This window comes from Rutidosis leptorrhynchoides, chromosome 4, assembly GCF_046630445.1.
Source record: "Rutidosis leptorrhynchoides isolate AG116_Rl617_1_P2 chromosome 4, CSIRO_AGI_Rlap_v1, whole genome shotgun sequence".
In the NCBI taxonomy this organism is placed as follows: domain Eukaryota; kingdom Viridiplantae; phylum Streptophyta; class Magnoliopsida; order Asterales; family Asteraceae; genus Rutidosis; species Rutidosis leptorrhynchoides.
In genome coordinates, this window is record NC_092336.1 from 504589730 (window position 1) to 504661818 (window position 72089).

The following is a 72089-nucleotide window of genomic DNA, read 5'->3' on the forward strand; positions in this document are numbered from 1 at the left end:
TATTGTTGATTATGTAATTTATTAAGACCTTATTAAATTTTTCATACTATTACAAATATAAATCACTATTTTTTTTGAACGTCACTTTTATTAAAACAACATCACGGTTACAATTTTTTGAAACTACGGATTAAACACAATAACAACGAAAGCTAAACAATGATAATAAACAACGATAATACAACAAAACATTTAGAAATCATTGAGATCAGGAGAATCAGACGAATAGAATTTTCCATCCGTTTCGTACTGTGGCCCGGAGGGCACGTAGTCCTCTTCATCAGACACAATGTTTTCTCTCTCATCCCGGAACTCGATATACAACTTGATGATTTCGTTGCTGGTCACTGCTCGACCCACAAGCATGGTCCAGTCTTCTTCATCTTTAAGAAGACTGGCTGGAACATTGGGTTCCTTGAAGAACCACACTTGTGAGAATGCAAGAGGTATGTCCTCCTTGAGAAAATCAAGTAGTTCAGACAACGGGTAATTTCGGACATTCATGCAATACTCCCTCTGTTCAGAATTGACGGTGGAGTAATTCTTGACCTCTCGGTCGAATTCCCCACCATAGTTAACTTAAAGCATAACATTCATCTGAGACATTTTGAACTTATAAATTTTAGATTTAGTAGAGAGATAAGTGTTTGAGGTGTGGTTTGTTAACAATTGAGGGGTAGTATTTATAGGGGATTGAAGCACTTGTTTAAACGCATCCAGTGGTCATGAATTAAAATCACATGTTGAATACAGCTTTATGCAGAGCATCTCTGTTCAACACAACTTTATGCAGAGCATATCTGCTCAACACAACTTTATGCCGAGCATCTCTGCTCAACACAACTTTATGCAGAGCATCTCTGCTCAACATAATTTTATGCAGAGCATCTCTGCTTAACAATTTATTGAAATTAAAAATACAACAATGACACAATTTAAGCATTCAAAGTTGGTCATGAATGTGGTGGTGGTGGATTAGATGATGGAAGGCTGGCGTCAATATCAACCATGAAGATGCATTGAAATAGTAGAAACTGAAATACTAGAAACTGAAATTAATTATGAAACTACAAACTAATACTGAAACTGAAATACTAGAAACTGAAATACTAGTTGAAAATGAAATACGACACAAATGCTACAAAAGTACAAATTAACATCAGTTTCAACATTTTTGCTTGACGTTTTGCGGTTTTGAGTGAACATTCTAGATCTTTTTTGGACCTTAACAATTCTGGTATCACCTCAAGCGCCCTCTCAGACCAGAGCGGATCAATCCAAATTTGTCGCTTTCTACAAAGTGTAGACATCAAGGTGCCGAACCTATCACCACAACCATAATATCGTCGACCTTACTGGTACTCATCAGTCAAGCAAGTTTTGAGAACCATCTTTGAACCACAAGATCGACAAAATTTCACAGGCAAAGTTTCCACTGGACCATAATGGAAATTATCAGCCATATTGTTGCTGTCATCTAGTGTTGTGATTGGTGGGGTAGTTATATAGAAGTATTTTCCCGCACAAAAAGCCATCTTCTGTTTTCCCGCCAAAAATTTCCCACCAAATGTTTCCCGCCAAAGATTTGACGTCACATGTGACGAGGATGATGACGATGACGATGATGACGATGACGATGATGATGATGATGATGATGACGATGATGATGACGACGATGACGATGATGATGACGATGATAATAACGGATTAATTTAACGATGACGAGGATTATGATGACGATGACAATAATGACGATGACGATGATGAGGATGATGACGATGACGATGATGATAATTAGGGTTTAATTAGGATTTAATTTATATAATTTATAAGTAATTAAAAAAATATTTAAGTTTTTAAAAGTAATTTATATTTAATTATATAAGTAATTAAAAGTAATTTTAAAAGTAAGTAAAAGTAATTTTTATAGTTATTAAAAATAAATTTTAAGTAATTTTATAATTTAAATGTAATTAAAAATAATCTTTAAGAATTTAAAATTTATTTTTAAGTAATTTTAATTAATTACGTAAGTAATTATATAGATTTGTTTAATAAATGAAAATAAATTAAAAATGTTAAAATATTTAAAATATTCATGAAAAAGTGGCGGTGCAATTTTTGGGTTTCCCTCCACCAGCTTCCCAGATGACATGTCGTCTGGGAAAAGTCATCCGAAAATTTTTTTTGGCCAAAAAGCTGCTGGGCAGCCTGTCGAGCTCATCACAAAAAAAAAAAAAAAACTCCCACACACTCCGGCGATTTTGAGGTAAATCCAACCAAATCCTTCCTAATCCAACCTAATCTTACTCCTATAACACTAACTAAGGTATGTTCTTTATTTATTTTTGTTAAATCCGATTTTTTTTTTGCTTATTTTTGTTAAATCCGAATTTTTATGCTTTAATTTGAGTTATTGCTATTAAATCCGAATTTTGTGTGTATGTTTTGAAGATTTTTGTGTGTGATTATGTTTATGCTCATGAAGAACATGCTTTGAGTTATTGCTATTAATTAAATTCGAATTTTGCTTATGTACGTTGATTATGTTTGTTATGTAGGTTGAAAATTAATATTTTTTTAATTAATATAAACTGAAAATTAAGTTATGTTTAGTTATGTATTTTTTTAATTAGAAAATTAAGTATTTATTTAGTTAGTAAATTGATGGGTTTGATGATGAAAGTTGTATGTTTAGTTTGTATAAGTATAATTATAAGTGTAAATGTTATTGTTTATGTTTATGTTTATGTTTATGTTTATGTTTATGTTTATGCTTATTGTTTTATGAACATTGTTAGGTTTAGTGGTTAATTTCGGAATAGTTGTACCTTAGGTTCGAAATTAATCAATCCTATAGAATACCCATCCAAGGTTAATTTATTAGAAATTAACTTTGGAAGGTCCCCTTTTTGGGACTGCTTTCTGTGTATTTTGTCTCTTTTAGGATGTGGATGCGTATAAATTATTTACTAGTTACAAAAATTTTGGTTCACATTTTCCCTTTACTCCTACAAATATGCGTTTAATACGACATATTTGGGGAGTTTAGGGGAAATGCTGCCGAATTTTTGCTAACTATTAAATTATTTGTGCGCATCCATAGTTGAGACAAAACATTCAGAGAGTGGGTTAGGTTGCCTTCCATAGTTGGACCACCCGACTTTGATTATACATATATTAAGTGTTTTTAATTTTAAAGTTTTTTGCTGTTTTAAACTTGTTTTAATTAGGGAATATCTATGACGATTGATAAGAGATGGACTACTATACGACATACATTTAATCCTGACTTTATTAAAGGTCTTAATGCATTTATTGAGAGGTGTAACAACAATTTGGATTCGCACGGTAAGTGTAGTTGCCCATGTAAACATTGTGGTAATACGGTTTTCTTAAACCTAAACATATAAAAGCCCATATAACTAGATATGGGTTTGAACCCTCTTATACCATATGGCGGCATCACGGTGAACTACCACAACCACCCGAAGTACACAACATAACGGACCCTTTAAGAAATTTCTTGCACGATATTCAGTTGGAGGAAGTTCCTAATTTTGAGGACGAAGGTCCGAATGACGATGAGACTATGAATGACACGACCGCAACTGCTCTTGATGATTTAATTGACTCCACCCAAACCGAGCTATATCCCGGTAGCAAGTTGTCCTCATTAGAGTTTTTAGCCAGGTTAACACACATTAAGGTCTTGAACAAATGGACGAATACTTCATTCGACCAATTGTTAGAATTACTCATACAATCACATCCCCCAAATAACACGATTTTGAAATCATTTTATGAAACTAAGAAGTGGATGAGAAAGATCGGTTTAGGGTATCAAGCGATACATGCTTGTAAGAATGATTGTTGTTTGTTTTATAAAGAATACCAGGATTTGGAAAACTGTCCAATATGTAAAGAGAGTAGATGGAAAGATGTACGCACAACGGGGAAAAAAGTTCCTAATAAAGTTTTGCGTTATTTTCCAATAACTCCAAGACTAAAACGTTTGTACATTTCCTGATACACTGCAAAGGATATGACTTGGCATGCTACTGGGCGGTGCAATGAAGAGGGTAAGATGCGTCATCCGGTAGATGGTCAAGCTTGAAAAGAAATTGACAAAAGATATCCGGATTTTGCACGTGAACCCAGAAACGTTCGACTAGGGTTGGCTGCTGCTGGTTTCAATCCATTCGGCAACATGAATAATCCTTACAGCATGTGGCCAGTCATATTGACAACGTACAATTCGCCGCCGTGGATATGTATGAAAGAAAGTTCTCTCATGTTGACTCTGTTAATTCCTGGTCCTAAATCACCTGAAAAAGATATTGATGTTTACTTGAGGCCTTTAGTTGATGAACAGAAGATTTTATGGTCCGAAGGGGTTGTTACACATGACTCAGTTACAAACACGTATTTTCAAATGAAAGCAATGCTTATTTGGACCATAAACGATTATCCTGCCCGTAGTAGTTTGTCCTGTTGGAGTGGCCAAGGCTATAAAGCATGCCCTACATGTAACAAGGACACTCCTGCTATGCGTGTGAAAAACAAAATTGTTTTTGTCAGTCACAGACCGAACCTTGAATCGAATCACCCATACAGAGAAAGCTTAGAATTCAATGGTAAGGTTGATCATACCTCTAAACCTAGAAAGTTCAAAGTAGCTGATACCGAAAACCAACTTACAAATTTGTTTCCAGTTGGTAATCCCGGTAAAAATCATACAAATGTTGGTGAAACAAGAAAACGTCCCCCTAATTGTCGTCACAACTGGACTAAAATTTCTATTTTTCGGGAACTTGAGTATTGGAAATATCTTCCACTGCAACACAACTTGGATGTCATGCATATTGAAAAGAATGTGTTGGAGGCTATTTTGGGTACCTTATTAATGAATGACAAGTCCAAAGACACTCACAATGCACGAGTTAACTTGGAAAAATTAGGTATTCGAAAAGATTTGTGGCTCAAACCTAAAACCAATGGTAAAAAAGATGGGCAATTCTTCAAACCTCTTCCCAAATACTCTTTAAAACCCGAAGACAGGGTAAGTTTTTGTAAATTCATTAAAGAAGTAAAACTTCCAGATGGGTTTGGATCAAACTTCAGGCACAAAGTGAACAAGGATAATACCAATATTACGAACATGAAATCTCATGATTGCCATATCATGATGCAACGATTATTACCGATCAGAGTTAACGCATTTTTGGACGAAACCATTTCTACACCAATAATGCAGCTATGTGCATTATTTAAGCAAATTTGTGCTCGAGATTTAATGGTGGCAGACATGTTGAAAGCTTAAAAACAATTGATTAAACTGTTATGTACTCTCGAGTTAATTTACCCTCCCGCTTTTTTTGACATAATGATTCATTTGGTCATGCATTTACCGGAAGAGGCTATATATGGAGGGCCTGTTTACATGAGGTAGATGTATCCAATTGAGAGATACATGAAAAAGCTAAAAAATTATGTTAGAAGTAAAGCTAAGCCTGAAGGTTGTATAGCTGAGGGGTACGTTGCCGATGAAGCATTAACTGCATGTTCAATGTCTCTTGAAGGTATACAGACGAGATTTAATCGTCCTGACAGATATGCGAATGGGCCAATTAGGTCATGTGAGTTTCGTGTGTTCAACTCGTTATGTAAATTTATCAGTAAAGGTGTGTTCAAATCTCTGGCCCGGGATGTTCAGGATAAACTTCACTGGTATATACTCGACAATTGATCTGACAACGAAGAATACAAAATGTAAGTCATTATACTAAAATATGAATTTATAATGACTTAACTGTGTAAACGTTGATCATACTAACAATTCTCTTTGAACATTTACAGTCGGTTTAAAGCAGAGAACCACAATATGGATATAAAAAAAAAATTTCCTAGTTGGTTCACCAACCAGGTAAACTCATTTTGTATGTATGTATGTATATATATATATATATATATATATATATATATATATATATATATATATATATATATATATATATAATTTACATTTGATAACTATTTTTTAATAGATATGTGAACTACGGTCAGTTGACGGATCAAAGTATAGCAATGAATTAATCTGTCTATCTGAAGGACCGGTGGGTACCTCAAACCATTACAGTTCCTGCAATGTGAATGGTGTCAGGTTTGTGGTTAGCAATCGCGATGATCGATGCACAACACAAAATAATGGAATTGCAACACTTGCAGATGCCGGTGCTCGTGTCTTTAAGTATTATGGTCGGTTGGAAGATATTGTTGAGTTGCATTATGGTGGTGCATTTAGTGTTGTGTTATTCAGATGCCGGTGGTTCAATACTGAGAACACCCAGAATCGTAAACGTACAGTTAAAGTGAATAACATAACTAGTATTGAAACGAAAGATGAGTGGTACGAAGATGATCAACACATTTTTGCAACACAAGCTCAACAAGTCTTTTACATCGACGATCCTTCACAAACCTCTAGCAGCTGGAAGGTCGTTCATGAGGTAAATCATCGAAAACTCTGGGATAGGGACATTATCGAAGACACCATAAGGGATGTTGTACACGAAACCAATTCATCCAATCTTAGCCTTGATGCTGATTTAGATAATATGACTTATATAAGTATGAGTGTACCCAGAGAATCAATACCAATTCAGTTTAATCCACTAACACATGAAGTTAATCCACCAACACATGAAGTTAATGATGATGATGAAGTTGATGATGATGATGATGACATTTGTGATGATGATGATGATGATGATGATGTGGTGGCTGACGATGAGCTAAATCCCCAAATTCCTCTAAATGAAGCTTACTCTAGCGATGATGATGATTATTGATGTGTAATTCTTGTCATTTATCAAAAAACGCTTGTTGTTGTAATCAAATGTTTAATATTTTTATGAATGTTATTTCTATGAATGTCTTTTTAAATTTTTCGCATGAAATATATGTATATGTATACACACACAAACACACACACATACACACATATATATATACATATATAATGTATATATATATATATATATGCATACATATATATATATATATATATATATATATATATATATATATATATATATATATATATATATATATATAGTCGTTAAAAAAACTATAGTTTAATGTGTATATATATATATATATATATATATATATATATATATATATATATATATATATATATATGCATACATTATATATATGTATATATATATATATGTATAAATGTATATGTATATATATCATTGTTCTATTCACTTTATTTGTATTTATGCAGATGAATTTATTTGCTCTCATTTTCCTAATGATCGGTGCTGGGGCCGGTGGCCAAGATGACGATCCCCAACCTAATGCAAGGGGTAAACGGGGAAAAACAAAAAACATAGGTTTACGAAAATTGAGAGATGCTCACGGACTACTCGACATTGACTTTGATTTTACGTAGAGAACCGTTAATCCGATAGGCCCTAATAGTTCAATGTTTGTTAATTTGATAGCTAGTGTTGTTAGGTCCCCAAAGTTCCCGAAACATTACGCGTGTTGGGCGGATGTGCCAAGTTCTTCAAAAGAATTAGTTTGGATTAATATTCGCGTAAGTTTAACTAATTAGTACTTATACATATACATATATGATGTGGTAGCGTGGGGGTACGTGATAGTACTATATTTTACTAGGAAATACTATTAAATATGCTACAATTTTACACAAGTTTTAATTATTTATTTACAAATGGGATATACCTAAACCTTGCTACAACACTATAGGCAGTGTACCTAATCGTAGAGTAGTATAGTTTTTAGGAAGTCCGGTTCGTTCCACAGGGAGCGGGCTTATTGCACACTATATTTTTAAACAACTATATTTGTACAAAATATATATAATTATATATAATAATATATAAAAGGGGGTTTTACCGTTTAATGACCGGTTTGTCGATTTTATATTTTAAGCGAAGCGTAAAGTAAATGACGATATTTAACTAACAATATAAAATAAATAACAATAATTAAAATGACAATAAATAAAAGTACGAGGAAAAATGAAATAAAATATATTATGCTTATTTAAACTTCCGTAATCATGATGTTTGACGTGTTGATTTTTAGTTTATTCCCATGGGTTAATTGTCCTTTGTCCTGGATTATTTAATATGTCCGTATGGTTTTTTTCCATAACAGTCCATCGGTCATAAATTTAAAGTGCGAGTGTCCTCGTCAAATTATTCTTATACCCGAAGTCAAATATTCCAACAAATTGGGGACTTAAACTGTAACAAGGTTTTAATACTTTGTTTAATAATTACACCAGGATATCGACTGCGTGTAACCCAAGGTTTTAATACTTTGTTATCAATTATGCCAAGTGTCCTTGTACATAATTTCACCCCTGTTTTAATAATTCCATAGACTATTAATCCATTCCCGTATCCGGTTAAATGAACGATTATTCGTACATATAAATACCCCGCCCATCGTGTCCAATCGAGTGTATATGGTTATTTATAGGTACATCCAATTGTAAATCTTTATATTAAAATTAACAAACTATCATTAGTTAAACAAATATAAAGCCCATTAATAGCCCATAGTCTAATTTCCACAAGTGTCGTTCTTTTGTCCAAACCCCAATTATGGTACAAAGCCCAATTACCTATTTTTAGTAATTAGTCCAACATCATGATTACTTCGTCTTAAATAAGCATAATAATAACTTAAGTACGAGACATTAATTTAAAAAGGAGAACATAGCTTACATTGATTATTTATCGCGTAGTGTTACACGGACAGAGCTCCGACTTTAAAACCCGTAAAATAACCTTTACATAACCCGAACTAATCTAATATAACACTAATCTATATTTTATATATATATATATATATATATATATATATATATATATATATATATATATATATATATATATATATATATATATATATATATTATATTACGGAGTATTATTATTATTATGTTATTTTTACTCGCAGAATTCGTGAGATTTTATAGGCATTCTGAAATTTCTGTGCTCCGCGAGTCGCGGCAGAAAAAGGCTGGGATCTCCGCGAGTCGTGAAGATTGTGAATACAGCTCATCCAAGTTTGGAACTTTGCTTTGCCGACATATTATTTATATAATTATAATATTTAAATAATTAATATAATTATTTAAATATTATATTATATTCTCGTGCATAGTTGACTCGTAATTTTTAGTCCGTTGCGTCGAGCGTTGAGAGTTGACTCATGTCCTGGTTCCGGATTTTCAAACATCCTTTCGTACTATTTTATATCGTGCACTTTACGTTTCACGATTTGTAATTTGCACAAAAATTGTTCTCCTTAAATTTCAAAATCCGTGCGAGTCTTTTACTCACTTTTTAGTGGCACTTTTCAGGCTTTAGTGGCACTTTTTTTTCAATTCTTTAATCTCCGTGCTTCGTCTTCACATTTATTTATTTAAACAATTACAATGAAAATATAATACAATTACATATAAAAATCTATTATTTAGGAGGGATATTGCTATGAAATATATGTTCCTTTTTAGCCTTATCAAATATCCCCACACTTGAGCGTTGCTTGTCCTCAAGCAATACAGAACTTGAAATAAAAACATACATGAATCACTTTTTTATTCATCACACTTTGTACATTAGTGATTTTGATATGGTGGTATAAACAATGATAGTAACGATAGAACCATGGTTAAAGGTGGGTGTGTCATCCACAGTTGCCTCGGGTTTAGGTCAACGACACTTGCAATCAAATAGCCGATTTACTTTCGGTTTCCAAAACAAAGTGCACATTTGAAAGGCGGTTTACAGTCCCACATGACTATGAAAATTTAGATCCGTAAGGAAATTGGATCTTTATGAAAACATTTGATCTTTTGAAAATTCAATCTAGTTTTTACCCTAGATAATTTTTCCGGAATAACCCTTCACCGGTGTTTGAAAATTATTTTTGTGGGTTGTGTGGGTTTCAGATTTGAAAATTTTAGCTCAACACTTGTGGTTTTGTGTTACCCACTTGCTAACCTTGTATTAGGAAAGCAACACGTCCAGTTTACTTGTCCCGTATATTACCTTTCGGCAAACTACCGTCCGGTTGTAAAGGAAAGCGATGAACAAGAAACTGTTAAGGCAATGTCCCGTGACATGCTTTTAATTATGGTCAAAAACGTGTCGGATGCAGTTACTATCCTTTGTAGGAGCAATAGTAAAGATCACCCTATACTTTTTCAGTCTGGCACAAGGTCCTGTCTTCGACCATGCTATGCAATCACCGTTCTTACGGTTGACACCCGATTTGGTTCAGGTGACCTAATGAATTCCAGGTGAATTCCTAGGATTTTACGTTCAATGGTAATGAACGCATTGAAAATGGGTTTTCAGAAAACAAATCGGTTTTAATTTTGATCAAAATATTTTCTTGTTCAAGCTCGAGTTTAGATATCATTGAATTCCATGAGTTTGTAATTCTCAATCTTTAAGGTCAATCTCAAGGATTGAGTAATATCAGTCTTAAAAGCTGATTTTTGATCTTTAAGGAGATTATCCTTTCTGGGGATCTGATTCATTAGTCTTATCAAGCTAATTTGCACGGTGCCCTCCCCATTTTACGAGACAGATCCTCTCATGGTTAGGATAAGTCTGACCACATGGCGACCCTGTTTGATGCTGAGGTCCGTGGATTTCCTGCTGATTTTAGAGATGACTTTTCAAGATTGTTCGTCAACCTACAGCTGGTCTGGACGACAACTTCATGACCTAAATCAAGAAGCGCGTTTCTTTTTCGGAAGACTTTACTTCCTTTTAATGATGGAATTGATTCATCGTGTAGATCCATCTTTCTTACAGTAAATCGGGTAAACCAGTTAATTTAGTCCAAAGTAAAAGCACCTGCAATAACTTTACAAAAACATGTGATAGATAGTTTTTAATTGAATAACTTGGTACATTCTCCCCACACTTGGCTTTTTTCATGCGTCTTTTTATATAAATAAATTCAAGCATTTTAGTTGTTTCTCAATTTATGTCCTTTCCGAGGTAACAATAATTTCGGCATTAACACCTAGTTTTATCGTTCATAAATATGTATAAACATGATTTTGAATTCATTTAGTTAAAAATTTTTAAAATTTTCATAATATTTAGAAAATAAGTCAAGTATAAACCCGAGAGAATTTATAACCCTTCCCCACACTTAAGATCATGCAATGCCCTCATTTGCATGAAATCAGACTATAATTATAAATTCATGAGGGTGATTAGTGTAGAAAGTAGTTAAAGATACCATAAAATTGCAGGATGATAGATGGTGCACCTCATCGTTCATTCCTTCTTGTTTTATCATACATGTTTTTCTTCAAAAACGGTTGCTTTTCTGAACTGTTTGATAATTTTTGAAAATGCGTCTTTTACCCTAATCGTGCATTTTTATTAACGAGTTATGCACTAACCCGAACCCCTAATTTAACATTAAGTGGGGTTAAACTTCCCCACTCTTAGCTGACGACATGTGAAGTCGGTAGAATAAGTTCCACGAATTAGAGTAGTGAGCCAGTTATTTAAATCTCGAGTGGTGTATAATATATCAATGGGTTTAAAGTTTAGACTCGCCCGATTGTCACTACTTAATTCTTTTTTAAGTGTAGCTTTTAGTAAATGGATATGTCTCTTTTCTGGTTCTTGGTCAAATGGATCGATATACATCGACATACATATTTCTATAGGGTGGATAATTCCTAACATTTCCTTCCGTTCATTCTCGGGATCAAAGGTTTCACCTCTATTACCCAATTGGGTGAAATTCGAGGTGTCATTATCTATTAAAGCTCGTAGTTCATCTTCGGTAGATGACTCGTCTATTGAGAATATTGGGTTGGAAGGTTGTGGAATGGTGAATTTCGGGATTGGAGTAGATTCTTCTTCATTAACGGTACTTATTGGTCTCACCATTTTGGTCTCAGGGGTAAAATTTTCAACGTTATCGTTTTCCCAAGAGTACCAATTTGTCACCCTTACTTCTTCTTTATCCATTGATGGATCGATGATTTCGTCGGTAGAGGCTAATGTGTCGATATGTTGTGAAATTGGTAAGACTGAATAAAAAGTATCATCGGGATAGTTGGTTATTTCGGAGCTCTCGAATTCATCAAAATTCGATGATATGAGATTTTCTTGCACAATACTCCTCAGATCAGCAGGTGTGTAGTCTGATAGAGTTTCAGCTTGCCGGTTTACAAACTCTCTCATTTGTTCATTTTGAGCATTGAGTTCTTCGAGTTTGATTTTCATATTGTCTAATAAATTTTCAGACACGTAATTTTCCTCGTCTACTGGTTGTTGAGTTTGGATATATTCTTGGGAATAATCCCAATTTGAATTGTATTCTTCATAATCATTCCATTCAGGTTCCGTGGGTGCGTAATCATTCCATTGTAGGTGAACGGGTCGGAACGGGTTATAGTTAGTGCCTTGTTTGTAGGTGGACTAACTAGGATTTTTGGCTTGTGTTGTGATGCTATTCCCTTGCGTGTGTTTATATCGCGTGGAATTGTGATTGTGTTGGTTATATCATCGAGCGAGGCGGTCGTTGTACTAACGAGCTGAGACGATGTGTGTGCGTAATAAGGACTTGCAAACCTTATTACGGGTGCAAATCGTGTCTAACAAGTGATGTACGACGAGTGTTGAGCAAGATGGGGCGGTGTTATGCGTGTTGTTTTATACGTTCGTGGACTAATCATTTTGCATTCTTTAGAATGACGACGCGAAACGAGATCGAGACGAATGACGAGGAGTTTAACTCTAGAGTTGCGGCCGCCGTTGCGGAGCAAATGAGTGTGTTTCGAGAAGAAATGGATAGAAAGTATTCCGAATTTCGGGGAAGTAGTGAAATGGAGCGTTGTCTTAAGAGCTTCATGAGAACTAAACCCCCGATGTATGATGGAAAACCGGATCCTTTGGTAAGCACCACATGGATCTCGGATGTCGAAGGTTGTTTTCGTACTATTGAATACCCTCCCGAGAAAAAGACGAGACTCGCTACTAGTTTGTTGCGGGGTAGGGCGAGGGATTGGTTGGATGGTAAGATTGACCTTGTCGGTGGTGAAACGTTTATGGCTTTGTCGTGGGACGAATTTAAGGAGGAATTCTTCGAGGAGTTCCGGACTTCAGCCGATTTATGGGAGCTGCGTAATGAGTTACGAAATTTGCGACAAGGATCAATGGATTTGAATACTCTCAAGACGACCTTTATGGCGAAGGCTCGTTTTTGCCCGGAGTATTTGGGGAATGATCATTTGTTGATGCAAGATTTCTATCGGACCTTGAATGATGACTTGAAGAGTAAGATTAGCAGAGTTCGGGCGAAATCGTTTGCGGAGTTATTCGCTGCGGCTAGAGGTTTCGAGTCGTATTCGCGATCGAAGGTTGGTGAACCTTCAAGTGAGAGAAGGGTTGTTTCTTATGGTGCTCCAAGTAAGAGGACTAAGGTTCCGAGCGTGAGCACGAGTGGTACACGGACGGGTATATCAGATTCTAGTGCGTCTAGGTGTTACAATTGTGGCGTGAGGGGTCACAAGTCTTGGGAATGTCCGGTGCCAAAGGGTGATGGCACGGTATGTTTCAATTGCCAAGAAGAAGGACATCGTAAATCAGAATGTCCCGAGTTAGCGGGGACGGGGGCGGCAAGGAGACGTTAAGGTACGTCTCGTTTTAATAAATATGTCCTTTGAGTTGGAGTATGTTAAATGTATCGTGTTGTGCATGTTATCGTCATGGGTGACGTTCCTAATGGAAGTACCCTATGGTGACGTTTTGATTGTTGGGCGAAGGGCGTAAGACTTGGTGCAACCAAGCATTCCTTAGTATTTGGAAATGTTTCTACCAAGCCATGAAAATGGGTTTTGGTGTTCGATTGTTAAGCGCGTGTTCGCTATAGTGTGGAAGTTGATGAACCATGAGGTTCGTCGAGTGGATTGGAACCCGAAAAAGATCGAGTGTTTGATCTCGATGTATGTTGGTAAAGAAGTCTACGTGACGCGACATTAGGTGCCTCTTTTATACCTACTAGCGTGGTGTTCAACTCCGATTGTATTGCGGTTACATTGTACCTTGGGTACCGAAGTGAAACCCTTAGGTACATGAGTGATCGGGTGAAATTTGACAAACTAAAGCAATTGGATGATTGCGAGAGTAGAGTGGTGCATTTTGTGGTACACTTTTCATTCGAAGTGTTTAAGGATCGTTTGAAATCCTTTGTATGCTCATGGTTGGATCAAGATGTAGTGATGGGTCGTGTGAACCCAGTTGTTGGTAAAGTCTACCTTTGGTAACAATGTACGGTTGTACAAAATGCGGTTATGGAACGTAGTTCCAAGTGGGGGAGTTACACTCCCGCACGAGGAAATTTTAGTGTGAGATTGCGGATGATGCTTTTGATAGATCCGGAATTCGTGTCGGGACCTAGTTTTGGTCGATTTGTAGTAGAGTACAATTTTGGTTAAATTGTACTTATGATTTTGGATTTGAATTATCACCGGGGTGGTAATGTGGTGAATCTCGTTGGGAGATAAGGGGCGTATTTGACGAGCAAGGTGAAATTCCTCGGTTAAGGGATGTGTGTAGGGTTCTCTTCTAAGAGAAATATTGTTTTGTGCCTATGGGCGTGATAGGTGGTTCTTGCTCGATCTTGTTAGCAAAGTTTTGTGCCTACGTATGGTTCGTGTGCGGGAGATTCCAAGTTGAGTGGAATGATTCTATGTATGCGTATATACTTAGTTTGCTTGTTGTATTGTGGCAAGTGCTATCCAATGGCGAGGATTCACTTTTCGTTGACCACGGTGGGAATGTGATAAGTAGTAAGTGTTATCCGTTAGGATTCGCTTTTCGTTGGCTACTTATTGGTATGTGGAATGCGTCTTTCGTTAGGAATCGCTTTGGTTTGGCCATGTGTGAGGCATGTGACGAGTGATTAATGTTTGACTTATCGCTCCTCGTCGGTCACATGTAGGTAGTTGGTTATGTGGCGAGTGATTAACGTTTGACCTATCGCTCTTCGTCGGCCACATGTGTGATTGAGGTACGTGTTAACGTCTTGGTGGCATTTTTCGTCAGCCTCGTCGATCACGTGCGCGTTGCGATGGTTGGTGAGTGGTTAACGTATTTGACCTACCGCTCTTCGTCGACCAACATCGAGTCGAATGTTGACATGCGTATTGTTGTTGATGTGTGATCTATTGGTTGTTTTATACGCCAATGGTGGGGTCGTGAGGACCATGTTGTGGGATTAGTGATGCGATAGCCGTGTTTCGCTCACATGTTGTTACGGGTGTGACAATAGTCAATTTTGTACACCTTGGGATTCTAGCGTTGCCATAGTCGTTTATGCGCTATCGGTTTTAACCGTTGGATTATGATGTTATGGTAGTTGCGTAGTGGTCGTATTGCACACTAAAAGGGATGTTTAGTGATTGGTGTTATCCGTAAGGATTCGTTTGGTTCGCTCTTCATCGTTTCGGGTTGTTGACCTTGGGTTTAGACTTGGTTGCTTTTAGCATTGTACTCGATAAGGGTACGCTAAGGGATTGATATCTCGGTTCGAGATTGGTTGAGTTTTCCCGATGCGAGGGAATGAGTAAGGTTTTAGTGCTCGGATTGTGATTTGATAAATCACGGGCGACGATTTAGTTGCTAAGGGTAACTCTTTGAGAAGAATTGCCCGACGGAATTGGAAGAATACGTGGCGATTTCGCGTATTCTAAGTGATTGTTGTAACCTTCGGTTGTTGCGTGTATTGCACGGCTCAGAATGCGTGCAAGTGTGTGTCTTAGTTAATGGATTAGTCCTTGGGTTAATGAGTAATGTGATGAAAGTCAGATTGAAACATTTGTTGAGAACCGTAGTGTGTCGATTTGGATTGATTAAGTGATTAGGATCACGAGGACGTGATCGAATCTAAGTGGGGGAGAGTTGTAACACCCCGTTTTTCTAAACATGACGTTTGTGACGTCATTTGAAGTCCAAGAATGATTATTTAATAGTTTGGATGTAATGCATTGACCACGATTGACTTTGGGATGTTTTAAAAGTGAAATTGGAGTACATCAGATAAACTGTCGAGTTTGAGTGCAGTTTGTTGCGTTCTGGTGCGTCGCGTTCCGTGACAAACATGCTTGAAATGAGAGAACTTCTGATGGTGATTTCTGTCCACATTGTCGCGTTTGAGTGTTGCGTGTCGCGTATTGGTGTCGCGAAACGCGACAAGGTGTCGCAAAACGTGACAAATGTCGCTGTAATGACATTATTAACCCATTTTAATGGAATCTTTTGAGGGTGTTTTGGTAAATTCACTTATGGTCGGTTCTAGAGCCATAAGACTGATTCAAGGCTCATATTATCCTCATCTTCACTCAAAAACACTCTCAACTCCAAACCCTAGAGAGAGATTGAGTTTTAGAGAGATAAAGCTTCTTTTGGAGAAGAAGAAGAGGGTTTCGGGTCAAACCTCAAGTGTTAAAGTTGTTCCACTCATCAACGGCATCATTTTGGTGGTATTGGTAAGTCTCAACTCCGAATTTCATCTTTGTAATTTGATATTCAAGTTTAGGGTTTTGAGCTAGTTAGTTGTAAAACCCATTTAGGAGGTGAAATGGGTAATTGTAACTAGTTATTGTTGATGTTGGTGGGGTTTGGGTTGGTTAATGATTTAACCATGTTTAAGGCTTGTATGTAGCTTGTAATCACTAGTATTAGTGATTATAGAAGTGTTGGAACCACTTTGGGTGTATTTTGGTTAACTAATTTTGAAATGGGTCAAATTAGGGTTAAGGTGTCATATTGGGCAAGATTGGTATTTAACGCCTATGCTTGGGTTTAATTGGTATATTAGGACCATTGTCACTTGTATTAGTGATCATTGGCTAGTTTTGGCGCGGTTTGAGCTTGGAAGTGCATTTGGGTCGAAATTGCACTATTTGACAATTTGGGTCGATTTGTAAATCCACCCTAATTGTGTTGTTGTATTTGTGTTAATGGAATATGTACTTTCCATTGGCGTGTTGCTGATTACTTGGTTGTATTCATCAAGGCTTAAGGTGAGTGTTAATATCCTATATGCATATGTATGTGTAGGATGGGTGCGGGTCGGGTGAAGGGGTTCTCGGTTATAGAGCTCACTTCTCATATAGGTGGAATTGTTAGACTTGTGTATTGGTCCAATTAGCACGGTTGTGCGTTTTGGTTGACTACCTTGGCGAGGTGCACACTTTGTGTGTACGTTATCACATGGGCGTGTGATGTGGATTATATAACCCCAATGGTGAAAGGTTAATATTGTGAGTGGAATGATTATATATGTGTGTATATAATGTATTTACTTGTACGAGATTCGATGTGGGTTTAAGTTCGGGCGGTCGATACCACATCGGGTCAATATATGATATGGATTTAAGTTCGGGCGTTCTATGCCATGTCATGTATGTGTGTGGGCGTGTAGCGTGGGTTTAAAGTTCGGGCGTTCGATACCACATTACACGTGACGGGTGGGTTTAAAGTTCGGGCGATCGATACCACTCCAGGGTTAGTGTTATAATTTGTTGTGCACTAACGGTTGTTGGGAACACCAATGGAAAATTTGAAGTACCATTCCTTGTACTATTGGTTAACCATGATTATTGTGTTGTAAGCATAAGCAAATTATGTTATTCAAGATATAGATATATATATTGTATACGTATAATGTTGTATTGTCGTGATGTAGCTAACCCTCTGGGTGTAGCTTATTGGCATTGTTCACATCGTCGTTGGTGAACTTATATTTTGTTGATGTATCTTTAGCTCGTTGCTTAGTGATCTTACGGTATGCTTAGACTAGCTTGCCCTTATGCTTGGATGCTCCGGTATGCGGTATTTGGTTATTTGTGTGGCGTGTCCATTTTATGCATATATATGTATGTAGTATATTCTCACTCACTAAGCGTTAGCTTACCCTCTCGTTGTTGATATTTTTATAGGTTCGCATGCTTGGCGGCTCCGGTAAGCTTGGGGATTAGAGATCTTGGCTAGGTTGCTTAGAAGATCTTGCTTTTGTATTCGATTAGGATTTGGGTAGCGTAGTCCCAAATCATCATGCTCGATTTTGGTTGGAAACTAAACTAGTCGGGTCGTGTATGTCCGTTTGGTCAATTAATCAATGTATTAAATGTTTTAAGGTTTATTAAACCTTCTATTGTATTAAAGATGTTTATGGAAACACAATTGAGACCTAAATTATTATTTTAAGCGTATTAAAAGGAAAAATTTTATTGGGCCAGTTTTTAATACGGGTTGGGGTTGTTACATTCGGCATGGGTCTTATGTGGTGATTTTAACGAAGTCAGAGAACGCTCGGATAGGTTGAACTGTGTCTTCATGCAGAGCAGAGCTTCTAGATTCAATGATTTTATCGCAAGAAACAAATTGATTGAAATCCCGATCACCGGTAGGAAGTTTACAAGGATTAGTGATGATGGGGTAAAGTTTAGTAAACTTGACAGGTTTTTGGTTAATGATAGCTTTATTGGGTTATGGAAGGACCTCTCCGTCCATCCACTCGATAGAGGTGTCTCCGATCATTGTCCACTTATTCTCCGTGATAAATATATTGATTATGGTCCTAAACCTTTCAAAATCTTTAATGAATGGTTCAAATGCGACGGGGTGGATGAGATTGTCAATAAAGCTTGTTCAAAACCGGTTAGGAGCAAGAGATTAGATTGCATGTTTAGAGATAAACTTAAAAATGTCAAGTTCGATCTTCGTGAGTGGAGCAAAAAGGTGTATGGTAATCTTGATTATGAAATAAACGTTCTTAAGATTAAAGTTGAGGAGTGGGAAAAGAAGGCCGAGTGTGGTGATCTAAATGAGGTCGAAAGAGAATCGTGGTTGGGTGATAGAAAACTTTGGATCGAGAAAGAGAATACGAAAATAAACATGTTAAAACAAAAGGCTAAAAATTGTTGGATTCTTGAAGGTGATGAGAACTTGATGTCAAAGCAGAGGGGTATAAAATACTATTAATTTTTAGCAGAAAATACTATTAAATACGATACAATTTTACACAAGATATTTATTTATTTATAGAATGGATATACTTAAACCTTGCTACAACACTTATAGGCAGTGTACCTAATCGTACAGTAGTGTAGTTTTTAGTAAGTCCGGTTCGTTCCACAGGGAGATCTTTAAGCAAAGCTCAACGCTATATTAGTTTACTTTTATAAAAATACAAATATATATATAAGTAATATTATTATTATAAAGAGGGGTTTTTACCGTTTAATGACCGGTTTGTCGATTTTAAAACTTTAGTCGCAGTTAAAACCTAATGTAAAATATAAAATAAATACAAGACTTTAAATTAAAGCGTAAAGTAAATAACGATAATGAAATTGCGAATAATAAAAATGCGATAAAAATTAAATTGCGATAATTAAAAAGTACGATAATTAAAAGTGCGATAAAATGAAATAACAATAAATAAAAGTGCGATAATTAGAAGTGCAATTAAATATAAAATAAAGGAAATAAAATATGATATAAAAGAATTATGCTTATTTAAACTTCCGTAATCATGATGTTTGACGTGTTGGTTTTAGTTTTATGCCCATGGGTTAATTGTCCTTTGTCCTGGATTATTCAATATGTCCGTCTGGTTTTTGTCCATAACAGTCCATCAGTCATAAATATAAATTGCAAGTGTCCTTGTCAAATTATTATTATACCCGAAGATAAATATTCCAACTAATTGGGGATTCGAATTGTAACAAGGTTTTAATACTTTGTTTAATGAATACACCAGGTTATCGACTGCGTGTAAACCAAGGTTTTACTACTTTGTTAACAATTACACCAATTACCCTTGAATGTAATTTCACCCCTGTTTTAATTATTCTAGTGGCTATTAATCCATTCCCATGTCCGGTTAAATGAACGATTATTCGTACATATAAATACCCTGCCCATCGTGTCCGATCGAGTGTATATGGTAATTTATAGGGACGCCCAATTGTAAATCTTTATATTAACATTAACAAACTTTCATTTAGTTAAACAAATATAAAGCCCATTAATAACCCATAGTCTAGTTTCCACAAGTGTCGTTCTTTTGTCCAAACCCCAATTATGGTACAAAGCCCAATTACCCAATTTTAGTAATTAGCCCAACATCATGATTACTTCGTTTTAAATAAGCATAATAATAACTTAGCTACGAGACATTAATATAAAAAGGTTGAACATAACTTACAATGATTAAAAATAGCGTAGCGTTACACGGACAGAATTTCGACTTACACCCTTACAACATTCGCTAACATACCCTTATTATTAGAATTATAATTAAAATTAAAATATAAATTATAAATATAAATATATATTACTTCGTATGAATGAGAAGAAAAAAATGATGATAAATTCGATCAGAATTCGGTTGGCTTTATAGCCAGAAGTGAATTTTGGGGCTCCGCGACTCGCGGCAAAATGGCCTTCAAACTCCGCGAGTCGCGGAGAGGTATTTTCAGTTTACACCCTTGGAGTTTCCTGCTGCCGACGGTTTTAAATATATATATATAATATATATATAATTAATATAATTAATTATATATTATATTATATTTATATATATAGTTAACTTGTAATTTTTAGTCCGTTGCGTCGAGCGTTAAGAATTGACTCTGGTCCCGGTTCCGGATTTTCGAACGTCCTCGCGTACAATTTAATATCTTGTACTTTGCGTTTTGAATCTTGTACTCTTGTGATTTCGAGACGTTTCTTATCAATAATTGGAACCTTTTTGATTGTCTTTTGTTCTTTTGAGCTTTTTGGTCGTTTGCGTCTTCAATTCGTCGAATCTGTCTTTTGTCTTCACCTTTTATTATTTAAACGAATATCACTTGTAAATAGAACAATTGCAACTAAAAGCTTGTCTTTCTTGAGGAATAATGCTATGAAATATATGTTCGTTTTTAGCATTATCAAATATTCCCACACTTGAGCGTTGCTTGTCCTCAAGCAATATTGTCTTGAAATACTAGAATCACTTCTTTATTCTTCACACTTTGTACATCAGTGATTTCTATATGGCGGTATAAACAATGGTAGTAACGATATGGTTTACAGTCCCACATGACTATAAAAATTTAGATCCATTAAGGAAATTGGATCTTTATGAAAACATTTGATCTTTTGAAATCTAGTTTTTACCCTAGATAAGTTTTCCGGAATAACCCTTTACCGGTGTTTGCAAAATATTTTTGTGGGTTTGGTGGGTTTCAGAATTGAAAATTTTAGCTCAAAACTTGCGGTTTTGTGTCACCCACTTGCTAACCTTGTATTTGGAAAGCAACACGTCCAGTTTACTTGTTCCGTATATTACCTTTCGGTAAACTACCGTCCGGTTGTAAAGGAAAGCGTTGAACAAGCAACTGTTAAGGCAATGTCCCGTGACATGCTTTTGATTATGGTCTATAACGTGTCGGACGCAATTACTATCCTTGGTAGGAGCAATAGTAAAGCTCACCCTTATAATTTTTCGGTCTGGCACAAGGTCCTGTCTTTGACCATGCTATGCAACCACCGTTCTTACGGTTGACACCCGATTTAATTCAGGTGACCTAATGAATTCCAGGCGAATTCCTAGGATTTTACGTTCAATGGTAATGAACGTATTGAAAATAGGGTTTTCAGAAAACAAATCGGTTTGTATTTTTGATCAAAATATTTTCTCGTTCAAGCTCGAGTTTAGATATCATTGAATTCCATGAGTTTGAATTCTCAATCTTTAAGGTCAATCTCAAGGATTGAGTAATATCAGGCTTAAAAGCTGATTTTTTTGATCTTTAAGGAGATTATCCTTTCTGGGGATCTGATTCATTAGTCTTATCAATCTAATTTGCACGGTGCCTCCCCATTGTACGAGATAAATCCTTCTCATGGTTAGGATAAATCTGACCACTTGGCGACCCTGTTTAATGCTGAGGTCCGTGGATTTCCTGCTGATTTTAGTGATGACTTTTCTAGATTTTTCGTCAACCTACAGCTGGTCTGGACGACAACTTCATGACCTAAATCAAGAAGCGCGTGTCTTTTTCGGAAGACTTTACTTCCTTTTAATGATGGAATTGATTCATCGTGTAGATCCATCTCTTCTTTTCTTTCATTGGGTAAAACAGTTTAGTTTAGTTCAAAGCAAAAGTATTTTCAGTTATTTGTTACAGATATATGTGGCATATGTTAAAAATATCTTGGTAAATTTTCCCACACTTGGCTTTTTATTTTTCTTTTTATCGTCCTCTATTCCATTTTAAATGAATTTTAACATTTTAGTTTGTTTCTCAATTTATGTCCTTTCCGAGGTAACAATAATTTCGGTGTTTGAAACCTAGTTTTATCGTTCATAAATATGTATAAACATGATTTTGAATTCATTTAATTGAAAATTTTGAAAAATTTTACTAGAATTGGGTAGTCAGTATATAAGACTAGGGCTGTTCTTTTTTATCAGAGAGCACTAGATTCTAATACAACTACTGCTTTACTAGTATTTTTAATGGTAACCAAGTGTTTAATATAAAAATTTTTAAAATCCGAAAGAATTTAACCCCTTCCCACACTTAAGATCTTGCAATGCCCTCATTTGCAAGAAATCAGTAACAATTTAAATTATTGAGGGTGATTTGTGTGAAAATGATTAAATTTTTACCAAAGTTTCCAAATATATTGGCGTTTGTTTGCTGAATGATAAATGGTGCACGTCATTTGTTCATTCCGTCTTGTTGTTATTTCACATATATTTTGCATCATTGTCGTCAAAATTACTTGCTTTTGCTGAACTTAATGCCAGTCTTTGAAAATGCGTTGTTTTACCCTGTTATGTACATAAGATAAATTGCAAACATATATACATATTTTTGAAGTTTGGTATATTACCCCACATTCAAAAATTATTAAAATCTAAGAATAAAAGTTAGATAAATATAAAAATGATTACAATATTAACAAAAAATATTAAACATATCAATAATTACAAATTACAAAATAAAAATAAAAATAAGTAAACTAAGGATGATATTGGTACCAATAGGGGTTCCACGCATAACCATAAGTGCTATAGAATGCCTCGGCAGGGTCATACGTAGGATATGGTGGCTGCATCTCTATCGACCAAGGAGGGAAGACGGGTTTCGGTGTAGGAATATAGTTTCTACCTATGTGTTGGCAATGCGCTATGATCTGGTTCTGATGAACTTGCCAATCTTCAAATGCTCTCTGTCTAGCATTTTCGTATTCCTGAGAAGCTATAAACCTATGCATTTCTTGCATCTGGTTCCCCCCTCCTACATTACCTTGTTCCTGGTTTCTCTCTGCCTGTGGATGTCTACCATTGTATCGTACTGCGGCGTTATTTCGCCGCTTCAACACTTTCGCACCATGGTATACATTTAAACCTATAGTGTCGCGGGGTTCCGGCTCTTCTACTAATAATTCCCCCCGACTTATATCCACACCGAGATATTCACCAATCAAAGTAATAAAAATACCACCTCCTATTATGCTATGTGGACGCATCCCTCGAACCATAGCTGATAAATAATAACCCACACAATATGGTATACTTACAGCGCTGTGTGGGTCTCGAATACACATATGGTAAAACAAATCTTGTTCATTTACCTTTTCTTTGTTTTTACCCCTTTGTGTAATCGAATTAGCTAAAAACCTATGTATTACTCTTAATTCGGCTCTATCTATATCCAAATAAGAGTAGTTTCCCCCTTTGAAACGGTGATGGCTTGTCATTTGACTCCACACACCGTGTGTATCAAAATTTTCATCTATTTTCCTACCGTTTAGTATCAATCCTCTACAATCGGCAGACGCTAACTCCTCAGGCGTATATATACGTAAAGCCTGAGCCATGTCCAGTAAAGACATGTGGCGCATCGAACCGCCTAACAAAAATCTAATAAAAGAACGATCGGTTAAACTAGCTACCCGATCATTCATCTCTATACTACATAACAACTCTTCACACCATACTTTATATACAGGTCTGCGTATGGTGAATAAACATATCCAGTCATTAAAAGAAGAATTACCATACCTCTGTACCAGTAATTCCCTAATTGGCCCGGCCAATTCTACAGCTTCCAAGGGTCCCCATTCTATGACCCTCGGTACCTCAACAACCTTGGAATGAAGAGTATGCAAACCCCGTTGATATTTTGGATAATCTATCCAAAGTCTGTCAAATCGCAGGTTCGGGTGCAACTGTTCCAAGTGCATATCTGAAAAGGTCATGACTGGATGAGGTACATCCTGCTTGTAGTAGTTATCTACCTCCTGTTGTTCCAAGTTCTCAGCAGGAGCATGGCGGGCTTGGGATGAAGATTCACCCCTTTCATTCTGCAAAACACATCAAACACAAATTTTGTGCATCCAAATATGCATTAGTGTCAGCAAAATCATCAATCAAAATAATTACAATGACATTATTACTTTATATCAAACTTAAGCTTATTTTCACATTTTTATCAAATCTACACTTTTTCAAATAAGCATATACGAAAATTTTCTCCAAGTTCATAAGCATTCAACTCAAATAACATGTCAAAATAATCATTACTAGCAAATAAACAAGTCTCAAATGGCATTATCTTTCAAAAATCAAGTTCATGAATTTTGGACTTGAAAAAGTCCACTTTAATTCTCAAAATCATGTTTAGGCTCAAAGTTTGGATCATTTAACTACCTAGACATGTTACACTACTCAATTTAGCAATAATTCATGAAAAAAAATCGGCCATAACCTGTTTATATCAAAAAGCCCCAAATTGCTCAAGAACACAAACCCTAGATTATTCAAAATTTGAAGTTTAAGGCTTCTAATCATGTTAAACAGCATCAATCTAGGTTATATAAGCATAATACATAAACAATTTAAGTCTAATTACACTAAAAAGCATCAAAATCAAATTGGGTAAAAATTAGCTCAAGAACACTAAAATTCGAATTAAATGGTGTTTAGGTGTAGAAATTTACCGTTTTTCTTGAGTAGTTCCTAGATATCATCCTTCTCAACATGATTTTAGCAAAAAATTTGGTGATTAACGGTTAAAAATTGAGATTTTTGGAGTGTTTTTGGGTATATTTTCGGGTTCTTTTTCGAGCTGTATTTGGGTGTTTATGTGTGTGGGTGTGTAAACTGATCGTGCAGCTGGTTATATTTTTTTTTTCTGTAATTTTGTCCCTCCGCGAGTCGCGGAGGTTTTCACTTAAAACTCCGCGAGTCGCGGAGTTACTTTTTTTTTTTTTTTTTTTTTTTTTTTTTTTTTTTATATAATCTTTAACTTATAAAACAATTAAGAAATTAATTTTAAAATTTTGTTTCCCTTGTTATTTAGGACGAGGTCGTTTCGGATCGATGTCCTAGTCCGTCCCTCGACAAAATTTTAAAATTTGTCTTTTTGTAGCGATTGTTTTAAAAGCTAAGATTTTTGGGTTTTTTAATGTTTTTGCATACTTTAAATCAATAAGATTAAAAATAATGATAATAAAAGTTCTCGTCCCTCCCTCGGGTAAAGCAATTTCGGTTCAAAGACCTAGTCTTCAACTTACGACGAATTTTAAAAATCATATTCTTAACTTAATGAGATAAAGTAAATTTTTGTTTTTAAATTCACACAACATAAATATAAAATTCAAAATTAAAAATTAAAAAAATTCACACCAAACTTAAAATTTGAAATGCATAAAATTAAAATTTCATATTTTAAAAATTAAAAATTCAAACCAAACTTAATTTAAAAATTCATATTATAAATTCACACCAAACTTATATTAATTTTTTCAAATATTTACAATTTTAAAAATATTGTTTTTACAAAGTTTACAATATTAATTTAAGATTTAAATATTAATTTTAAAAACATGGTAAAAATAAATTTAAAAATCTTTTTGTATTTTTATCCCACTTTAATCAATCAAATATTATCAAAAATATGCGCCCCTCTTTTCGGTAAAGTAATTTCGGTTCCAAGACCTAATTTAACTCATGACGAATTTTTGAAATATTTTGGGTTGATTGATTAAAGATATTTATACCTTAAGAATAAACGTTAAATTTCGCAGTGATGTAATAAATTTTTGAAGGATATCAATAATTTCGGTCGCCAAACCTAATTTTATTTAATACCAATTTAATACTTTTTAGCGAACAAATTAGCGTTTATTATCAAAAGGTTAAAAAAAAAAATAAAAATAAAAACTGTACAGACATACCTGTGAAATAGATTTCTTAGTTATATGATCTATTATATTCATAAGATAGTCGGTTTAATTGGTCTTCCATGGCTGCATAGGCGTAACCTCGAGCATTCATTGTCTTTTCTTCTAAACATATGAACGGTCCGTCTCTGCATAAAGTAACAAATTCGGTATTTGAATAGGTTTGATTATTTGAACATTTACCTCCATGTGACCATTTTCCGCATTTGTGACATTTTTCTAGGTGTCGTGCTCTTCTTTTCGCTGCGGATTTTGATTTTCCTTTACCAAATTGTAACTTATTATCTTCGCATCTGGATCCTTTTCTAACTCCGTCCATTCTTTCTCTGATTACTGATACTATTTCACTCGGTAGTATGTCATTATTACGTTTAGTGATCAAAGCGTGTAGCATTAGACCATGGTTTAATTCACAGGCAGTCTTCATTTTGTAAAAACCTAAAAAAAAATAAAAATTCAGAATGGGGGGAGAAGACTAGTTCTTTAGGGTCTGCTAGGGAAAGACCATACGTGTTCCATCTTCGAGAACTACACGAAAACAGACAATCTAACTCTAATAGAAATACATATTATCCTTTAAAGACTTGATTCTCCCCACACTTAGTTAGCTGTGGTGTCGAAATTGTGATTAACTTCGTTGTCGACTTCCATCGGACCATGTATGTAATGTTTAACTCTGTGACCATTAACTTTAAATTCAATCCCATTTGAATTTATTAATTCTATCGTTCCGTATGGGAAAACTCTTTTGACTACGAATGGTCCAGACCATCTTGATTTCAATTTTCCAGGAAATAGCTTGAATCGTGAATTGAAAAGAAGAACTCTGTCTCCTTCTTTGAATTCTTTTGAACTTCTGATTCTTTTATCATGCCATTTCTTCGTTCTTTCTTTATAGATTAACGAATTTTCGTATGCTTCATGTCTTAATTCTTCTAATTCGTTTAGTTGACTTAATCGTAGACGTCCGGCTTCATGTAAATCAAGATTACATGTCTTCAAAGCCCAAAATGCTTTGTGTTCAATTTCTACTGGAAGATGACATGCTTTTCCATAAACAAGTCTAAAAGGTGTGGTTCCAATTGGAGTTTTATAGGCTGTTCTAAAAGCCCAGAGTGCATCCTCCAATTTAATGGACCATTCCTTCGGATTTGATCCTACGGTTTTCTCTAGAATACGTTTTAAAGCTCGGTTGGTATTTTCAACTTGTCCACTTGTTTGTGGATGATATGCGGTGGAGATTTTATGAGTTACTCCATATCTTTTAAGAACTTTCTCAAGTTGATTATTACAGAAATGAGTACCCCGATCACTTATTAAAGCTTTCGGTGTTCCAAACCTTGCAAAAAGACGTTTTAAAAAGTTTACTACAACTCGTGCATCGTTAGTTGGGAGAGCTTGTGCTTCCGCCCATTTAGATACATAATCAATGGCTACGAGTATATATAGATTATTATGAGATTTTGGAAATGGACCCATAAAGTCAATACCCCAAATGTCAAATACTTCACATACTTGGATGACATTTTGTGGCATTTCATCACGTTGACTTATTCTTCCGGCCCTTTGACATGCATCACAGGATTTGCAAAGAAGGTGTGCGTCTTTGTAAATTGTAGGCCAATAGAATCCAGCTTCATAAACTTTTCTTGCTGTTAGTTGAGGCCCATAATGCCCTCCTGTTGGTCCTGTGTGACAATGGTTTAAAATTTTACTAGCTTCATCTCCAAATACACATCGGCGTATTATTCCATCGGGACAACTTTTAAACAGATGTGGATCTTCCCAGAAATAGTGTTTTATATCACTGAAGAATTTCTTTCGTCTTTGGTACGATAATCCTTTTTCAAGGAATCCACAAACTAAGTAGTTTGCATAGTCTGCAAACCATGGGATTTCTTTATAATCTATCTTCAATAGATATTCATCAGGAAAGTTGTCTTGTATAGCCGATTCATTCAGAACTTCTAATTCGGGATTTTCAAGACGAGAAAGATGATCAGCGGCGAGATTTTCTGCTCCTTTTTTATCTCGGATTTCAATATCAAACTCTTGTAAGAGTAAGATCCAACGGATTAATCTTGGTTTAGCATCTTGTTTTGAAAATAGGTATCTAAGAGCAGAATGGTCGGTATAGACCACCGTTTTTGCTAGAACGAGATATGATCGAAATTTGTCAAAAGCAAAGACAATAGCAAGGAGTTCTTTTTCAGTAGTTGTATAGTTCGTTTGCGCTCCTTGTAATGTCTTACTAGCATAATATATAGGTTGAAATCGTTTTTCAATCCTTTGTCCTAAAACGGCTCCCATTGCAAAATCACTTGCATCGCACATTAGTTCAAATGGTAGATTCCAATTTGGTGTTATCATGATCGGTGCATTAGTGAGTTTTTCTTTAAGAATATTAAAAGATTTGATACATTCATCTGAAAAGATGAATGGCGCATCCTTTTCTAGGAGTTTATTCATAGGAGTGGCAATTTTAGAAAAATCTTTTATGAAACGTCGGTAGAAACCGGCATGCCCTAGAAAACTCCTAACTCCTCTAACATTGGTGGGATGTGGAAGTTTAGCAATTACATCTACTTTAGCTCTATCCACTTCAATTCCTTCTTTTGAAATTTTATGTCCAAGAACGATGCCTTCTTTAACCATGAAATGGCATTTCTCCCAATTAAGTACTAGATTTGATTTTTCGCATCTAATTAGCATTCGTTCCAGATTAACTAGACATGATTTAAATGTATCACCGAAGACTGAAAAGTCATCCATGAATACTTCCATGCATTCTTCTATCATGTCGTGAAAAATCGCCATCATACACCTTTGAAAGGTTGCAGGGGCGTTACAAAGTCCAAATGGCATGCGTTTGTAAGCAAAAGTACCATAAGGGCACGTGAATGTGGTTTTCTCTTGGTCCTCGGGTGCTATTGGAATTTGAAAATATCCGGAAAATCCATCTAGAAAACAATAGTAACTATTTCCGGCTAATCTTTCCAACATTTGATCTATGAAAGGTAAGGGAAAGTGATCTTTTCTGGTGGCGTCATTTAATTTTCTATAATCAATACATACACGCCATCCTGTTACAGTCCTAGTAGGAATAAGCTCATTTTTCTCATTTGTAATGACAGTCATGCCACCCTTCTTAGGCACGCATTGAACTGGGCTTACCCATGGACTATCAGAAATTGGATATATAAAACCTGCATCTAGCAGCTTAATAATCTCTTTCTTAACTACATCTTGCATATTAGGATTTAGTCTTCGTTGGCGTTGCACATACGTTTTATGACCTTCTTCCATAAGGATTTTATGTGTGCAATACGAAGGACTTATTCCTTTTATATCATGAATCTTCCATGCAATGGCTGGTTTATGAGCTTTCAACACAGAAATGAGTTGTGATTTCTCATTTTCAGTAAGAGAAGATGATATTATTACAGGCAATTCAGATTCACCATGTAAATAAGCGTATTCCAAATGGTTTGGAAGTGGCTTTAACTCTAATTTCGGAGGTTCTTCTATCGATGATTTATATCGATATCTGTCTTCTTCTTTTAGCATTTGAATTTCTTCTGTTGTTGGTTCATATCCATTAGCTATAAGTGTAGCTAACATTTCAGCTTCATCAATTGGTTCATTACCTTCTCCTAAAGAACATTCTCCTGTTCCTTGTAATTCTGGAAATTCTTCTAATAATTCTGCATGTGCATCTATAGTTTGAATATAATTACATGTATCATCTGCAGATTGTGGTTGTTGCATTGCTCTATCAACTGAAAAGGTAACACTCTCATCCTCTATACTTAGGGTCAGTTTCTTACCGAACACATCTATCATTGCTTTAGCCGTGTTTAAGAATGGTCTTCCTAATATGAGAGGAACTTGAGAATCTTCTTCCATGTCCAAAACAACAAAATCTACTGGAAATACTAAAGTACCAACTTTAACTAGCATATTCTCCATTATCCCTCTAGGATATTTTATTGATCTATCGGCTAGTTGTATGCTTATTCTGGTTGGTTTCAATTCTCCAAGGTCTAGTTTAGCGTATAGTGAATACGGCATTAGATTTATACTAGCACCTAAATCAGCCAATGCTTCTATTGAACTAAGGCTACCCAGAAAACATGGAATTGTGAAACTTCCTGGATCAGATAGTTTTTCTGGTATCTTATTCAACAGCACTGCTGAACAATTAGCATTCATAGTAACAGCCGAGAGTTCTTCCATTTTCTTTCTATTCGTGATTAGATCTTTCAAGAATTTAGCATATCTTGGCATTCCTGAAATCACATCAATGAAAGGAAGATTTACATTTATCTGTTTAAACATATCCAAGAATTTGGATTGCTCGGCTTCAAGTTTTTCTTTCTTCATTTTACTCGGGTAAGGAAGTGGTGGTTGGTATGGTTTAACATAAGGTTTATCCTTAACTGTGTTATCTTCATTAACCTTTTCAACTACCGGTTCTTTTTCCTTATCTTGATCTGGTTGTGGTTCTTGTGGAGTAGGAATAGTTTCATCAGAAGTTACAGGTATTTTAGGTGGTTTAAGTGTTGTACCACTTCTTGTGGTAATAGCTTTAGCTGTTTCATTCCGGGGGTTAGCATTTGTATCGCTAGGTAGACTTCCCGGTTTTCTTTCACCTATTAACCTTGCTAGGTTACTTACTTCTTGTTCCAGATTTTGAATAGAAGCTTGTTGATTTCTAAATGCTTGAGCATTTTGTTCATTGGTTTGTTTTTGAGATGTGAAAAACTGCGTTTGAGTTTCAACTAGCTTCGTCATCATATCTTCTAAATTTGGCTTTTTATCATCGGTTTGTTGTGGTAGTTTGTTTTGAAAATTTGGTCTTTGCTGATTATAAGTATTATTGGATACTTGTTGATTGCTAGGACCTTGTTGGTTGTTGTATGGAATATTTCGGTTATAATTCGGGTTTTGATTGTAAATCGGTCTTGGCGGTTGATAATTATTCTGATAATTATTTCCAGGCCTTTGGTTTATGTATGAAATATTCTCTCTTTGTTCCATTGTTAATTCAATACTAAGACAATCTTTTGTCAAATGTGGTCCTCCACACTGCTCACAACTAATTCGTATAGCATGAATATCTTTAGTCATCTTTTCCATTCGTCTCTCGAAAGCATCTATCTTTGCGGAAATGGAATCTAAGTCATGGCTAGAATCGGCTCTAGCTGCTTTAGATGATCTAATGATATCTTTTTCTTGGTGCCACTCATGTGAGTGGGAAGCAGTATTATCAATAATTTTGTAAGCATCAGTTTCGGTTTTCTTCATAATAGAACCACCAGCTGCTATATCTATGTCTTTTCTTGTAGTGATGTCGCATCCTTGGTAGAATATTTGTACTATTTGACAGGTGTCTAAACCATGTTGCGGACATCCTCTTAACAACTTTTCATATCTTGTCCACGCCTCATATAGAGTTTCATTTGGCTTTTGTGTGAACGTAACAATTTCTGCTTGAAGTCTTACGGCTTTAGATGCAGGAAAGAATTGTTTAAGAAATTTGTCAATTAAAACGTCCCATGTATCAATCGCCCCTTCAGGTAACGATTCCAACCAATCTTTGGCTTCTCCCTTTAAAGTCCAGGGAAATAACATGAGATATATCTGTTCATCCTCCACTTCTCGGATTTTAAATAGTGTGCAGATCCTATTAAAGGTACGTAGATGTTCATTTGGATCTTCCTTCGGTGCACCACTAAATTGGCATTGATTAGTCACCATGTGTAGAATTTGTCCTTTGATTTCATAATCTGGCGCATTAATGTCTGGATGAGTAATTGCGTGACCTTGGCCAGTGCGTTTAGCTCTCATTCGGTCTTCCATACTTAAAGGTTCCAGATTCTCCATAATTGAATTTGTTGAATCGGTATCACTAGATGATTCTGATTTAATAGTTCGTTCCTCAACAATCTCTGTTTGAATGATTGGTGGTTCCGGAGGAAAGTTTAATGGTTCAGGATCTATGAACCGTTCCTGAATATTTTCTGGATTCTCAATTGTGAGGTTGGGTTCAAAAAATGGATTATCGGAAATTTGAACTGAAGTACTTGGTCGACTGGATGACGATTCTAAAGAAAAATCAACGGCGGTTATATTTGTTAAACGATGTCTTGATCGAGTTACAGGTGGTGAACGTACAAAAGGTGATGAACGTCTTGCTCGGTGCATTCACAGAATATCCTATTAGTTTTTTAAAAGGAAAGAAAAATTATAATAAGTTATCCAATCAATAGACTTTTCTGATTTTGCCCACGTTTCGAATAGCCAAAAGATGCAGCAGAGGGGCAGGATTCGTTTGGTCTCAATATAATTGAGGACTGTTTGGCTCCAATAACCCGGTCCACGTACAAATCCAACTATTACTACGAACCAGAAAATTTTGATGTCTATCAATTTAACCACTCAAAATAAATTTTCGTAATTTTAAGAAATTTAGATAAGAAGTAGAAAAAATTCTAAGTCCTAAAACTAGAATAGCGAGAAATAAGAGAGAAAAAGAGTTCGTCGAAAAAGGTCGAAAAAGAAAAAATGGTTGAAAAATAAAAGGTGACGGAAAAATAAAAGAAACTTATAAAAACTTAAAAATACTTAACTAATTTAACCTTATTACTACAACTAACTTAAAATTATAATCGCAAATTGAAATTACTAATTGGAATGATAATTGATACATAGTAAAAGGTCTAAAAATATTAAAGCTTACAGGAAAAACTAAATCCCAAATGGAAATAACTTAAAAAGAAACTAAAACTTAAAAAGGAGTCGCAAAATTCTAAAGCACCTAATTCTTAGTCTAAAGAAAAAGCACTTAAGGAATTCTACGGCAAAGCCTAAAAATCTAGGAGTAAAAATAACTATAGCAAAAACTAAGTTTAAAATTAATTATGAGCTAAAAAATACAAATATTACGCTACAACGATTAAAAAGGTACAAAATATAAAAATATACAAAAAGTTGTAAAAATTACAATTTTTATAAAAATATTATTTTTATATTATTTATTTTATAAAAACTACTAATTTTACAATTTTAATAAAACTAATTAAACAAAATACATATATAAAGTAAAAAGTAAAAATAAAACTAAAATTAATAATAATAATAATAATAATTAAGTTAAATAATAATAATAATAAATTAAAACTCCGTAATTAATGCAACTTTAGGGTTTTGTCCGTGTGTCAGAAGACCTCCGCGAGTCGCGGCAAATAAAGAAGAAAATACTTGCAATGCCCTCAAAAATACGGAGTTACTAAAACCTTGCTATTAAATACGTAATAGAATGGATATACTTAAACCTTGCTACAACACTTATAGGCAGTGTACCTAATCGTACAGTAGTGTAGTTTTTAGTAAGTCCGGTTCGTTCCACAGGGAAATCTTTAAACAAAGCTCAACGCTATATTAGTTTACTTTTATAAAAATACAAATATATATATAGGTAATATTATTATTATAAAGGGGGGTTTTTTACCGTTTAATGACCGGTTTGTCGATTTTAAAACTTTAGTCGCAGTTAAAACCTAATGTAAAATATAAAATAAATACAAGACTTAAATTAAAGCGTAAAGTAAATAACGATAATGAAATTGCGAATAAAAATGCGATAAAATAAAATTACGATAATTAAAAGGTACGATAATTAAAAGTGCGATAAAATAAAATAAATAAAAGTGCGATAATTAGAAGTGCAATTAAATATAAAATAAAGGAAATTAAATATGAAATAAAAGAATTATGCTTATTTAAACTTCCGTAATCATGATGTTTGACGTGTTGATTTTAGTTTTATGCCCATGGGTTAATTGTCCTTTGTCCTGGATTATTTAATATGTCCGTCTGGTTTTTGTCCATAACAGTCCATCAGTCATAAATATAAATTGCAAGTGTCCTTGTCAAATTATTATTATACCCGAAGATAAATATTCCAACTAATTGGGGATTCGAATTGTAACAAGGTTTTAATACTTTGTTTAATGAATACACCAGGTTATCGACTGCGTGTAAACCAAGGTTTTACTACTTTGTTAACAATTACACCAATTACCCTTGAATGTAATTTCACCCCTGTTTCAATTATTCTAGTGGCTATTAATCCATTCCCGTGTCTGGTTAAATGAACGATTATTCGTACATATAAATACCCCGCCCATCGTGTCCGATCGAGTGTATATGGTAATTTATAGGGACGCCCAACTGTAAATCTTTATATTAACATTAACAAACTTTCATTTAGTTAAACAAATATAAAGCCCATTAATAGCCCATAGTCTAGTTTCCACAAGTGTCGTTCTTTTGTCCAAACCCCAATTATGGTACAAAGCCCAATTACCCAATTTTAATAATTAGCCTAACATCATGATTACTTCGTTTTAAACAAGCATAATAATAACTTAGCTACGAGACATTAATATAAAAAGGTTGAACATAACTTACAATGATTAAAAATAGCGTAGCGTTACACGGACAGAATTTCGACTTACACCCTTACAACATTCGCTAACATACCCTTATTATTAGAATTATAATTAAAATTAAAATATAAATTATAAATATAAATATATATCACGTATATATTGAGAGAGAGATTGAGAAAATAAGATGATGTTCGATCAGAATTCGGTTGGCTTTATAGCCAGAAGTGAAATTTGGGGCTCCGCGACTCGCGGCAAAAATGGCCTTAAAACTCCGCGAGTCGCGGAGAGGTATTTTCAGTTCACACCCTTGGAGTTTCTGGCTGCCGACGGTTTTTAATATATATATATAATATATATATAATTAATATAATTAATTATATATTATATTATATTTATATACATAGTTAACTTGTAATTTTTAGTCCGTTGCGTCGAGCGTTAAGAGTTGACTCTGGTCCCGGTTCCGGATTTTCGAACGTCCTCGCGTACAATTTAATATCTTGTACTTTGCGTTTTGAATCTTGTACTCTTGTGATTTCGAGACGTTTCTTATCAATAATTGGAACCTTTTTGATTGTCTTTTGTTCTTTTGAGCTTTTTGGTCGTTTGCGTCTTCAATTCGTCGAATCTGTCTTTTGTCTTCACCTTTTATTATTTAAACGAATATCACTTGTAAATAGAACAATTGCAACTAAAAGCTTGTCTTTCTTGAGGAATAATGCTATGAAATATATGTTCGTTTTTAGCATTATCAAATATTCCCACACTTGAGCGTTGCTTGTCCTCAAGCAATATCGTCTTGAAATACTAGAATCACTTCTTTATTCTTCACACTTTGTACATCAGTGATTTCTATACGGCGGTATAAACAATGGTAGTAACGATATGGTTTACAGTCCCACATGACTATAAAAATTTAGATCCATTAAGGAAATTGGATCTTTATGAAAACATTTGATCTTTTGAAAATTAAATCTAGTTTTTACCCTAGATAAGTTTTCCGGTATAACCCTTTACCGGTGTTTGCAAAATATTTTTTTTTTTTTTGTGGGTTTGGTGGGTTTTAGATTTGAAAATTTTAGCTCAAAACTTGCGGTTTTGTGTCACCCACTTGCTAACCTTGTATTTGGAAAGCAACACGTCCAGTTTACTTGTTCCGTATATTACCTTTCGGCAAACTACCGTCCGGTTGTAAAGGAAAGCGTTGAACAAGCAACTGTTAAGGCAATGTCCCGTGACATGCTTTTGATTATGGTCTATAACGTGTCGGACGCAATTACTATCCTTGGTAGGAGCAATAGTAAAGCTCACCCTTATAATTTTTCGGTCTGGCACAAGGTCCTGTCTTTGACCATGCTATGCAACCACCGTTCTTACGGTTGACACCCGATTTAGTTCAGGTGACCTAATGAATTCCAGGTGAATTCCTAGGATTTTACGTTCAATGGTAATGAACGCATTGAAAATAGGGTTTTCAGAAAACAAATCGGTTTGTAATTTTGATCAAAATATTTTCTCGTTTAAGCTCGAGTTTAGATATCATTGAATTCCATGAGTTTGTAATTCTCAATCTTTAAGGTCAATCTCTAGGATTGAGTAATATCAGTCTTAAAAGCTGATTTTTAATCTTTAAGGAGATTATCCTTTCTGGGGATCTGATTCATTAGTCTTATCCAGCTAATTTGCACGGTGCCTCTCCATTGTACGAGATAAATCCTTCTCATGGTTAGGATAAATCTGACCACTTGGCGACCCTGTTTTATGCTGAGGTCCGTGGATTTCCAGCCGATTTTAGAGATGACTTTTCTAGACTTTTCGTCAACCTACAGCTGGTCTGGACGACAACTTCATGACCTAAATCAAGAAGCGCGTGTCTTTTTCGGAAGACTTTACTTCCTTTTAATGATGGAATTGATTCATCGTGTAGATCCATCTCTTCTTTTCTTTCATCGGGTAAAACAGTTTAGTTTAGTCCAAAGCAAAAGTATTTTCAGTTATTTGTTACAAATATATGTGACATATGTTTAAAATAACTTGGTAAATTTTCCCACACTTGGCTTTTTATTTTTCTTTTTATCGTCCTCTATTCCATTTTAAATGAATTTTAACATTTTAGTTTGTTTCTCAATTTATGTCCTTTCCGAGGTAACAATAATTTCGGTGTTAAAACCTAGTTTTATCGTTCATGAATATGTATAAACATGATTTGAATTCATTTAATTGAAAATTTTTACTAGAATTGGGTAGTCAGTATATAAGACTAGTGCTGTTCTTTTTTATCAGAGAGCACTAGATTCTAATACAACTACTGCTTTACTAGTATTTTAATGGTAACCAAGTGTTTAATAAAAATTTTTAAAATCCGAAAGAATTTAACCCCTTCCCACACTTAAGATCTTGCAATGCCCTCATTTGCAAGAAATCAGTAACAATTTAAATTATTGAGGGTGATTTGTGTGAAAATGATTAAATTTTTACCAAAGTTTCCAAATATATTGGCGTTTGTTTGCTGAATGATAAATGGTGCACGTCATTTGTTCATTCCGTCTTGTTGTTATTTCACATATATTTTGCATCATTGTCGTCAAAATTACTTGCTTTTGCTGAACTTAATGCCAGTCTTTGAAAATGCGTTGTTTTACCCTGTTATGTACATAAGATAAATTGCAAACATATATACATATTTTTGAAGTTTGGTATATTACCCCACATTCAAAAATTATTAAAATCTAAGAATAAAAGTTAGATAAATATAAAAATGATTACAATATTAACAAAAAATATTAAACATATCAATAATTACAAATTACAAAATAAAAATAAAAATAAGTAAACTAAGGATGATATTGGTACCAATAGGGGTTCCACGCATAACCATAAGTGCTATAGAATGCCTCGGCAGGGTCATACGTAGGATATGGTGGCTGCATCTCTATCGACCAAGGAGGGAAGACGGGTTTCGGTGTAGGAATATAGTTTCTACCTATGTGTTGGCAATGCGCTATGATCTGGTTCTGATGAACTTGCCAATCTTCAAATGCTCTCTGTCTAGCATTTTCGTATTCCTGAGAAGCTATAAACCTATGCATTTCTTGCATCTGGTTCCCCCCTCCTACATTACCTTGTTCCTGGTTTCTCTCTGCCTGTGGATGTCTACCATTGTATCGTACTGCGGCGTTATTTCGCCGCTTCAACACTTTCGCACCATGGTATACATTTAAACCTATAGTGTCGCGGGGTTCCGGCTCTTCTACTAATAATCCCCCCCGACTTATATCCACACCGAGATATTCACCAATCAAAGTAATAAAAATACCACCTCCTATTATGCTATGTGGACGCATCCCTCGAACCATAGCTGATAAATAATAACCCACACAATATGGTATACTTACAGCGCTGTGTGGGTCTCGAATACACATATGGTAAAACAAATCTTGTTCATTTACCTTTTTTTTGTTTTTACCCCTTTGTGTAATCGAATTAGCTAAAAACCTATGTATTACTCTTAATTCGGCTCTATCTATATCCAAATAAGAGTAGTTTCCCCCTTTAAAACGGTGATGGCTTGTCATTTGACTCCACACACCGTGTGTATCAAAATTTTCATCTATTTTCCTACCGTTTAGTATCAATCCTCTACAATCGGCTGACGCTAACTCCTCAGGCGTATATATACGTAAAGCCTGAGCCATGTCTAGTAAAGACATGTGGCGCATCGAACCGCCTAACAAAAATCTAATAAAAGAACGATCGGTTAAACTAGCTACCCGATCATTCAACTCTATACTACATAACAACTCTTCACACCATACTTTATATACAGGTCTGCGTATGGTGAATAAACATATCCAGTCATTAAAATAAGAATTACCATACCTCTGTACCAGTAATTTCCTAATTGGCCCGGCCAATTCTACAGCTTCCAAGGGTCCCCATTCTATGACCCTCGGTACCTCAACAATCTTGGAATGAAGAGTATGCAAACCCCGTTGATATTTTGGATAATCTATCCAAAGTCTGTCAAATCGCAGGTTCGGGTGCAACTGTTCCAAGTGCATATCTGAAAAGGTCATGACTGGATGAGGTACATCCTGCTTGTAGTAGTTATCTACCTCCTGTTGTTCCAAGTTCTCAGCAGGAGCATGACGGGCTTGGGATGAAGATTCACCCCTTTCATTCTGCAAAACACATCAAACACAAATTTTGTGCATCCAAATATGCATTAGTGTCAGCAAAATCATCAATTAAAATAATTACAATGACATTATCAATTTATATCAAACTTAAGCTTATTTCCACATTTTTATCAAATCTACACTTTTTCAAATAAGCATATACGAAAATTTTCGCCAAGTTTATAAGCATACAACTCAAATAACATGTCAAAATAATCATTACTAGCAATCAAACAAGTCTCAAATGGCATTATCTTTAAAAAATCAAGTTCATGAATTTTAGACTTGAAAAAGTCCACTTTAATTCTCAAAATCATGTTTAGGCTCAAAGGTTGGATCATTTAACTACCTAGACATGTTACACTACTCAATTTAGCAACAATTCATGACAAAAATCGGCCATAACCTGTTTATATCAAAAAGCCCCAAATTGCTCAAGAACACAAACCCTAGATTCTAAAGATTTTGAAGTTTTTGGCTTCAAATCATGTTAACAAGCATCAATCTAGGTTATACATGCATAATATACTAACAATTTAACACTAATTACACTAAAAATTAACAAAATTCAAATTATGAAAATATGCTCAAGAACACACTAAAATTCGGATTTAAAGGTGATTTGGGGTGTAATTGTACCTGTTTTCTTGAGTAGTTCTTAGATATCATCCTTCTCAACATGATTTTAGCAAAAAATTTGGTGATTAACGGTTAAAAATTGAGATTTTTGGGGGTGATTTTCGGGTTTTTCCGAGGTGTTTTCGCAGTATTTTTGCTGTGTTTTTGTTTGTGGGAGTGAACTGATCGTGCAGCTAGTTTTATTTTTTTTCTGTAATTTTGTCCCTCCGCGAGTCGCGGAGGTTTTCACTTAAAACTCCGCGAGTCGCGGAGTTAATTTTTTTTTTTTTTTTTTTTTTTTTTTTTTATATAATCTTTAACTTATAAAACAATTAAGAAATTAATTTTAAAATTTTGTTTCCCTTGTTATTTAGGACGAGGTCGTTTCGGATTGATGTCCTAGTCCGTCCCTCGACAAAATTTTAAAATTTGTCTTTTTGTAGCGATTGTTTTAAAAGCTAAGATTTTTGGGTTTTTTAATGTTTTTGGCATACTTTAAATCAATAAGATTAAAAATAATGATAATAAAAGTTCTCGTCCCTCCCTCGGGTAAAGCAATTTCGGTTCAAAGACCTAGTCTTCAACTTACGACGAATTTTAAAAATCATATTCTTAACTTAATGAGATAAAGTAAATTTTTGTTTTTAAATTCACACAACATAAATATAAAATTCAAAATTAATATTAAAAATTCACACCAAACTTAAAATTTGAAATGCATAAAATTAAAAATTCATATTTTAAAAATTAAAAATTCACACCAAACTTAATTTAAAAATTCATATTATAAATTCACACCAACTTATATTAATTTTTCAAATATTTACAATTTTAAAAATATTATTTTTACAAAGTTTACAATATTAATTTAAGATTTAAATATTAAGATTAAAAACATGGTAAAAATAAAATTAAAAATCTTTTTGTCTTTTTATCCCACTTTAATCAATCAAATATTATCAAAAATATGCGCCCCTCTTTTCGGTAAAGTAATTTCGGTTCCAAGACCTAATTTAACTCATGACGAATTTTTGAAATATTTTGGGTTGATTGATTAAAGATATTTATACCTTAAGAATAAACGTTAAATTTCGCAGTGATGTAATAAATTTTTGAAGGATATCAATAATTTCGGTCGCCAAACCTAATTTTATTTAATACCAATTTAATACTTTTTAGCGAAAAAATTAGCGTTTATTATCAAAAGGTTAAAAATAAAAATAAAAATAAAAACTATACAGACATACCTGTGAAATAGATTTCTTAGTTATATGATCTATTATATTCATAAGATAGTCGGTTTAATTGGTCTTCCATGGCTGCATAGGCGTAACCTCGAGCATTCATTGTCTTTTCTTCTAAACATATGAACGGTCCGTCTCTGCATAAAGTAACAAATTCGGTATTTGAATAGGTTTGATTATTTGAACATTTACCTCCATGTGACCATTTTCCGCATTTGTGACATCGTTCTAGGTGTCGTGCTCTTCTTTTCGCTGCGGATTTTGATTTTCCTTTACCAAATTGTAACTTATTATCTTCGCATCTGGATCCTTTTCTAACTCCGTCCATTCTTTCTCTGATTACTGATACTATTTCACTCGGTAGTATGTCATTATTACGTTTAGTGATCAAAGCGTGTAGCATTAGACCATGGTTTAGTTCACAGGCAGTCTTCATTTTGTAAAAACCTAAAAAAATAAAAATTCAGAATGGGGGGAGAAGACTAGTTCTTTAGGGTCTGCTAGGGAAAGACCATACGTGTTCCATTTTCGAGAACTACACGAAAACAGACAATCTAACTCTAACAGAAATACATATTATCCTTTAAAGACTTGATTCTCCCCACACTTAGTTAGCTGTGGTGTCGAAATTGTGATTAACTTCGTTGTCGACTTCCATCGGACCCTGTATGTAATGTTTAACTCTGTGACCATTAACTTTAAATTCAATCCCATTTGAATTTATTAATTCTATCGTTCCGTATGGGAAAACTCTTTTGACTATGAATGGTCCAGACCATCTTGATTTCAATTTTCCAGGAAATAGCTTGAATCGTGAATTGAAAAGAAGAACTCTGTCTCCTTCTTTGAATTCTTTTGATCTTCTGATTCTTTTATCATGCCATTTCTTCGTTCTTTCTTTATAGATTAACGAATTTTCGTATGCTTCATGTCTTAATTCTTCTAATTCGTTTAGTTGACTTAATCGTAGACGTCCGGCTTCATGTAAATCAAGATTACATGTCTTCAAAGCCCAAAATGCTTTGTGTTCAATTTCTACTGGAAGATGACATGCTTTTCCATAAACAAGTCTAAAAGGTGTGGTTCCAATTGGAGTTTTGTAGGCTGTTCTAAAAGCCCAGAGTGCATCCTCCAATTTAATGGACCATTCCTTTGGATTTGATCCTACGGTTTTTTCTAGAATTCGTTTTAAAGCTCGGTTTGTAATTTCAACTTGTCCACTTGTTTGTGGATGATATGCGGTGGAGATTTTATGAGTTACTCCATATCTTTTAAGAACTTTCTCAAGTTGATTATTACAGAAATGAGTACCCCGATCACTTATTAAAGCTTTCGGTGTTCCAAACCTTGCAAAAAGACGTTTTAAAAAGTTGACTACAACTCGTGCATCGTTAGTTGGGAGAGCTTGTGCTTCCGCCCATTTAGATACATAATCAATGGCTACGAGTATATATAGATTATTATGAGATTTTGGAAATGGACCCATAAAGTCAATACCCCAAATGTCAAATACTTCACATACTTGGATGACATTTTGTGGCATTTCATCACGTTGACTTATTCTTCCGGCCCTTTGACATGCATCACAGGATTTGCAAAGAAGGTGTGCGTCTTTGTAAATTGTAGGCCAATAGAATCCAGCTTCATAAACTTTTCTTGCTGTTAGTTGAGGCCCATAATGCCCTCCTGTTGGTCCTGTGTGACAATGGTTTAAAATTTTACTAGCTTCATCTCCAAATACACATCGGCGTATTATTCCATCGGGACAACTTTTAAACAGATGTGGATCTTCCCAGAAATAGTGTTTTATATCACTGAAGAATTTCTTTCGTCTTTGGTACGATAATCCTTTTTCAAGGAATCCACAAACTAAGTAGTTTGCATAGTCTGCAAACCATGGGATTTCTTTATAATCTATCTTCAATAGATATTCATCAGGAAAGTTGTCTTGTATAGCCGATTCATTCAGAACTTCTAATTCGGGATTTTCAAGACGAGAAAGATGATCAGCGGCGAGATTTTCTGCTCCTTTTTTATCTCGGATTTCAATATCAAACTCTTGTAAGAGTAAGATCCAACGGATTAATCTTGGTTTAGCATCTTGTTTTGAAAATAGGTATCTAAGAGCAGAATGGTCGGTATAGACCACCGTTTTTGCTAGAACGAGATATGATCGAAATTTGTCAAAAGCAAAGACAATAGCAAGGAGTTCTTTTTCAGTAGTTGTATAGTTCGTTTGCGCTCCTTGTAATGTCTTACTAGCATAATATATAGGTTGAAATCGTTTTTCAATCCTTTGTCCTAAAACGGCTCCCATTGCAAAATCACTTGCATCGCACATTAGTTCAAATGGTAGATTCCAATTTGGTGTTATCATGATCGGTGCATTAGTGAGTTTTTCTTTAAGAATATTAAAAGATTTGATACATTCATCTGAAAAGATGAATGGCGCATCCTTTTCTAGGAGTTTATTCATAGGAGTGGCAATTTTAGAAAAATCTTTTATGAAACGTCGGTAGAAACCGGCATGCCCTAGAAAACTCCTAACTCCTCTAACATTGGTGGGATGTGGAAATTTAGCAATTACATCTACTTTAGCTCTATCCACTTCAATTCCTTCTTTTGAAATTTTATGTCCAAGAACGATGCCTTCTTTAACCATGAAATGGCATTTCTCCCAATTAAGTACTAGATTTGATTTTTCGCATCTAATTAGCATTCGTTCCAGATTAACTAGACATGATTTAAATGTATCACCGAAGACTGAAAAGTCATCCATGAATACTTCCATGCATTCTTCTATCATGTCATGAAAAATCGCCATCATACACCTTTGAAAGGTTGCAGGGGCGTTACAAAGTCCAAATGGCATGCGTTTGTAAGCAAAAGTACCATAAGGGCACGTGAATGTGGTTTTCTCTTGATCTTCGGGTGCTATTGGAATTTGAAAATATCCGGAAAATCCATCTAGGAAACAATAGTAACTATTTCCGGCTAATCTTTCCAACATTTGATCTATGAAAGGTAAGGGAAAGTGATCTTTTCTGGTGGCGTCATTTAATTTTCTATAATCAATACATACACGCCATCCTGTTACAGTCCTAGTAGGAATAAGCTCATTTTTCTCATTTGTAATGACAGTCATGCCACCCTTCTTAGGCACGCATTGAACTGGGCTTACCCATGGACTATCAGAAATTGGATATATCAAACCTGCATCTAGCAGCTTAATAATCTCTTTCTTAACTACATCTTGCATATTAGGATTTAGTCTTCGTTGGCGTTGCACATACGTTTTATGACCTTCTTCCATAAGGATTTTATGTGTGCAATACGAAGGACTTATTCCTTTTATATCATGAATCTTCCATGCAATGGCTGGTTTATGAGCTTTCAACACAGAAATGAGTTGTGATTTCTCATTTTCAGTAAGAGAAGACGATATTATTACAGGTAATTCAGATTCACCATGTAAATAAGCGTATTCCAAATGGTTTGGAAGTGGCTTTAATTCTAATTTCGGAGGTTCTTCTATCGATGATTTATATCGATATCTGTCTTCTTCTTTTAGCATTTGTATTTCTTCTGTTGTTGGTTCATATCCATTAGCTATAAGTGTAGCTAACATTTCAGCTTCATCAATTGGTTCATTACCTTCTCCTAAAGAACATTCTCCTGTTCCTTGTAATTCTGGAAATTCTTCTAATAATTCTGCATGTGCATCTATAGTTTGAATATAATAACATGTATCATCTGCAGATTGTGGTTGTTGCATTGCTCTATCAACTGAAAAGGTAACACTCTCATCCTCTATACTTAGGGTCAGTTTCTTACCGAACACGTCTATCATTGCTTTAGCCGTGTTTAAGAATGGTCTTCCTAATATGAGAGGAACTTGAGAATCTTCTTCCATGTCCAAAACAACAAAATCTACTGGAAATACTAAAGTACCAACTTTAACTAGCATGTTCTCCATTATCCCTCTAGGATATTTTATTGATCTATCGGCTAGTTGTATGCTTATTCTTGTTGGTTTCAATTCTCCAAGGTCTAGTTTAGCGTATAGTGAATACGGCATTAGATTTATACTAGCACCTAAATCAGCCAATGCTTCTATTGAACTAAGACTACCCAGAAAACATGGAATTGTGAAACTTCCTGGATCAGATAGTTTTTCTGGTATCTTATTCAACAGCACTGCTGAACAATTAGCATTCATAGTAACAGCCGAGAGTTCTTCCATTTTCTTTCTATTCGTGATTAGATCTTTCAAGAATTTAGCATATCTTGGCATTCCTGAAATCACATCAATGAAAGGAAGATTTACATTTATCTGTTTAAACATATCCAAGAATTTGGATTGCTCGGCTTCAAGTTTTTCTTTCTTCATTTTACTCGGGTAAGGAAGTGGTGGTTGGTATGGTTTAACATAAGGTTTATCCTTAACTGTGTTATCTTCATTAACCTTTTCAACTACCGGTTCTTTTTCCTTATCTTGATCTGGTTGTGGTTCTTGTGGAGTAGGAATAGTTTCATCAGAAGTTACAGGTATTTTAGGTGGTTTAAGTGTTGTACCACTTCTTGTGGTAATAGCTTTAGCTGTTTCATTCCGGGGGTTAGCATTTGTATCGCTAGGTAGACTTCCCGGTTTTCTTTCACCTATTAACCTTGCTAGGTTACTTACTTCTTGTTCCAGATTTTGAATAGAAGCTTGTTGATTTCTAAATGCTTGAGCATTTTGTTCATTGGTTTGTTTTTGAGATGTGAAAAACTGCGTTTGAGTTTCAACTAGCTTCGTCATCATATCTTCTAAATTTGGCTTTTTATCATCGGTTTGTTGTGGTAGTTTGTTTTGAAAATTTGGTCTTTGCTGATTATAAGTATTATTGGATACTTGTTGATTGCTAGGACCTTGTTGGTTGTTGTATGGAATATTTCGGTTATAATTCGGGTTTTGATTGTAAATCGGTCTTGGCGGTTGATAATTATTCTGATAATTATTTCCAGGCCTTTGGTTTATGTATGAAATATTCTCTCTTTGTTCCATTGTTAATTCAATACTTAGACAATCTTTTGTCAAATGTGGTCCTCCACACTGCTCACAACTAATTCGTATAGCATGAATATCTTTAGTCATCTTTTCCATTCGTCTCTCGAAAGCATCTATCTTTGCGGAAATGGAATCTAAGTCATGGCTAGAATCGGCTCTAGCTGCTTTAGATGATCTAATGATATCTTTTTCTTGGTGCCACTCATGTGAGTGGGAAGCAGTGTTATCAATAATTTTGTAAGCATCAGTTTCGGTTTTCTTCATAATAGAACCACCAGCTGCTATATCTATGTCTTTTCTTGTAGTGATGTCGCATCCTCGGTAGAATATTTGTACTATTTGACAGGTGTCTAAACCATGTTGCGGACATCCTCTTAATAACTTTCCATATCTTGTCCACGCCTCATATAGAGTTTCATTTGGTTTCTGTGTGAACGTAACAATTTCTGCTTGAAGTCTTACGGCTTTAGATGCAGGAAAGAATTGTTTAAGAAATTTGTCAATTAAAACGTCCCATGTATCAATCGCCCCTTCAGGTAACGATTCCAACCAATCTTTGGCTTCTCCCTTTAAAGTCCAGGGAAATAACATGAGATATATCTGTTCATCCTCCACTTCTCGGATTTTAAATAGTGTGCAGATCCTATTAAAGGTACGTAGATGTTCATTTGGATCTTCCTTCGGTGCACCACTAAATTGGCATTGATTAGTCACCATGTGTAGAATTTGTCCTTTGATTTCATAATCTGGCGCATTAATGTCTGGATGGGTAATTGCGTGACCTTGGCCAGTGCGTTTAGCTCTCATTCGGTCTTCCATACTTAAAGGTTCCAGGTTCTCCATAATTGAATTTGTTGACTCGGTATCACTAGATGATTCTGATTTAATAGTTCGTTCCTCAACAATCTCTGGTTGAATGTTTGGTGGTTCCGGAGGAAAGTTTAATGGTTCAGGATCTATGAACCGTTCCTGAATATTTTCTGGATTCTCAATTGTGAGGTCGGGTTCAAAAAATGGATTATCGGAAATTTGAACTGAAGTACTTGGTCGACTGGATGACGATTCTAAAGAAAAATCAACGGCGGTTATATTTGTTAAACGATGTCTTGATCGAGTTACAGGTGGTGAACGTACAAAAGGTGATGAACGTCTTGCTCGGTGCATTCACAGAATATCCTATTAGTTTTTTAAAAGGAAAGAAAAATTATAATAAGTTATCCAATCAATAGACTTTTCTGATTTTGCCCACGTTTCGAATAGCCAAAAGATGCAGCAGAGGGGCAGGATTCGTTTGGTCTCAATATAATTGAGGACTGTTTGGCTCCAATAACCCGGTCCACGTACAAATCCAACTATTACTACGAACCAGAAAATTTTGATGTCTATCAATTTAACCACTCAAAATAAATTTTCGTAATTTTAAGAAATTTAGATAAGAAGTAGAAAAAATTCTAAGTCCTAAAAACTAGAATGGCGAGAATAAGAGAGAAAAAGAGTTCGTCGAAAAAGGTCGAAAAAGAAAAAATGGTTGAAAAATAAAAGGTGACGGAAAAATAAAAGAAACTTATCAAAACTTTAAAAATACTTAACTAACCTAACCTTATTACTACAACTAACTTAAAATTATAATCGCAAATTGAAATTATTAATTGGAATGATAATTGATACATAGTAAAAGGTCTAAAAATATTAAAGCTTACAAGGAAAAACTAAATCCCAAATGGAAATAACTTAAAAAGAAACTAAAACTTCAAAAGGCGTCGCAAAATTCTAAAGCACCTAAATCTTAGTCTAAAGAAAAAGCACTTAAGGAATTCTACGACAAAGCCTAAAAATCTAGGAGTAAAAATAACTATAGCAAAAACTAAGTTTAAAATTAATTATGAGCTAAAAATACAAAAGTTACGCTACAACGATTAAAAAGGTACAAAATATAAAAATATACAAAAAGTTGTAAAAAGTACAATTTTTATAAAAATATTATTTTTATATTATTTATTTAATAAAAACTACTAATTTTACAATTTTAATAAAACTAATTAAACAAAATACATATATAAAGTAAAAAGTAAAAATAAAACTAAAATTAATAATAATAATAATAATAATTAAGTTAAATAATAATAATAATAAATTAAAACTCCGTAATTAATGCAACTTTAGGGTTTTGTCCGTGTGTCAGAAGACCTCCGCGAGTCGCGGCAAATAGAGAAGAAAACCCCGCGAGTCGCGGGGTTCAGAATTTGAGCTGACAGGTTTAACTTTTTACGCGTTTTTCATTATTTTTTTTTTTTTTTGTTTTTTAATTAAATAAAAGATATTAAAATTAAAACTTATATTTTTATAAAGTAAAATAGAAATAAAGAAACTTTTAAAACTTAACTATTTAACAAAATCTTAAAAATACTAATATTTTTGTTTTTCTTTTTATATTTTTCGAATTTTTAAAACGTAATTTTACAAAAACGACTTTTAATAAAAGTAGATAAAAATCTTTTTTTTTTTTTTTTTTTGGTTTTTTTAATATTAGCGTTGCGCTTCCGGCTTTTAAGATATTCCCCGGCAGCGGCGCCAAAAATACTTGATGTCGAACGAGGTGTATATAAAATAGTTATTAATTTTTAGCAGAAAATACTATTAAATACGATACAATTTTACACAAGTTATTTATTTATTTATAGAATGGATATACTTAAACCTTGCTACAACACTTATAGGCAGTGTACCTAATCGTACAGTAGTGTAGTTTTTAGTAAGTCCGGTTCGTTCCACAGGGAAATCTTTAAACAAAGCTCAACGCTATATTAGTTTACTTTTATAAAAATACAAATATATATATAGGTAATATTATTATTATAAAGGGGGGTTTTTTACCGTTTAATGACCGGTTTGTCGATTTTAAAACTTTAGTCGCAGTTAAAACCTAATGTAAAATATAAAATAAATACAAGACTTAAATTAAAGCGTAAAGTAAATAACGATAATGAAATTGCGAATAAAAATGCGATAAAATAAAATTACGATAATTAAAAGGTACGATAATTAAAAGTGCGATAAAATAAAATAAATAAAAGTGCGATAATTAGAAGTGCAATTAAATATAAAATAAAGGAAATTAAATATGAAATAAAAGAATTATGCTTATTTAAACTTCCGTAATCATGATGTTTGACGTGTTGATTTTAGTTTTATGCCCATGGGTTAATTGTCCTTTGTCCTGGATTATTTAATATGTCCGTCTGGTTTTTGTCCATAACAGTCCATCAGTCATAAATATAAATTGCAAGTGTCCTTGTCAAATTATTATTATACCCGAAGATAAATATTCCAACTAATTGGGGATTCGAATTGTAACAAGGTTTTAATACTTTGTTTAATGAATACACCAGGTTATCGACTGCGTGTAAACCAAGGTTTTACTACTTTGTTAACAATTACACCAATTACCCTTGAATGTAATTTCACCCCTGTTTCAATTATTCTAGTGGCTATTAATCCATTCCCGTGTCCGGTTAAATGAACGATTATTCGTACATATAAATACCCCGCCCATCGTGTCCGATCGAGTGTATATGGTAATTTATAGGGACGCCCAATTGTAAATCTTTATATTAACATTAACAAACTTTCATTTAGTTAAACAAATATAAAGCCCATTAATAGCCCATAGTCTAGTTTCCACAAGTGTCGTTCTTTTGTCCAAACCCCAATTATGGTACAAAGCCCAATTACCCAATTTTAATAATTAGCCTAACATCATGATTACTTCGTTTTAAACAAGCATAATAATAACTTAGCTACGAGACATTAATATAAAAAGGTTGAACATAACTTACAATGATTAAAAATAGCGTAGCGTTACACGGACAGAATTTCGACTTACACCCTTACAACATTCGCTAACATACCCTTATTATTAGAATTATAATTAAAATTAAAATATAAATTATAAATATAAATATATTACGTATATATTGTACGATTAGGTAACTTAATTATTACTAAAAATTAATTCAAAATCATGTTTAATAGTATTTTAGTTTGTTTCTCAATTTATGTTCTTTCCGAGGTAACAATAATTTCGGTGTTTGAAACCTAGTTTTATCGTTCATAAATATGTATAAACATGATTTTGAATTCATTTAATTGAAAATTTTGAAAAATTTTACTAGAATTGGGTAGTCAGTATATAAGACTAGGGCTGTTCTTTTTTATCAGAGAGCACTAGATTCTAATACAACTACTGCTTTACTAGTATTTTTAATGGTAACCAAGTGTTTAATATAAAAATTTTTAAAATCCGAAAGAATTTAACCCCTTCCCACACTTAAGATCTTGCAATGCCCTCATTTGCAAGAAATCAGTAACAATTTAAATTATTGAGGGTGATTTGTGTGAAAATGATTAAATTTTTACCAAAGTTTCCAAATATATTGGCGTTTGTTTGCTGAATTCTTGCAAATGAGGGCATTGCAAGATCTTAAGTGTGGGAAGGGGTTAAATTCCCCGGCAGCGGCGCCAAAAATACTTGATGTCAAAGCAGAGGGGTATAAAATACTATTAATTTTTAGCAGAAAATACTATTAAATACGATACAATTTTACACAAGATATTTATTTATTTATAGAATGGATATACTTAAACCTTGCTACAACACTTATAGGCAGTGTACCTAATCGTACAGTAGTGTAGTTTTTAGTAAGTCCGGTTCGTTCCACAGGGAGATCTTTAAGCAAAGCTCAACGCTATATTAGTTTACTTTTATAAAAATACAAATATATATATAAGTAATATTATTATTATAAAGAGGGGTTTTTACCGTTTAATGACCGGTTTGTCGATTTTAAAACTTTAGTCGCAGTTAAAACCTAATGTAAAATATAAAATAAATACAAGACTTTAAATTAAAGCGTAAAGTAAATAACGATAATGAAATTGCGAATAATAAAAATGCGATAAAAATTAAATTGCGATAATTAAAAAGTACGATAATTAAAAGTGCGATAAAATGAAATAACAATAAATAAAAGTGCGATAATTAGAAGTGCAATTAAATATAAAATAAAGGAAATAAAATATGATATAAAAGAATTATGCTTATTTAAACTTCCGTAATCATGATGTTTGACGTGTTGGTTTTAGTTTTATGCCCATGGGTTAATTGTCCTTTGTCCTGGATTATTCAATATGTCCGTCTGGTTTTTGTCCATAACAGTCCATCAGTCATAAATATAAATTGCAAGTGTCCTTGTCAAATTATTATTATACCCGAAGATAAATATTCCAACTAATTGGGGATTCGAATTGTAACAAGGTTTTAATACTTTGTTTAATGAATACACCAGGTTATCGACTGCGTGTAAACCAAGGTTTTACTACTTTGTTAACAATTACACCAATTACCCTTGAATATAATTTCACCCCTGTTTTAATTATTCTAGTGGCTATTAATCCATTCCCGTGTCCGGTTAAATGAACGATTATTCGTACATATAAATACCCTGCCCATCGTGTCCGATCGAGTGTATATGGTAATTTATAGGGACGCCCAATTGTAAATCTTTATATTAACATTAACAAACTTTCATTTAGTTAAACAAATATAAAGCCCATTAATAACCCATAGTCTAGTTTCCACAAGTGTCGTTCTTTTGTCCAAACCCCAATTATGGTACAAAGCCCAATTACCCAATTTTAGTAATTAGCCCAACATCATGATTACTTCGTTTTAAATAAGCATAATAATAACTTAGCTACGAGACATTAATATAAAAAGGTTGAACATAACTTACAATGATTAAAAATAGCGTAGCGTTACACGGACAGAATTTCGACTTACACCCTTACAACATTCGCTAACATACCCTTATTATTAGAATTATAATTAAAATTAAAATATAAATTATAAATATAAATATATATTACTTCGTATGAATGAGAAGAAAAAAATGATGATAAATTCGATCAGAATTCGGTTGGCTTTATAGCCAGAAGTGAATTTTGGGGCTCCGCGACTCGCGGCAAAATGGCCTTCAAACTCCGCGAGTCGCGGAGAGGTATTTTCAGTTTACACCCTTGGAGTTTCCTGCTGCCGACGGTTTTAAATATATATATATAATATATATATAATTAATATAATTAATTATATATTATATTATATTTATATATATAGTTAACTTGTAATTTTTAGTCCGTTGCGTCGAGCGTTAAGAATTGACTCTGGTCCCGGTTCCGGATTTTCGAACGTCCTCGCGTACAATTTAATATCTTGTACTTTGCGTTTTGAATCTTGTACTCTTGTGATTTCGAGACGTTTCTTATCAATAATTGGAACCTTTTTGATTGTCTTTTGTTCTTTTGAGCTTTTTGGTCGTTTGCGTCTTCAATTCGTCGAATCTGTCTTTTGTCTTCACCTTTTATTATTTAAACGAATATCACTTGTAAATAGAACAATTGCAACTAAAAGCTTGTCTTTCTTGAGGAATAATGCTATGAAATATATGTTCGTTTTTAGCATTATCAGAACTCAAAATTTTTTCACGCTTCCATCAAAAGAAAGCTTAGCAAGAGCAACATTCGTGGACTAAACATCAATGGAAGTTGGAACGAAAACCCGTGTGATGTTAAAGATGCAATTCGCTCTCACTTCCAACGTATCTTCGAATCAAGAAACTGTGATAGGCCTTTCTTTGCTGAATGGGTTGTCGAATACTCTGACCAAACAGCCTCCATGGGTCCTGATGGGCCTGCTAGCTATCGGCCCAACACTGCTGCTGCTGTCGATGGGCTTTCTCACGCATCTGGGCCTGTGAACAGGCCTGATCCTGTCTCTGGGTCAGCCCGTGAATCTGTAAGGGCCTCCAGGTCTGCTAGTAACCGTGGTTTTGTTCATGTTGGGCCGAAACTGCTCCAATTATATGAGTCAGAAGCCACTACACTCGAGCTACCGTTTTGTGAGAAAGAGATTTGGGACGCTATAAATGATTGTGGGGGTACAAAAGCCCCCGGGCCGGACGGGTTCAATCTAAGTTTCTACAAAAAATATTGGGACGTCTTAAAAGAGGATTTAGTTAGTGCTTTCCATCGTTTTTGGGTAAATGGCGAAATCTCAAAGGGGTGCAACGCGTCTTTCTAAACGCTAGTTCCTAAGGTCACGGATCCGATCTCCCTAAATGACTATAGGCCGATAAGTCTTATAGGTAGCTACTATAAGATATTGGCCAAGGTGCTTTCGAACCGTCTTAGGAAAGTCATCCCGACTCTTGTGGGTTTTGAACAAAGTGCGTTTATCAAAGGACGAAACATCTTAGATGGCGTGCTTATTGCTAATGAGACGATCGACTTCATTAAGAAATCAAAAGCTAAGTGTCTCATCTTTAAAGTGGACTTTGAGAAAGCTTTCGATAGTTTGAGTTGGGATTTTCTAATGGAAGTTATGGGCTTCATGGGGTTTGGATTGAAATGGCGGCAATGGATCCTCTCTTGTCTAAAATCCGCCACGATCTCTATTCTTGTCAACGGGTCTCCCACAAGTGAATTTAATCTTGGAAGAGGCGTCAGGCAAGGCGACCCCCTTTATCCTTTTCTTTATATTCTTGCAGCCGAAGGTTTAAACACGTTAACGAAGTCTGCGGTTAATAACAATCTTTTCTCGGGCGTGATGATTGGTAAGGACAAGGTATGCATCTCACACCTACAATATGCAGATGATACGATATACTTTGGCGAATGGAACCCTCACAACATTCGCAACCTTATGAAGCTTCTTAAGTGTTTTGAGCACACCTCGGGTCTTAATGTTAATTATCAAAAAAGTATGTTATTCGGTTTAGGTGTGGAGTATCATGAGATTGAAGCTATGGCTAAGTGTTTTAAGTGTAAAATTGGCTCACTTCCTTTTAATTATCTCGGGTTACCAATTGGTGCGAACATGAAAAAATTGTGTAGTTGGAAGCCGGTTATCGATAAGTTTGAAAAACGTCTTTCGGATTGGAAGGCACGTATGGTTTCGTTTGGTGGTCGTGCGACTCTTGTTAAATCGGTGCTCAATAGTCTCCCGTTGTACTTCTTCTCACTCTTCCGTGCCCCGCCGTGTGTGATAAGTAAACTCGAAAGTGTGAGACGTTCTTTTTTTTTGGGGCGGGTCGGGAAATGATAAAAAAATTGCTTGGGTCAAATGGGATGAGGTTCTTCTACCTTATGGGTTGGGTGGGCAAAATTTGGGCTCCTTGAATAGCAAAAATTTAGCTTTGATCGGCAAGTGGTGGTGGAGGTTCAAAACCGAGCCCACTTCCTTGTGGGTCAAAGTTATCTCGAGTATTTATGGGTCTTCGGAGGGGTTGGGCATTTCTAATAATTTTCCATGTTCTACTTATAGTTCCACTTGGGCGAATATCATCAAAGTAGGTGCGAATCTTCAAGATATTGGTGTTACCTTTTCAAACTCGTTTGTAAAAGTCATCGGGAATGGTTCGGGCACTTCATTTTGGCATGATACATGGGTCGGCGACACACCCTTTAGTTGCAAATTCAAGAGGCTTTTCAAATTAGAGGCAAATCCTAATGTAACGGTTGCGGATCGTTGGGTTCGGAACGAAGTAGGGTGGGAAGGTAATTGGGATTGGGTGCGGTCTCCTAGTAGACGGACAGAGTTGGAGCTCGAGGATCTAAAGGAATTGCTTCGGGATTGTGTACTTATAATGGACAAATGTGATTCTTGGCGTTGGGAGAGTTCGACTAACAGTCTCTTCTCAACAAAAAGGCTCACCTCTATCATTGATTCGAAATTGTTTTCCGTGGGTTCTAATGTGATTGAATCTTTACAAAATAATTTGGTTCCAAAGAAGGTTGAATTATTTGTTTGGAGGTCGAGAAGAAAGCATATTCCAACGCTAATCGAGCTAGATAAACGTGGGATTGACCTCCACTCGGTTCGTTGCCCTCTTTGCGACGATGGAGTGGAATCAATTGACCATGCCTTATTTTTTTGTAAACATGCGTTCGAGGTGTGGGAAAAAGTGTTCAAATGGTGGGGTATAAATCTTTTCTCTTCGGCGAGTCTATGCGAAATTCTTCAAGGGACTTCAAACGTATCGATGACGGAGCCGGGTCTCAAGATTTGGCAAGCGGTTCTTTGGTCGAGTTGTTATCTCATTTGGTGGAACCGAAATCAAAAAGTTTTCAACAACAAATGTTGGACCTCTCCGGTTGCACTATGTGAGATACAAAGCAAATCTTTCGAGTGAATCGCGAAAAGATGCAAGTCCTCAAATATTGATTGGCATTCTTGGTTACATAATCCGATTTCTCTTGTGTTGTAATTGTTCATGTGTGTGTTCCTTTTAAAGTTAGCTTAATAGCTTGTTGGCTAACTTTGAACTCTTGAGTTGTAATGTTGTTTTATCATTAATAAAATGGTTGCCTTTCAAAAAAAAAAAAAAAAAAAATCCAGGTGTCTACCTCACTAATTCTGTATATTATTTATTATTAATTAATTGAATTAAACTAAATATTAATCGTGAAAATGGAATATAGATCTTAATGTTTATGTTATTAAATAAGTAAATTACTTAAAAGCTTGAAAACCTAATTTCAATCCCTTTTATATCTAACGGCCGTAACTAAACCAATGTTTCGAGATTCAATTCCTTTATCATCACATATCATTATATATATATATATATATATATATATATATATATATATATATATATATATATATATATATATATATATTTTCCCCTTTATTTGCATTAGAACATATTATTTATCGTTTCATTAGTTGAGAAGGAACAGTTAGTTTATAGAATCTCATGGTTGGAAAACTCATTCAAGGCATCACTGCATCTGTGAACCAGTTAATCAAAAATATGTTATTTGATCATTAGCTTGTACGATATAAAGAGCAATTAAACATGGCAACTAATCTTACTAGCACACCATTAATAACACTTAAAAATGGTGCGCTTGATCTTATATATTAACATTACTAAAGAGTCGAGCTGTATGTTTGTGAAACATAACATAAAAACAGGGGAAAGAGTAAAAAACAATACAACCATTATTTAGTTTTACATATTAATGAAAAAAATCTATGTTTTTTTTTCTTAAAAAACATAAATTAAAATTGAAACGATTCAAAAATAAACAACATTGATCCAAAACTAACTAACCAAACTCCCGAGTCACTAAGGCTGGCTTTAGGAGAAATATATGGTAGGATATGAAGAGAAAAAAACGCCTATGCTGCATAAATTAGTTTAAGATAATAATTTATATGCTAAAAGACATGTTGTTTTATGTAGTTGAAAGTATTTATACTTCAAGATCATAGCTCATCCTTTGCTCTTTTTTTTCCAGTTAAAAAGGATCTAAAATGACACCAATGGGTGAAAGTTATGATTAGGGTGCTGATGGATGAAAAATGTTTCACAATTACAACTTTGGTTAATCAACTTTTGCAACTGTTCAATTTGGTTTTTTTTTGCTTAACATTGGTATATGATGGTTAGTTATGCTAACAATTTTCAATCAAATTTTTTTTTTACTTTGTGCTCAATAGATTGAAGATTAACATTTAAAAGTTAAGATGAGTTTTGTAAGATTTTTAGCATAACATAAAAGGTCAATAACGCATTTAGTGCAATTTTGTGAAAAGTGTACACGAGGCTATGTTGTATACAATTGTTGTATCATTTGAAATGTTTGAGTTGACTTAATGGGAGAATTATAGGTGATTAGGGGTGCGATGGATGAAAAATGTTACACAATTACAACTTTGGTTAATCAACTTTCCAACTCTTCAATTTTTTTTTTTTTTTTTGTTTTTTTTTTTTTTTTTTTTTTTTGCAGATATAGGATGGTTAATTATGCTTACAATTAACAAGCAAAAAATTTTAAACTACGTGCTCAGTAAATTGTAGATTAACATTTAAAAGTTAAGATGAGTTATGTAAGATTTTTAGCATAACATAAAAGATCAATAACGTATTTAGTGCAATTTTGTGAAGAGTGTATACCAAAACTATGTATACCATTGTTTTATCATTTGAAATGTTTGAGATGACTTTTATTTTGGTATTGAAGTTGTATTCAACATGTCTATTGTTGTAGTCAACTATCTATTTTCAAGTTTGAAAAGTTAAGACCTTAATAATTCATTGATATACATTAACTAACTATTTAATGTTTACATATGTAATTTCATATATAGATACAAGCCTCTAAACAAATACTGTATTATATAAGATGCTTTCGAAAAGAGAGGTGATTCTTACACACCACTTTTTGATCCATGTACACTCATTTACCTATTATACCTTTAATTATATTATACTTATAATAATAATATAAGTTCAACTCTCTAGATTAATCTAGGGGCATAAATGTAAGTTTATGAAATAAAAATGTACATGAATCAAAAAATGGTGTGTTAGGATCACCCCCTTTTGAAAAATTATAATGTTTTCTTAGTAATCTTTCACTGCTACAAATCCTATTTGACTATAGAATCTATCTATATATAACTTATTTGAAACGATTTTTAAGCAGCCGTGCAACGCACGGGCTCAAAATCTAGTTTTTTATAAAAATAACTCCGTCCGTCCCAAATCTTTTGTCTCCAGTAAAAAAATTTATAGTTTAAGAAAAAAGTGACTGTCACATGTACTTTTACTTTTTACCTATCTCTTTGTCTTACATGTATAAAGTAGGGGCACAAAAGAACTTTATCAAATTATTTTTTGTCATTTATAAAAATGGACAATTAATTTTGAACATTTCAAAAATGAATAATGGACAATAGAAATGAGATGGAGGGAGTAAGTTGTTTTTTTTTTTTAAAGAATTTTCTTTTTAAAATTTTCGGTCTACCACGTGTCAGTTTGTGTGGCACAGACTGAACCACGTGTCAGTTTGTGTGGCACAGACTAAGCCACATGTCAGTCTGCGCCTACTTGGCAGTCAATCTGTCCACGTAACATTGCCACACGGATTTTTTTTTTAAAAAAAATTTAAAAAAATTTTAATAATTATTTTTTCAACATGTGATCACAGATTGAAAAATATAAGGTTCATATGCATTATTCAATCTACGAGTTCTCTCTCACCTTTAGTTTTTCCTTAATCCTCACCATATGTATATATATAGTGGTAGGATCAAGGGAGAAGTAACTAATCGGGAGGAAGCGGGGGAAGCAAAACTTCTTTTTTTTTTTTTTTTTTTTTTTTTTCGTTTTTTGAAAAAACTTTGTTCTCAAACATTATAGATTGGATGAAAATATGAACATTTAATAAAGACACTTTATGATAAATGTTTTTATTTTGGCGGGAAAACGCTCGAAGAAATAATATATAACAATTATCGTGTTTTTTAAGCGTATGTTGAGGTTTTAGATATTAGGGTTAACAGAGTTTAGATATTAGGGTTTAGACATTTAGGGTTTAGGGTTTAGATTTAGGATTTAGATTGAGTTTTTAACACGAACGGTTTAGAGTTTATGGTTTAGGGTTTGAAATTTTGGGTTTAGGGACTAAACTCAAAACACCAAAACCTAAACCCTAAACCCTAAACTCTAAATCGGGCTAAATTTTACTTCACAAAACATGAAGAAAAAAAACAATAACATTCTTCAAGATCAATATTATCTTGAATGTTATTTTTGTCGATCGTTTTCCCGCCTAAATAATAACATTCATCACGAAGTGCCTTTTCTAAATGTTCATATTTTCGTGTGATCTTGATGCCTGGGAAAAAAAATTCCAAAAAAAAACGAAATTTTTTTTTTGCTTCCCCCTACTTCTTCCCGATTGGTTACTTCCCAATTGATCCTGCCCCTATATATATATATATATATATATATATATATATATATATATATATATATATATATATATATATACATATACATACATACATACATACATACATCACTAAGTACCCAATTTCGAACTAGGGGAAGCAAATTTGATTTTTTATATCTTTAAAATCAGTGTTCATATTAAAAAAAATTGATATTAGTATTCATTGTGTAGATTCAGAATATATATATATATATATATATATATATATATATATATATATATATATATATATATATATATATTTCACAACATGTTATCATACATCTGATGTATGATAACCAAAACTAATAAAAAAAAAAGGGGAAATGACCCGAAAAGATAATCTAAGTTAACCAATTTGACGTTTAAGGCCACCCCAATTTGCACAAGCCCGAAAAGGATTGCAATTTAATTTTGCTCGCAAAAAGGATTGTGTGTTCGAATTTTTTAAAATTGAGGTAATATCCAATGAACACAAATCTAAAATCACGAATTACTTCAAATTAAGACTTGGATCAGATTACTAATGCTTCGATTATCATTTTTTGTGAAGCTACTTGATCCAAAACATCATGAAAAATAACGAATCGAGATGAACAAGTCGACTTGTTCATCTCGATTCGTTGTTTTTCATGATGTTTTGGATCAAATTGCTTCACAAAAAATGATAATCGAAGCATTGGTAATGTGTTTCAAGTCTCAATTTGAAGTAATTCGTAATTTTAGAATTTGTGTTCATTGGATACTACCTCAATTTTAAAAAATTTGAACACGCAATCCTTTTTGCGAGCAAAAACTAAATTACATTCCTTTTCGGGCTTGTGCAAATTGGGGGTTACCTTGATTGTCAAATTGGGTAACTTTTCGGACCATTTGCCTATAAAAGAATGACTAATGACTGATGAAAAAAATGTTTAGGGGCTTAGTAATTAGGGTTTAAAAAATTAGGGTTTAGATTTTAAAGTTTAGAGTTTAAATTTAGGGTTTAGATTGAATTTTTAACACAAATGGTTTAGAGTTTAGAGTTTTGAGTTTATGGACTAAACCCAAAACACTAAACCCTACTCTAAATCGGACTATATTTAAAAAAAAAAAAAAAAAAAAAAAACCTCACTGTAAAAAAAATTGTATTTTTTTCTGAATTAAAACAATAAATACTAACTTCGTAAACTAAAAATATCAAAAATCTAACCTCTAATTTTAAAAATATAAGAAAACAAATTTGATTAAGCCAATTATCCTAAAGGGGTGCAATTATTAATAAATGAATTAAATAATTTCCTTAATGTCACATACAAGTTCTTGTTTGATCCTATACTTGAGCAAAATCAAATCAAATACTAATAGCTGATTATTGAAAATTGTGAATTTACTCTATGAAGATGTTTGTGGACCATTATTGCATGAATTAAATACAATAGCTAATTATTGTAAATTATCATGGACCATTTTTGCATGAAGGTACCGTTTCATGCCTATACTATCTTCTTATTACCCCGTAAAAGATTACATTTATATTTATACGTTTGAATATGGAGATTTTTTTGAGAAAAACGTCGTTTTGATCTGTCTACATTGTGTTCGCTGTTTACATACGAAAGACACATGCATATCCACATGCACCTATTGATTTCGATTTTAATAAATATATGATTTTAATAAATATATGCCACATGCATACTTGGCCGAAAATGTTGACAAAAACTTTCAATCGGATAAATTAATATTGGATATATAATATATGGAATAGTCTAATTATAATTATTTCATGCAATTTATGATCAGTTAGCCCTCAATCACGTCACGTATATTCTGAAGGAACTTGAACCCGACTACACAGAGGGTAAACTAGCACTACAAGAAAAACGATTTTTCCGGACAGGGATTTCCCGGACGACTTAAGTCGTTCGCAAAAAGCTACAAACCGACAAAAATTTTTGCCTTTTCTGTTTGCTTTTTCCTGAATGTTTGACCAACTTTTCCCGGACGACGGAAAGATAGGCTCCAATTATTGTACCTGAAAAAAATTGGCTCCAAAAAATAGAAAGTTTTCGCGGGCTTTTTGTCCGGACGATTTGTCGTTTGGAAAGCCTTTGGGGACGACTAGTCGTCTGGAAAACCTTTAGGGACGACATGTCGATTTTGCCTACTTATACTTCATCCTCAACACATATTGAGCACGTATCTAACACACATCCAATACTTAAACTGCACTATCACACTTCCAAACTCAAAATGGTGACCCTTTCGCTGATGATTGTCTCAATCGAAGTGTATTACGGAAGTGAATTTCGTAATGAAATGAAAGTTTATGATTATACGCGTGGTTCAAAAGCTACGTTCAAAAACATTGACGTTCGCGACGTTGGTTTAGATGAGCTTTTAACCTTTTTGAAAGAAAATGTTCCGTTCGAACAACACGGACGTCTTGTTTTATGAAGATGACTGTGTTCCGGAATTGTCCGCCACATATCTCCGTACCGACGATCAGTGGAACGGTATAAAAGAAACCCTAAGTTGGCGTTCTGATCGCATTTCTCTTTATTTGGTTTTGGAAGACGAAAACACTTTTTTAACATTCCGTTAAGTTAGTTAGTTAACTTGGGTGGATTTGTATCGTTTGTATTTATGTATCGTTTGTATTTGTATCGTTTGTATTTGTGTCTCGTTTGTATTTGTATCGTTTGTATTTGTATCGATTGTATTAGTTATGTTGAATGAAATTGTTATGTTGTTGTCATTTGTTTTGAATGAAAACGGATTGTAAGTAGATATATAAAGAGCAATATTTAAGTAGACAAACGAATTTTTTTGAATTAAACACAACAAACGACAAACATTAAATTAATATAATACAAAGTTACTGAATTAAACACACTTACTGAATTAAACACACTTACTGGAATAAACACACACTTAGTTATCAGACGTCGTCCTACATATCCTTCAAGCACACGACTAAAATTAAGCACACTTACTAAATTTAAACACACTTACTGAATTAAACACACTTTAAGAACACGACTACAAAGTTACTGGTATTGAAACACACTAATAACGACGACGAGGATGACTATGAGCATCCGATTTAGTGGACGAACTTTCAGAACCTGAGCTCGATGCTGCCGATGTTTCAGAAACGAAGGACCAGTCGATAGGTAATGTGGTTATCGAACGTCGTCCCACCAGACCTTCAACCGCACCAATACTAGTAAATAGACGGTTCAGAAATGCTCCGTACGGAAGATGAGGTCCTGTTTCTGCATAACGAAGTTGATTCATTCGGGAAGCGACCAAATGAGCAATATTTACTTGGATATTGTGAGTTATGCACCAGTGAAGACATGCTTCGGTCATTGACAATCGAGTGACGTTTGGTTCGCGGTGGTACATGTTACTCCTAATAAGTGCATTTCTTATAGCAATGTTTCCCGGACGAAGGTATTCGTCAAGGATGCCTGAACGTTCTATGGTTCTGAATGGAACCGTAATACGACACACGAGTATGGCCATGTCATATTTTGGAATATCCGGAGGAAGAGCTTCGAGGTCTTCACTGGGAAAATAGATATTTTTACCTTCAAATGGTACGCCCAATAGCATACCAAATTGTTCAAGAGTATACTTGTGTTGCCTGTCATAGATTTGAAACCTCACCAATTGTTCATTAGTGAATTCAAAGTTGGAATAGAATTGATGCACGAGAGCAGGAAAAAAAAACTTATCAAGCAAAAGGATAGGAAGCCAACCCATTCTTCTGAATTCACGATCGATCTCTGAAAAATCTTGTAGTCTGACTTGTCGACCTTCACTAATAGGTCTATTATTTGTTGGTTGATTCATAGAGTGATTATAGAGATAGAGATAGAGAGACTTGAATTGGTGGATATGGATGAAAAGAGTGTGTATGGCTACTCTTTAAGTAGATCCACAAAGTTTTCCCGGACGACCCAATGTCGTCCGGAAATATATGATCCAATTATTGTACCGGAAATATATGATCCAATTATTGTACCGGAAATAAAGTGTGATTGTAACGTTGTTATGTAACGGTGTATTGTAACAGTGTTATGCATGTGTCGGTGTATTGTTATGGTGTATTGTTGATTATGTAATTTATTAAGACCTTATTAAATTTTTCATACTATTACAAATATAAATCACTATTTTTTTTGAACGTCACTTTTATTAAAACAACATCACGGTTACAATTTTTTGAAACTACGGATTAAACACAATAACAACGAAAGCTAAACAATGATAATAAACAACGATAATACAACAAAACATTTAGAAATCATTGAGATCAGGAGAATCAGACGAATAGAATTTTCCATCCATTTCGTACTGTGGCCCGGAGGGCACGTAGTCCTCTTCATCAGACACAATGTTTTCTCTCTCATCCCGGAACTCGATATACAACTTGATGATTTCGTTGCTGGTCACTGCTCGACCCACAAGCATGGTCCAGTCTTCTTCATCTTTAAGAAGACTGGCTGGAACATTGGGTTCCTTGAAGAACCACACTTGTGAGAATGCAAGAGGTATGTCCTCCTTGAGAAAATCAAGTAGTTCAGACAACGGGTAATTTTGGACATTCATGCAATACTCCCTCTGTTCAGAATTGACGGTGGAGTAATTCTTGACCTCTCGGTCGAATTCCCCACCATAGTTAACTTAAAGCTTAACATTCATCTGAGACATTTTGAACTTATAAATTTTAGATTTAGTAGAGAGATAAGTGTTTGAGGTGTGGTTTGTTAACAATTGAGGGGTTGTATTTATAGGGGATTGAAGCACTTGTTTAAACGCATCCAGTGGTCATGAATTAAAATCACATGTTGAATACAGCTTTATGCAGAGCATCTCTGTTCAACACAACTTTATGCAGAGCATATCTGCTCAACACAACTTTATGCCGAGCATCTCTGCTCAACACAACTTTATGCAGAGCATCTCTGCTCAACACAATTTTATGCAGAGCATCTCTGCTTAACAATTTATTGAAATTAAAAATACAACAATGACACAATTTAAGCATTCAAAGTTGGTCATGAATGTGGTGGTGGTGGATTAGATGATGGAAGGCTGGCGTCAATATCAACCATGAAGATGCATTGAAATAGTAGAAACTGAAATACTAGAAACTGAAATTAATTATGAAACTACAAACTAATACTGAAACTGAAATACTAGAAACTGAAATACTAGTTGAAAATGAAATACGACACAAATGCTACAAAAGTACAAATTAACATCAGTTTCAACATTTTTGCTTGACGTTTTGCGGTTTTGAGTGAACATTCTAGATCTTTTTTGGACCTTAACAATTCTGGTATCACCTCAAGCGCCCTCTCAGACCAGAGCGGATCAATCCAAATTTGTCGCTTTCTACAAAGTGTAGACATCAAGGTGCCGAACCTACCACCACAACCATAATATCGTCGACCGTACTGGTACTCATCAGTCAAACAAGTTTTGAGAACCATCTTTGAACCACAAGATCGACAAAATTTCACAGGCAAAGTTTCCACTGGACCATAATGGTAATTATCAGCCATATTGTTGCTGTCATCTAGTGTTGTGATTGGTGGGGTAGTTATATAGAAGTATTTTCCCGCACAAAAAGCCATCTTCTGTTTTCCCGCCAAAAATTTCCCACCAAATGTTTCCCGCCAAAGATTTGACGTCACATGTGACGAGGATGATGACGATGACGATGATGACGATGACGATGATGATGATGATGATGATGATGATGACGACGATGACGATGATGATGACGATGATAATAACGGATTAATTTAACGATGACGAGGATTATGATGACGATGACAATAATGACGATGACGATGATGAGGATGATGACGATGACGATGATGATAATTAGGGTTTAATTAGGATTTAATTTATATAATTTATAAGTAATTAAAAAAATATTTAAGTTTTTAAAAGTAATTTATATTTAATTTTATAAGTAATTAAAAGTAATTTTAAAAGTAAGTAAAAGTAATTTTTATAGTTATTAAAAATAAATTTTAAGTAATTTTATAATTTAAATGTAATTAAAAATAATCTTTAAGAATTTAAAATTTATTTTTAAGTAATTTTAATTAATTACGTAAGTAATTATATAGATTTGTTTAATAAATGAAAATAAATTAAAAATGTTAAAATATTTAAAATATTCATGAAAAAGTGGCGGTGCAATTTTTGGGTTTCCCTCCACCAGCTTCCCAGATGACATGTCGTCTGGGAAAAGTCATTCGAAAATTTTTTTTGGCCAAAAAGCTGCTGGGCAGCCTGTCGAGCTCATCACAAAAAAAAAAAAAAAAAACTCCCACACACTCCGGCGATTTTGAGGTAAATCCAACCAAATCCTTCCTAATCCAACCTAATCTTACTCCTATAACACTAACTAAGGTATGTTCTTTATTTATTTTTGTTAAATCCGATTTTTTTTGCTTATTTTTGTTAAATCCGAATTTTTATGCTTTAATTTGAGTTATTGCTATTAAATCCGAATTTTGTGTGTATGTTTTGAAGATTTTTGTGTGTGATTATGTTTATGCTCATGAAGAACATGCTTTGAGTTATTGCTATTAATTAAATTCGAATTTTGCTTATGTATGTTGATTATGTTTGTTATGTAGGTTGAAAATTAATATTTTTTTAATTAATATAAACTGAAAATTAAGTTATGTTTAGTTATGTATTTTTTTAATTAGAAAATTAAGTATTTATTTAGTTAGTAAATTGATGGGTTTGATGATGAAAGTTGTATGTTTAGTTTGTATAAGTATAATTATAAGTGTAAATGTAATTGTTTATGTTTATGTTTATATTTATGTTTATGCTTATTGTTTTATGAACATTGTTAGGTTTAGTGGTTAATTTCGGAATAGTTGTACCTTAGGTTCGAAATTAATCAATCCTATAGAATACCTATCCAAGGTTAATTTATTAGAAATTAACTTTGGAAGGTCCCCTTTTTGGGACTGCTTTCTGTGTATTTTGTCTCTTTTAGGATGTGGATGCGTATAACTTATTTACTAGTTACAAAAATTTTGGTACACATTTTCCCTTTACTCCTACAAATATGCGTTTAATACGACATATTTGGGGAGTTTAGGGGAAATGCTGCCGAATTTTTGCTAACTATTAAATTATTTGTGCGCATCCATAGTTGAGACAAAACATTCAGAGAGTGGGTTAGGTTGCCTTCCATAGTTGGACCACCCGACTTTGATTATACATATATTAAGTGTTTTTAATTTTAAAGTTTTTTGCTGTTTTAAACTTGTTTTAATTAGGGAATATCTATGACGATTGATAAGAGATGGACTACTATACGACATACATTTAATCCTAACTTTATTAAAGGTCTTAATGCATTTATTGAGAGGTGTAACAACAATTTGGATTCACACGGTAAGTGTAGTTGCCCATGTAAACATTGTGGTAATACGGTTTTTCTTAAACCTAAACATATAAAAGCCCATATAACTAGATATGGGTTTGAACCCTCTTATACCATATGGCGGCATCACGGTGAACTACCACAACCACCCGAAGTACACAACATAACGGACCCTTTAAGAAATTTCTTGCACGATATTCAGTTGGAGGAAGTTCCTAATTTTGAGGACGAAGGTCCGAATGACGATGAGACTATGAATGACACGACCGCAACTTCTCTTGATGATTTAATTGACTCCACCCAAACTGAGCTATATCCCGGTAGCAAGTTGTCCTCATTAGAGTTTTTAGCCAGGTTAACACACATTAAGGTCTTGAACAAATGGACGAATACTTCATTCGACCAATTGTTAGAATTACTCATACAATCACATCCCCCAAATAACACGATTTTGAAATCATTTTATGAAACTAAGAAGTGGATGAGAAAGATCGGTTTAGGGTATCAAGCGATACATGCTTGTAAGAATGATTGTTGTTTGTTTTATAAAGAATACCAGGATTTGGAAAACTGTCCAATATGTAAAGAGAGTAGATGGAAAGATGTACGCACAACGGGGAAAAAAGTTCCTAATAAAGTTTTGCATAATTTTCCAATAACTCTAAGACTAAAACGTTTGTACATTTCCTGATACACTGCAAAGGATATGACTTGGCATGCTACTGGGCGGTGCAATGAAGAGGGTAAGATGCGTCATCCGGTAGATGGTCAAGCTTGAAAAGAAATTGACAAAAGATATCCGGATTTTGCACGTGAACCCAGAAACGTTCGACTAGGGTTGGCTGCTGCTGGTTTCAATCCATTCGGCAACATGAATAATCCTTACAGCATGTGGCCAGTCATATTGACAACGTACAATTCGCCGCCGTGGATATGTATGAAAGAAAGTTCTCTCATGTTGACTCTGTTAATTCCTGGTCCTAAATCACCTGAAAAAGATATTGATGTTTACTTGAGGCCTTTAGTTGATGAACTGAAGATTTTATGGTCCGAAGGGGTTGTTACACATGACTCAGTTACAAACACGTATTTTCAAATGAAAGCAATGCTTATTTGGACCATAAACGATTATCCTGCCCGTAGTAGTTTGTCCTGTTGGAGTGGCCAAGGCTATAAAGCATGCCCTACATGTAACAAGGACACTCCTGCTATGCGTGTGAAAACCAAAATTGTTTTTGTCAGTCACAGACCGAACCTTGAATCGAATCACCCATACAGAGAAAGCTTAGAATTCAATGGTAAGGTTGATCATACCTCTAAACCTAGAAAGTTCAAAGTAGCTGATACCGAAAACCAACTTACAAATTTGTTTCCAGTTGGTAATCCCGGTAAAAATCATACAAATGTTGGTGAAACAAGAAAACGTCCCCCTAATTGTCGTCACAACTGGACTAAAATTTCTATTTTTCGGGAACTTGAGTATTGGAAATATCTTCCACTGCAACACAACTTGGATGTCATGCATATTGAAAAGAATGTGTTGGAGGCTATTTTGGGTACCTTATTAATGAATGACAAGTCCAAAGACACTCACAATGCACGAGTTAACTTGGAAAAATTGGGTATTCGAAAAGATTTGTGGCTCAAACCTAAAACCAATGGTAAAAAAGATGGGCAATTCTTCAAACCTCTTCCCAAATACTCTTTAAAACCCGAAGACAGGGTAAGTTTTTGTAAATTCATTAAAGAAGTAAAACTTCCAGATGGGTTTGGATCAAACTTCAGGCACAAAGTGAACAAGGATAATACCAATATTACGAACATGAAATCTCACGATTGCCATATCATGATGCAACGATTATTACCGATCAGAGTTAACGCATTTTTGGACGAAACCATTTCTACACCAATAATGCAGCTATGTGCATTATTTAAGCAAATTTGTGCTCGAGATTTAATGGTGGCAGACATGTTGAAAGCTTAAAAACAATTGATTAAACTGTTATGTACTCTCGAGTTAATTTACCCTCCCGCTTTTTTTGACATAATGATTCATTTGGTCATGCATTTACCGGAAGAGGCTATATATGGAGGGCCTGTTTACATGAGGTAGATGTATCCAATTGAGAGATACATGAAAAAGCTAAAAAATTATGTTAGAAGTAAAGCTAAGCCTGAAGGTTGTATAGCTGAGGGGTACGTTGCCGATGAAGCATTAACTGCATGTTCAATGTCTCTTGAAGGTATACAGACGAGATTTAATCGTCCTGACAGATATGCGAATGGGCCAATTAGGTCATGTGAGTTTCGTGTGTTCAACTCGTTATGTAAATTTATCAGTAAAGGTGTGTTCAAATCTCTGGCCCGGGATGTTCAGGATAAACTTCACTGGTATATACTCGACAATTGATCTGACATCGAAGAATACAAAATGTAAGTCATTATACTAAAATATGAATTTATAATGACTTAACTGTGTAAACGTTGATCATACTAATAATTCTCTTTGAACATTTACAGTCGGTTTAAAGCAGAGAACCACAATATGGATATAAAAAAAAATTTCCTAGTTGGTTCACCAACCAGGTAAACTCATTTTGTATGTATGTATGTATGTATATATATATATATATATATATATATATAATTTACATTTGATAACTATTTTTTAATAGATATGTGAACTACGGTCAGTTGACGGATCGAAGTATAGCAATGAATTGATCTGTCTATCTGAAGGACCGGTGGGTACCTCAAACCATTACAGTGCCTGCAATGTGAATGGTGTCAGGTTTGTGGTTAGCAATCGCGATGATCGATGCACAACACAAAATAATGGAATTGCAACACTTGCAGATGCCGGTGCTCGTGTCTCTAAGTATTATGGTCGGTTGGAAGATATTGTTGAGTTGCATTATGGTGGTGCATTTAGTGTTGTGTTATTCAGATGCCGGTGGTTCAATACTGAGAACACCCAGAATCGTAAACGTACAGTTAAAGTGAATAACATAACTAGTATTGAAACGAAAGATGAGTGGTACGAAGATGATCAACACATTTTTGCAACACAAGCTCAACAAGTCTTTTACATCGACGATCCTTCACAAACCTCTAGCAGCTGGAAGGTCGTTCATGAGGTAAATCATCGAAAACTCTGGGATAGGGACATTATCGAAGACACCATACGGGATGTTGTACACGAAACCAATTCATCCAATCTTAGCCTTGATGCTGATTTAGATAATATGACTTATATAAGTATGAGTGTACCCAGAGAATCAATACCAATTCAGTTTAATCCACTAACACATGAAGTTAATCCACCAACACATGAAGTTAATGATGATGATGAAGTTGATGATGATGATGATGACATTTGTGATGATGATGATGATGATGATGATGATGTGGTGGCTGACGATGAGCTAAATCCCCAAATTCCTCTAAATGAAGCTTACTCTAGCGATGATGATGATTATTGATGTGTAATTCTTGTCATTTATCAAAAAACGCTTGTTGTTGTAATCAAATGTTTAATATTTTTATGAATGTTATTTCTATGAATGTCTTTTTAAATTTTTCGCATGAAATATATGTATATGTATACACACACAAACACACACACATACACATATATATATATACATATATAATGTATATATATATATATATATGCATACATTACATATATGCATATATATATATATATATATATATATATATATATATATATATATATATATATAGTCGTTAAAAAAACTATAGTTTAATGTTTATATATATATATATATATATATATATATATATATATATATATATATATATATATATATATATATATATATATATATGCATACATTATATATATGTATATATATATATGTATAAATGTATATGTATATATATCATTGTTCTATTCACTTTATTTGTATTTATGCAGATGAATTTATTTGCTCTCATTTTCCTAATGATCGGTGCTGAGGCCGGTGGCCAAGATGACGATCCCCAACCTAATGCAAGGGGTAAACGGGGAAAAACAAAAAACATAGGTTTATGAAAATTGAGAGATGCTCACGGACTACTCGACATTGACTTTGATTTTACGTAGAGAACCGTTAATCCGATAGGCCCTAATAGTTCAATGTTTGTTAATTTGATAGCTAGTGTTGTTAGGTCCCCAAAGTTCCCGAAACATTACGCGTGTTGGGCGGATGTGCCAAGTTCTTCAAAAGAATTAGTTTGGATTAATATCCGCGTAAGTTTAACTAATTAGTACTTATACATATACATATATGATGTGGTAGCGTGGGGGTACGTGATAGTACTATATTTTACTAGGAAATACTATTAAATATGCTACAATTTTACACAAGTTTTAATTATTTATTTACAAATGGGATATACCTAAACCTTGCTACAACACTATAGGCAGTGTACCTAATCGTAGAGTAGTATAGTTTTTAGGAAGTCCGGTTCGTTCCACAGGGAGCGGGCTTATTGCACACTATATTTTTAAACAACTATATTTGTACAAAATATATATAATTATATATAATAATATATAAAAGGGGGTTTTACCGTTTAATGACCGGTTTGTCGATTTTATATTTTAAGCGAAGCGTAAAGTAAATGACGATATTTAACTAACAATATAAAATAAATAACAATAATTAAAATGACAATAAATAAAAGTACGAGGAAAAATGAAATAAAATATATTATGCTTATTTAAACTTCCGTAATCATGATGTTTGACGTGTTGATTTTTAGTTTATTCCCATGGGTTAATTGTCCTTTGTCCTGGATTATTTAATATGTCCGTATGGTCTTTTTCCATAATAGTCCATCGGTCATAAATTTAAAGTGCGAGTGTCCTCGTCAAATTATTCTTATACCCGAAGTCAAATATTCCAACAAATTGGGGACTTAAACTGTAACAAGGTTTTAATACTTTGTTTAATAATTACACCAGGATATCGACTGCGTGTAACCCAAGGTTTTAATACTTTGTTATCAATTATGCCAAGTGTCCTTGTACATAATTTCACCCCTGTTTTAATAATTCCATAGACTATTAATCCATTCCCGTATCCGGTTAAATGAACGATTATTCGTACATATAAATACCCCGCCCATCGTGTCCAATCGAGTGTATATGGTTATTTATAGGTACATCTAATTGTAAATATTTATATTAAAATTAACAAACTATCATTAGTTAAACAAATATAAAGCCCATTAATAGCCCATAGTCTAATTTCCACAAGTGTCGTTCTTTTGTCCAAACCCCAATTATGGTACAAAGCCCAATTACCCATTTTTAGTAATTAGTCCAACATCATGATTACTTCGTCTTAAATAAGCATAATAATAACTTAAGTACGAGACATTAATTTAAAAAGGAGAACATAGCTTACATTGATTATTTATCGCGTAGTGTTACACGGACAGAGCTCCAACTTTAAAACCCGTAAAATAACCTTTACATAACCCGAACTAATCTAATATAACACTAATCTATATTATATATATATATATATATATATATATATATATATATTACGGAGTATTATTATTATTATGTTATTTTTACTCGCAGAATTCGTGAGATTTTATAGGCATTCTGAAATTTCTGTGCTCCGCGAGTCGCGGCAGAAAAAGGCTGGGATCTCCGCGAGTCGTGAAGATTGTGAATACAGCTCATCCAAGTTTGGAACTTTGCTTTGCCGACATATTATTTATATAATTATAATATTTAAATAATTAATATAATTATTTAAATATTATATTATATTCTCGTGCATAGTTGACTCGTAATTTTTAGTCCGTTGCGTCGAGCGTTGAGAGTTGACTCATGTCCTGGTTCCGGATTTTCAAACATCCTTTCGTACTATTTTATATCGTGCACTTTACGTTTCACGATTTGTAATTTGCA

At 34.1% G+C, this 72089-nt stretch overlaps 1 protein-coding gene across 1 annotated transcript; it reads left to right on the plus strand.

Moving 5' to 3' along the window:
• Positions 1–18434: 18434 nt before the first annotated feature.
• Positions 18435–56751, plus strand: LOC139842464 (uncharacterized). The gene is made up of 5 exons (XM_071832602.1): positions 18435–18929; positions 52409–52987; positions 53108–53955; positions 54272–55022; positions 56746–56751. The coding sequence occupies exons 1-5, from the start codon at positions 18435–18437 to the stop codon at positions 56749–56751; spliced, it is 2679 nt and encodes an 892-aa protein (XP_071688703.1).
• The last annotated feature ends 15338 nt before the right edge of the window (positions 56752–72089 follow it).

Coding starts and splice junctions, on each gene's coding strand:
- LOC139842464 (XM_071832602.1), top strand. CDS start 18,435: ATGCAGAGCAGAGCTTCTAGATTCAATGATTTTATCGCAAGAAACAAA. Junction 18,930..52,408: donor AGTGTGGTGATCTAAATGAG/GTCGAAAGAGAA, acceptor GTTCGTTTTTAG/CATTATCAGAACTCAAAATT. Junction 52,988..53,107: donor GTGCTTTCCATCGTTTTTGG/GTAAATGGCGAA, acceptor AGCTACTATAAG/ATATTGGCCAAGGTGCTTTC.